At 37.9% G+C, this 72089-nt stretch overlaps 3 protein-coding genes across 3 annotated transcripts in view; all 3 read right to left on the bottom strand.

Moving 5' to 3' along the window:
* Positions 1-1784: 1784 nt before the first annotated feature.
* On the bottom strand, positions 1785-13986 carry LOC140230393 (small ribosomal subunit protein mS27-like). Its single transcript, XM_072310542.1, has 10 exons — positions 13886-13986; positions 12403-12480; positions 11849-11922; positions 10352-10410; positions 9223-9337; positions 8199-8277; positions 7506-7624; positions 6934-7107; positions 5513-5578; positions 1785-4467 (listed from the first exon to the last, which is right to left on the bottom strand). Exons 1-10 carry the CDS (start codon positions 13977-13979, stop codon positions 4132-4134), a joined length of 1194 nt encoding a protein of 397 aa, XP_072166643.1. The 5' UTR covers positions 13980-13986; the 3' UTR covers positions 1785-4131.
* Positions 13987-16597: 2611 nt separating this feature from the next.
* On the bottom strand, positions 16598-44631 carry LOC140231086 (stimulated by retinoic acid gene 6 protein-like). The gene is made up of 17 exons (XM_072311237.1): positions 44503-44631; positions 42712-42791; positions 41652-41794; positions 41031-41160; positions 39872-39914; positions 39056-39184; positions 38430-38527; positions 37793-37851; positions 34729-34790; positions 33306-33334; positions 25649-25724; positions 24759-24807; positions 24286-24385; positions 22923-23027; positions 18233-18396; positions 17137-17310; positions 16598-16758 (listed from the first exon to the last, which is right to left on the bottom strand). The coding sequence occupies exons 1-17, from the start codon at positions 44629-44631 to the stop codon at positions 16598-16600; spliced, it is 1731 nt and encodes a 576-aa protein (XP_072167338.1).
* Positions 44632-68866: 24235 nt separating this feature from the next.
* LOC140230807 (uncharacterized) overlaps positions 68867-72089 on the bottom strand; it is a 13668-nt gene continuing 10445 nt past the window's right edge. The window contains exon 2 of the mRNA XM_072310949.1: positions 68867-70419. Coding sequence (XP_072167050.1) covers positions 69070-70419 — 1350 coding nt within the window. The 3' untranslated portion in view covers positions 68867-69069. The remainder of the gene's footprint in view (positions 70420-72089) is intronic.

Consider the following 72089-nt stretch of genomic DNA (forward strand, 5'->3'; position numbering starts at 1 on the left):
ATGCAAATCTGCAGCCATAGGTCTACACAGGATTGAAAAATTGAGACACTTTCTCGATAAAGCAACTACAGAAAACTGGTTCATGCGTTTATTTTTAGTCATTTGGATAATAATAATGGTTTGCTCATTGGAGTTCCAGACTCTCACCTGAAAGGACTCTAACGGATACAAAATTCAGCCGCAAGGCTTGTGACACGCAAAAGGAAATTTGATCATATAACTCCCATTCTTCGTAGTCTTCATTGGTTGCCCATAAGAGCTCGTATCAGGTTTAAGATTTTGACCCTTGCATTCAAATGTTTTCATGGAAATGCCCCTGCATATCTCAGTGAACTCATCAAGCCATATCATCCTGGTCGTAATCTGCGCTCAAAATCAAAAAATCTCCTCTCTGAAATAAGTGTCAAATCTAAGACATATGGTGATAGGTCTTTTGGAAAAATGGCACCCTCATTATGGAATAATCTCCCTCTCAGTGTTAGATGCATTACAGATTTTGATAAATTCAAATCTGTGTTAAAAACTCACCTTTTTGACAATTGTTGATTATATGTTTGAATTAGAGAAATATGTGATAGATTTTGTTTCATTATTTTGTACACGCATAGAGACTATTTGTATGGTATTATGCGTTTCTAAGAACTATTATATATATATATATATATATATATATATATATATATATATATATATATATAAAGTCTTATTGCAAAATGAGCTAAGTGCCATTTTTAAACATTTCAAAGTAAGTCCATCATCAGATAGAGCAAAATTAAACCTTTCCATTAATACCTCACTTGTAATATGACAAGGAATATTCTACAAGTTATGATTAAAAATATCCTGTATTTTCTTATTTTCTTTGTTTAGCAGCTTTGATCACAAATATCTCCAACTTAATAAGAATGGAGTTAGCTCATTTTGCGATAAAACTCTTCATATATATGAATACAAGAACATGATTCTTGTCAAAGTGGAATCAACTCATTATCTGGATTCGGTGAAAGCAACGATGCACTGTATTAGTAGATCATGTCAGCGATGTTTGAGATAATCAATATATACATATACACAACAAAAAATGAAAGGAAGATTCAGTAAAGCATAGCATCCAACAAGTTTTAATGGCTGCATCAAATTTTCAATGTGTTACACATATTCAGGGTTTCAAACAATGATTTTATAGTAACATAACAAAGGGTTTCAGATAAAGATTTTACAGTAGCGCGAGTATAGTAACATAAAAATGTCACTATAAAATAATTGTCTGAAATTCTGAAGATGTGATGTGTTGAAAATTTAGTGCATATACTGTACTTTTTGGACATTGGTAATGCACTCCTCAGCACTGTTTCATGAAAGTTGCCAGCCCTGAGAAGTTCTGTCTCTGACAATCACCATAGTAACAGTCAATGACCAGAGCATCTCAGTCAATCAAAACCAAGGATTTTACTGAAATTGTCAGAGACTGACATCTTGTCAGGACTTACAACTTTCATTGAAACAGTGCCCTCATCTCTATCTTTCATCTCTTGTATATCACACACACACACACACACACACACAAAGTTCTCTTTCATCCCTGTCTCCATTACCATGGTAAACAATGGGGACTGTATGTATGCTATATTATACACATACTCTCTTTTCACTCACTGCATATTTTCTCCCAGTCACATGTTATGAACTTTCCAAGCATTGATCAAATCTATGTGTCATCATTGCTGAATATGGCTACAAAATTTTGTGATGGAACGGTGATAAAGAAAATACACATAGAGAAATTCACCAAAACTTCAACAATTATAATCTTGAATGGATTACTTGATTTTCTCAAACATCACTAACATGATCTACTAATACAGTGTATCGTTGCTTTCACTGAATCCAGATAATGAGTTGATTCCATTTTGACAAGAATCATGTGGTGCCACGTGACTGGGAGCACTGTCAAAGCTGGAAATCATTCAGTCCTGAAGAAAAATAATTTGCAACAGAGTGGATGTGTGACAGCAGACATACCTCATACTTTATTGCTGCAATCCATCTAGGCAGAGCATAAAGTGAAGCGATACCAAAGACATGGACTACACCTATGTGTATATCAAATTGCTTTCATCACACAAGAATGTGAAAATCACAATAAATACAGTCATGGCCTATTCGGATCATTATCTAAATGTATACAGTATCTGGCATGTACATGAATAAAGTTGTAAGGTACAAAAGCAAGTCTTACCTCCCTGGCTTATTTGCTTCCCTTTTTAGAATGTGCTCAATATTCACTGCATTCACAATGAGTCAAAGGAGGCCAAAGCTTTTAATCCCAGCAGAATTTCCGTCAGACATTCTGACATACAATAGTTTCAGTGAAGATTGAAAGCTCAGGCCCCTTTGCCTCAAGTTTACTCTACTGGCTCTCTATAATTGGATAAGTAGTTTTCAGCAGCTTTTTTCTGCATTTACAATGTTGACACACACAACTACACAATGCACAGTGTATATTGTGCATGATTAAGGTTCAATGAATTGAGGCCATGGAGCCCCAATCTATAGATCCCCAGTTTGAGTTCATTGGCAGCTGAGGAAGCATCATTTATGCAAGGCACATAATCCTCATTTTCCAATGCGCTAGGATTGTGCTCTCTACAGTTGCTTGCCCTTATGTATTCTGCTGCTTTCTTAGTGGCTAAGCAAAATATATCCACTTCGTATTTTCATTTTTCTAAAGCACATACATGACATGCACAAATAAATATTCAAATAATTTTGACAGACAACCACTTCTCAACTGCAAATATTAAGTGCATGATGAATCCTATTCAGTTACAAGTGCAATGCACAGATTTACTTCATGTCTTAAATGATGTCATCATATTCCCATTCCTAAATAAATTGGTAGCCTTCGGCTACTCGATCAGACAAACTTGATAGTGATAATTTTCAGACAGGCACTGATATTACAAATCTTTTCTCTTATCTTATGTAACCTGTAAGAAACTGTGAATTCTCAAGTTACCAATACATAAATTATGTATAAAGGCTTTAGAAAGTTCCAGTTTTAGTGGTTTTTTAACAGTGTGTTATATCATATAGGAAAGTAATGCTCCACAAGACTCCCTTTCCCATTATTTGTTATGATTTATTTCACAGCTCAAGAATAATTTCCTAACCAAAGCTATGTTGGTGGTGGCAGGTAAGGTGAATATCTGCCTTAAACCTAATACAACATGCAATGACCTTCTTTTATACAGTATCATTTAGTTGTTTGTTTGAATGCCATCAAATATGAATAGCTTATCTTGGAAGTGCATAATAGTCATCAAAGAACAAAGAGACGATGTAATGCTTCACTTAAAGTGTTTCCCAGATAAAAAAAAAAAAAAAACACACAACAAAAACAACAAAAACAACACACACATACCATTTGTTTGTTTGTTTGTTGTTGTTGTTGTTGTTTTTTTTGGGGGGGGGGAGGAGGAGGGGCACTGAATGCCTACAAGCATTTATGTTGGCTGCAAAATGGAAGATGAATGTATGTACTGTAACAAGCAACTGCATGCAATATCTTGATATGTTCAAAGGTTATGATAACTAACTTCCTCTGTGTGGCATATGAATAATATCACTGTGTGGCAGACATCTTCACCTCTTCCTTTCAAGACAGATGCCAATATCCACAAGCATACTTACATTCCACAAATTTCTGAAACACAGGCTATATTGTATTGTATCAATGCTAAATGTCACAATTGCAGCAGAAAACATACAATTTACAAGTGATTTAGGTCAGTCTGTTGCCGTGCACAAACATATTTTGCGTACCATTCAAGCTACACTTTTCAAGATCAGGCTGTGGAAATTCATATCATGATCCGGAAAGAGTTTCTGAAGGTATTTTAAAGAAAACATCTCAACTGCAATGATCTTCTCACCATGTCCAAAAAGACTAGTCACAGAATATTTGATGAGCAGCCAACACAAATTCTTCATGCTGTGTCCATCAAAATGTATATCCTTTGGAGCATTTCTGGCTGTCAAGCAAATTGTACTGCTCACACTTGAGTTTGTTTCTTCATGCCACTAAGGATCAGAGTGACGGTGACTTAAGAAGGGGTTAAAAGATAAGGGCTAGCTGTTCTCTGCTTGCTCTCTTCCTGCCGTCTCCCCATGTTTGGCTGCAGAAGCTGCCTCAATATCCTTCTCCCAATACTTGATCCCGCCAACGGCTCTCTGAAGCTGGTCCAGTCGCATCTCCTTTTCGACTCGCTCTTGATTGAGGGCTGCTAGTCGCTTCTGCTCCAGTGCCTCTATATGTTCTTGGTGCCACTTCTCTAGCAGGGCTGTGTATCCAGCCACACCCTCTTCCTCCAGGGCAGGGAGCCGTGAGGTCATCTCCTGTTCCATCAGTTCGTCAAGGCCCTCACTTGATACTTTGTTTTGATTAGTCAGCTCCTGAACAGTGTTCTGGGGAATTAAAACCATACAAATTGCATTTCACAGACTTGGCATAGCATATATCACTGAGAAAATATCTGGCCCACAGACAAGCAGGACTAACAAAGGGTGCAGTATCATCATTAACCCTGTTATTTCGGAAGAAATTATCTGCTGTATTAAAAGACAGGAGACTGGGGGGGAACAAGCAACAATATGGATTACAATTCTAGCTTTGCCAAGTGTGAATAATTAGCTATGGTCTTTTTGAATAATATTTTGATACGTTAGGATACCCCAAAGTAAGAAAGGGCAATAGATCTCTCTGAAATCATCTATGTGAAACTGTCAGTTTCCACTCACTAAGACACTTTAAACACTGAAGGATGGACATTGAGGATTTGCTGATTTAGTTAATACTAGGGTCTTGACACTTTGTCCCCTCTGGGCTACAGCATTCAGTACAGAAGTTGAGATCCTACAAGCCCATGGATGTTTCTTGCCAAGTTTAGTTTGAACCCTCTGGTATCTTTAACCAGGGCTCGACACTGACGGTGGCCCGGTGGCCCAGGGCCACCAAAAATGAAAGTCGGGCCACCAAATTTCAGAAAAGGGCAAATTTGGTGGCCCACCTCGGGCCACCAAAATTTTTTGAAAAGTGTGTCAATAAATTCGTAACTTTTTGCGCCGGAAATGCATACTGTAATGCATGCAGTGAGTGTGCGATTTATCCAAAAAAAAATGGACTTTTATCAATTTTTTTTTTTTCGGGGCCACCAAATTTTTCTCTTGGGCCACCAAAAATTTGAAATTGATGATTTTGGTGGCCCCATCGGGCCACCGAAAAATAAAGTTAGTGTCGAGCCCTGCTTTAACACATGATGAAAGAACACTCAGGCATATGAGGAATACCCTAATAACAACTGTCATTCCTATCCGTCATATCAAACACCTTCTTACCCGAGGGGTGTGCATGGTAACAAGTTTGCTGTAATCTATTAGGCGCAACACACTAAGCATCTTTGTACAAAGTGCATCCTTTTTTTTTAATATATATATATATAACTGCAGTCACCTGAAATAATACTTGAAGGTCTTCTGATGCATCTCCAGTACTGAACTCAGTTTCCAGTCTGTTGATCTGAATGAATGAAATATGGTAGTTATGTAGATGCCACTATCACATGATTGTTCGAAGTAACTAACATGAAATATGAAACTCTAACACAAGGACAAATAAATAAGATAACAAAAACCACTCAGAGTTAAAGAGGAAAAGAATAAAATTTAAGACAATGGTACTCTGAATTAGGCTGCAAAGGGAAATGTGTGTTGCACAGATCACGACAGCTCAAATTTCTACCTACTAAAACAGAATAGACCTTAAAACCTATGGTCTTTTGTCAGACTCTATAAGAATATAATGGAGCTAGTTCAGTAAGAATGTACCAAGGTAAATAAATACCTTTGAAAGACCATCACTCATTCATGATGCATTGTAAAATGGTGTTTCAACAGTGCAACAGCGTGCCCGAAACAAATGTACCAAATGTAATTATATGTGAAATAATAGTAGTATTTCACTCAGAAATAAGATAGAAGAAACTAAAATCAATGTTACACATGACGCTAGATAGCACTGTTCCCTCAAATCATATCATAATATTTTGCATTTGGTGAAACTCTGAGATAATATACAAAATACAGCTATGCCGCAGATAATCCCATCAATGTTAACAGAAGTTTTATGCAGGTGACATTCTATGTCTGACTTCTCCTATCCGGCCTCCCTTTATCCGTATCTCTCTTTATCTGGATGGAATCTCTCCATGATTTTTTCTTCTTTTTTTTTCAGTCTAGTAATTACGGGGAAAAGGGGATTCCTAACTCAGACAAACTTCCTGCACAAACTCACATGAATTACATAGCACTCATTCCCAACATGATCAACATATTATATTCACATCAAATTTTCATCTAAATAACATGCATTCAGACATTCACTACCCCCAAACCACAGCAAGAACATGGACAGAAAACCTTTCATTAAATCAGGGCATGGTACAGGTAATCACTCATTGAGCAATTATCAGAAACTCAATGCAGACCAGCTGACAAGTATGTGACATGTAGCTCCACTTTGCTCCATGATGAGACATGATCAAATTTCCACTAACATAATTTGTAATACAACGTATCACTCTTCCTGATGACATGACTTAATCCTTTTTTTTTTTCCTTGACACCAATAATTTCAATTTAGATTGGCCATTATAGTGGCCTGTAAGAAGCGATGGCAAATTGTATAATTTATCTGAGCAAAGAAACATTACACAGAATTTTGCTTACATGATACAGTATTAAAACAAATTGTGCAAGAAATCATTCACAACACAAGCAGGCCTTTATCAAATCTTTTATGAAAAATGTATGATTTTTGTTTCATATAAATGCATACTGTAATTTTGTGAATATCCCCAGGAAATTCAAGCTTACCACTTCTGAACAGATCTTAATATCCCCAACACTACAAACTGACTGCAGAGTTTTGACAGCACGATCTAATCTCCCTGTCATGGCATGGCCAATAACATGGTAACTTGCTGCAAGTGTGCTCTTGACATCACGTGTTGAATCAGCTAGGGTCATTCCAATGTCCCATCGCTCTTCCTGCACAACAAAGAAAGATGATCCTAATTCAAATGCAATTCTGATAAAATCACATATCAGTGGGTTTATTCAACAATCAAGAATGCCAACAATTTGTGTGTGTTGCACTTCAATGTGTGTACTCTTGGAATGGTCATGTTTGAAGGCTTTACCAATGCACACACACAACATACAATGCTCTAAGCTAATGTCTTTCCCATTCTCTGACTTCTGAATTTTGTACTCTGAACAAAATAACCAATGATGTAAACTTGAGACAGAATCATCCATTCTGAAGATAACTTTAAACATACGTAATTGAAATATGAGCTATTCATCCCACACTGTGCTCGAGGAGAGATAAATGTGAAACAAAAATGTATGTATAATAGGCAACTTGCACATTGTTATCATGTTACCTGACATATTTCTTCTCTCTTCATATATGCATGGCATGCATGAAGGGCAAGGAGCTGGGATAGATGGCAGTTTTCCAATGTCTCTTCACGCATCATTACTATGGCAACATCACAGGCACCTGCAAAATGAAGTGAAAAATATTACAAATTTGTAATTGTAATATGTTTTTCAGCACTTTTTTGAGATCTAGATTTCAACTTTACATTAAATAATACATATAATATGCATGATATTTCCCCAGCACAGACAATATTCCACCTGCATAACTTGTAGGTTCATAAGTAATAGAACAATAAACACACCTCAAATAAATATGCACACCAACACCATCCAAGATATAAGATGAACCACTTGTACATTTTGGATTGGAAGAATTACCAAAAGTGGTAATGCCTGCATCCCATAACACACTTCATTTTAGATTATTAAAAGTGTTTCCATGGCAAATCAAACATAGAAGTGGTAATATTCAGGAAGTGAATAAAAGAATTATAAACTGAATTATAATCAGAGGGCTACCAACTCCTGCATTACACACAAGAGCAAAGTGTGAAAGTAAGTTGGCAGCTCTGTCAATATACAGTATATCAATATTTGCTTCGTGCATTATTGAAATGTATGTCATGAAAGTTGGACACAGGGGAAAAAATTGCCACACATACACACGCAACATACACACTATCTGTCATTACCTTTGATATCATTTTCTCTCAGAAATATGTCGAGGAGGAGATTGTATGTGTAATTATCTGGAAACAGGCCGTAGTCTCTCTGTAAAAGAAATATTCCTTGTATTATTGTACAGCAGCACAAAGCAAAGAATGCAAAACTTACCAACATTGAGATCATATTGCATATGACATATAATTATCAGAATTGCTATCATAGGATTGTGGAAGTGGCATGCTTTGTGGGAAAAATTATCTCAGCAAATTCTCCCAGTCTCTGTAAGAAAATGTCTCAGAGTTTTCTTTTTCATTCTGGATATTTTCCTGTCAACTCCATATGAATCACTAAGTTTTATTTTCAGACATTGTCTATTATTCCATCTCAAGAAAAAAAAATACACCATGCCATTATCTGTTAGAATGAATCCACCTAGGCATCTGAAGAATGCTCCTGCCCAACAAACATGTAATGTTTAAGTTTCCCAGTTGATCAGTCAAATTAACACTCTAAGTATACTGGGCCTAAAAATGCTGTTCTTTGTACCAAGCTGAAAAATGTCTTGATCCAGCCATATAGATACTCACAAACTAGTCCTTGAATACATGGAAACTATATTACTTTAACAGTATTATGCAACTTCTGATTTTCATATGTTTAATGGTTATTTTCAATTTCCCTTGTTAATACCTTTGTTGCTATTCATTTCATTGTCTAACCAATTTCCGTATTCTTCAAGGATTTCTGTCATGCTAATGATTAAATGACACCTGATGTTAAACAAGCCTGCATTTATGAAGGTCCCATGACACACATGTTTCCTCTGGAACCCCAGCCTTTTCCTGTCATTGACAATTTGTAATCATGTTCAGGAAGTTTATCCAATTGTATTGTACTTGCTATTCTAAATAAATTTCATTTCAGAAATACGAAGTAAATGACATGGGATGAATGCAAATGACTTTACATCTATAATACAGTTGCTGACAAAGATTGCACAATATTATTGTCAATAAAATATAGATGTAGACACTACTGCAATTCTCTTACCTTATTTTGTAAGACCTTGAGTGCCTGTTCATGGAAGCCAAGTTCCATGCACAACCTCAGCCATGAGTGTACTGTTGACTGGCGCAAGTGGTGGGCCACTGGCGAGTGTCGGTAACTACAGAGGAACACATGGCAGGAAAGAGGAGTGTCAACAGTACCGACAGTAGCAGTGTTCTACTTTCAGGTAGAACTCATTACACATTTAGCAATATAGTGTTCTGTTTTGAAGTACAGCATATCATTTAAATGTTAGTATTATAAACATGCAAAACACGTATACACTAACACAAACACACACACACACACACACCTTAAGACAAATGTAATTAGGACATGAAAACATATTTCAAATGAGTTGTGTCAGTTGCTAGAAAACCTATGTAAGGGAAGCATTTATAGCAGCGAAGATTCATGCTTGTACATCCTTTAGAATTCCAGTCTTCTCTTTTCTACTTTGAAAAAAAAAATGTTGTTTCATACAACCGGAAAGTGAAAAGGCAAAGTAGCATGATCAATACAACAGGACAGTGAAAGAGCAAAATAGCATGATCAACAATTGTTTGAACTCTAATGTATGCAGGAAGATACTTAAGCAGTGAAGTTCATTTCACATCCTGTGTTAATTTTTCTGACAAAAGTGGAACACATTTGGACAATACAACTGTGATTACAGTTTGGTCCAAAATTACTTCATGATTAGAAAGAAAAAATATAAAAAGTATTCTCAAATTCAATGCTGTGCTGTTCATTAAAAGAAATCGATTGATTTATTAATTTTTCTGGCTTTCTTTATAATGTCTGGTTATCATTGTATTATGTGTCTGTATGTAGTTAAAAAGCTTGTCCACTTTGAGATTCAGAAATCATAAACCAATAAGGGAACTAACTCACTGTATTAAATGACATTCCTTGTTATCAGAATTTCACATTGCTATATGATCTATCCTTCATGGTAGTACATACCTTGTAAAGATGCGCTGCATTAATGCAACATAAACTCATCACTGACATTGTATCTCATTTATGTCTACAGTGAAGGATCCATTTCTTATCATGGGTACTATACTTTTTTTCTATTCTACTTGAATACTTCTTGAAAGGATACTCAAAGTCACAGAATCTACTTTACCTGTACAAATAATCTGCTGCAACATCCAGTTCATCTCTATCATAGACATTGTCAATATACTGAAAGAAAAACAGCAATGTAGATACTTCGAATGATAGATAACATTATTTGGCTGAGAAGACATCAATCATATCAAAAAAATGTGTAAATGGAAACAAGTTTAAAAGTTTGATGAAAACCTCATGAAAACCTATACAGTCAGTATTATTGCAGGTCTATCTCTCTAAGAATTCCATGTCACAAAAACAGAAAAATAAAAAAACTAGAAATGTCGCTATGGCGACTGGTATGCCTTCGCCATAATGCATGATTCTCTTAATAGGTCTACAGTATGTGAACAATGTGTGATGACAGTTTCACATCATTGGCAAAATATTAAAATGATATGTATGCTACAAATGTGTTGAATGTTCACCTTCCTTGACCTAGATTTAATTGGATAATTAGGAGAGCATGTATTTGGGGATTTTAGGACTTTTATTTGACTTTGACCCTTTTATAAATTTATGCATTGAGTAATTTTCAAGGTATGGAGAAAAAGTGCAATTTTTGTATTGAATAGTAAATTGTTACCATTTTCACCTGGCCTTTGACCCTTGACCTTTGACTCTATGACCCTAAAATTCATCAGAGAATCACTGTCAGGCAGAACATGCATAAATATACACTGTGCACTAAGTTTCAAGGTAACTTGAGCCACTTACGAGATATGGAGGAAGTGCAAAGTTCAACACTTTCACTTGATATTTGACCTTTTGACCTTTTTGGGAAAAAAAAAAAAATTCCCAGAGAATCTCTATTGGGTAATACATGTATACACCAAGTTGAAAAAAAAAAAAAAATCTTGCAGGCATTGCATAAATATGAGGGAAATAGTAACATTTTGAAGAGTTGACCTTGACCTTTGACCCCATGAACCTAAATTCCCTAAATAATCACTGCCAGTCAGTACATACATATATATGTTCCATGAAGATACCTTGAACCATTTCCAAGATATGGAGAAAAAAAGTGAAATTTTAACATTTTACTTGACCTTTTGACCTTTGACCTCATGAGCTGAAACTCTCACCAGAGAATCTTAATTGGGCAGTACATATGTATGTATATACACTAAGTTTCAAGAAAATATCCTCAGGTATTGCATAGATATGGGGGAAATAGTAAAATTTTGAGCATTTGACCTTGAACTTTTGACATTTGACCTTGAGCATGTGCACCCAAAAGTTGATAGGCACAACTTCACCCCCTCATACACACAAATGCCAAGTTCCATTATGATACCTCAAAAGATTTTTTAGTTACGCTGTCCACAAATTGATTACGGACGGACGGACAACCCGTAAACATACTGCCCCCGGGCACCACTTCGTGATGGAGGCATAAAAAGTACCTGACATATAAATATGTCCTTTGTCTTGCTTCCAACTGTGATTTTTACCGTAAGTGTGAAAGTAATTCAAAATCTACACTTTGATGCAATGAGATGTTTCTCACCTTGTGGAGCTCCACTGACAGGACAGGCTCTCTTAGGTCATAGAAGGATCTGTCTAAGTTGATCTTCAGTTCATCTGTTTGCAAAAACAATAAGCAGTACTGGTACTTGAAGGGGTGAAATGTTGCATTTAGCAAGTTTATTCATTTTGTTCACACTACATTCTTCACCACATGTGTTTCTGTGACCATGCACCTCATGGCACTCAGCATGATTATACTCTGCTAAGACAGATGTACTTTAATGGCAAAGATTGTGTGATAATCTAAAATACTGAATGATTTTTCCCCTGTAAAGCAATCCTAATCAAGGATAACACTGGTTTATTTTTCTTCATCACTTTGGTGAAATCAAAGAGGGGTTTATGTTTTCATCATTGTTTTCACTTATATCAATATACTTCCAAAGCAGTTGTCCAAATAATGTGAAAGTGACAAAGAAGCAAAGGTCCAAATTGTGCCCAAAAAGTGATTTCAGGGAGTTCATTTACTGTACATGTATAACCAAAACGATTCTACCACACCAGCCCAATTATGGTGACCTACATCATACTTACCCATGTCAACAATTATCCTTTCCCTGTTGATCCATGTATCATTAGCATGGTAGGCATCTGATAAAAGTGTTCTTGTTGCTGTAAAGCAATCAAATTCAAAATATATTATTATCATCTTTTTCATTGATTGCTTGAGACAGTGTTAACTTTAGCAACAAAAAGCTGGATTTTACAACTGGCAACAATAACTGCAGATCTCTCATCTCTAGATACACAACTGAGCTTAAAGTTGACACCAAAACACAAAAAATCCATTTTTTGGTGGAGGGTACAAAATAATTCTAAATGGAACTCAAACTCTACTGTTAGCTAGCCCGGTATACATAGCTTCATCGCTTATCAGTCATGACGACATGAGTATTACTATTAGACCATGAAGACAGTTATTCCTCGGATGAGCAATCACGTCTATAGCTGGCTCACAGGTTCTACTACTTTGCCTAAGGCCATGCAGGGGAAATTGTAAGGGCAAGGGCAAGGGCATGGACACCATATTCTGAGTGATCTGACTTCACGAATACGCCCAACCAGATAACCATATGGCACAATGAATCTTCCGATCCGAGGTTTATGAAGTTTTGCTTGTTTGTTTGTTTTTTAAATCTTGTCAACATGATGATGTCTACATGCAGTCTCTGTGCAATTTATTCAGAGGTGTGAGACCTAACTTTTAATGTATCCCAATTCTCCTGACCCTGGAGACAATTTACACGGTGCTAAAATTGCTAGAAATTCCATAGAATCTAAATTTAATTGCAACCAGCCTGATCACAAAGCTCCCACAGTACAACTCAGGGCCGGCGGAATGGAACCGTGGGGGGGGGGGGGGGGGGGGGGTTCCACACTTTTTTAGTACCAGAAGGAATACATTCTAAGGTGTCACCATTTTGCCCCCCCCCCCCCCCCCCCCCCACGGTATATGGTCTGGGGACCATTTCATGAAGCATTTTGTCCAACAAAGTTGTCGGACAAATTTGCTCTCACCCAATCAGATGGAGATGCAAGGATTTCAGTAGCTTGTAACACACAGTTTGTCAGAAAAAATATCCGACCAAACTGCTTCATGAAATGCCCCCAAGGAGTAGTGGCCATGTGCCATGATCATGATCTCGCAGGTACCCAGGTAAAGTCGGTCCCGATCCTGTAGCGTTAGCCTTGATACAGTTCCCTCACAGACCGTTATCAACGCTGAGTGATGTTCCAACATGGAGCTTTTCAACCCTGAAACCGTGAAACCGCATGCCGCGTCCCGTAGCCGTATTGCTATAACGTTAGAATCTAGACAGTTCGCGATATTGCGTATTCGCGGTAGACTCTATATCCGTAGCGTAGATTAGTTGATCACTGCAAACATATATAGGAGTATGTGGGACTATGACGGATTGAGCTACGTGGTCTACGCAGCTTTACAATACCATACTTGCATAGAAAGGTTTAGGTTTAAATTATTTTTCTTTCATGCATAAGTAAACACCGTACTCACGTTGAGCTTTGCAGTCATGAGCGCAGAAAATGCGACTTTTCCTCATCAATAAGGACAAGAACGACGGCAGTCTTTGAGAGTAAACTCGACTCATCGACGAAGCCATGTTGTTGTTGTTGTTGTCGTCGTCGTTGTTCTTAGTTTAACAGGCGCAGGCGCGCACATGTATAATTGGTAGTCTTTACTCGAAGAAAAATTGTCTATTTATGTTTAGCTTGTAACGACAGCGAATTAATCTGACTTATCATTTATCTTTTTAAGAACCCAAGTGTAGATAGGTGTGATCTTCTTCGGTTTGATTTGACCCAGGAAAAACAACTCATAAAGACTGATATTCATTCACATGATTCATATAGCCTATAAGGGTCTACTATTTCTTTGCTATAAAGTCCCTCCACAAGACATTCCAGTTAGGAATGACATTTAGACCTATATAGGCCTATTATATATTCCAAGTTTCAGTTATGAATTTCTCATACAATAATCAGATATTTTGGTTCAAAGCTGAATGATATTGAGATGGATTTAGAGAAAATGGCTCTCTCATGCTTCAAAAAGAAATTTAAAGAAAACATATTCATTCGTATACACGCTTAACCTCTGTAGCGAATTTGCCTTCTTCTCTGTGTTGTCTTTCATGAGTGTGATTTGTTAGTAAGATCTGTATTTTGTAAATTTTCTTGGGAAAAGACACTGACATATAGGCCTTTTGACTTTGATTGCCCCTTTTTATATATATTTTCTTCTGCTTTACATTTGTTTTGAATATGTTTTTATCTTTGTACCATATCAGTGATTCCTTCTTCTGTTCCCGGCAGTATATTTTGTATATCTTTGTCTGTATTTGTCAAATATGAAATCAATGATGATAAATATTATGTAAACTATTCATGAAAAAAAAAATGGTTAAGAGCATCACAAACAATAAGTGTTATGCTGTAAAGATTTATATCAAGCTATTGTAGAACTCATCTTAATGCAATGAGATGTTTAAAACTATACAGATAATTTCATTTCAATGCGACATCCATGAAAGCCTGATTATTTTTCTTTACAAAGACCACTCACTTCGTTTATATTATGCATTCCTGGAATGCACAGTACGACCGAGTATGAGGAAAGGCCAAGCGTGGGTGGGGGAGGGGGGGGGGGGGGGTTACATGATGGAGCAACAATTTTATATCAAACAGTGTAATCCCCATTTGTTTGTATTTTCAGGGAATCAGGCATGTGCTTGAAAATAATGCATTGTAAGATTTTCAATAGATTCCAGGCTTCATCATTTTTTTTATACTAGTAATAAGGAACTGCGGTGGTATCTGCAGATTGAAATTAAATTTAAAGGTTGACCAAACAATGACTATAGGAAATGGGAGTTTTAGAAAGTCCATATACACTTCAAAATAATTGCTTATTTTAGCGGGGTTTTTTTGTCGAAATATTTCAGCAGAATTGTTGCGACTTTCCACTTCTGATCTGTCCTAACACTCGGCTACTTTTCACACTCAATGAACACGATATATCACACTTTGATTTTAAGGGTTTCACAGACATTATAGATCCATGTTTGCCGATCACCTTAAAACGAACATTTTTGGCACGAATGCAAACTTAGAATAGAAAATAATGAAGAACGCGGAGGGGGTGGCAGCACAAGAAATTCACCAAGCCTTTCAGTAATCCTGATCACTTTTTTTTTTTATCTATTAACACTGCCTATGAGTAGAACTTTTACACACAAAAAAAAACCCAACAACAATGATGGTGATGTTTTGAAAACTGTACCTGCTCATCTGAAATTTGTATCACATTATCAATAGCCATCTGGTAATATATTGACAAGTTTAATTTGAACCTTAATTGAGAGTACACGCGTCTGTACATTTTGATAGAGCAGGAGTACGACGAACTGTCAAAGTGGTACGGCCTACTGTAGTGTGAATAGAAGAACACAGATGAGTCGTTCGAGACAGAATTATAAAAAAAAAGTGCACTGAGAGCTAATTGAAAGATTAATCAGCGCGTACCGTCCATTGCTTTGCGAGAAAGAAATGCGAGTATAGTATCATCACTTGAAACTGAGGTTTAGTCATACACCTGTACACTGAAACTTGTTTCGTTAGTCATGGACTTGCTGATGTCGATGCGGTTACAAGCAATAGGGCCTACTGTTGGTGTAAATGGAAGTCATAATCATTCTCCGTTAGTATACTTGAACAATCTGCTATCAAACGTGACGTTTGTAAATTTACATCTCATCTCTTGCATGAGCATAGCGTCTTGTAATGTGCGACTATTCCGTTTGCTAAGACACTCCTAAAATTGGCATATAATTAGCATTTCATTCATCATGTTCATATTGACGTATAGCATGGTCACTCTGAGGATATCAACGTCACAGTTTTACTTTATGCGATAAGCAATGATGGTTCACTCAAACTGCATCATTCGATATAAATGTTCCAATACAAAATGTCTTTGGTTTCTTGAAGCGAAATGATCGATAACGAACGTTCGACGACATTGCACCGATGAATCTAACACTGAATCACTGTTAACTTTCTTGATAGTTGAATGCGGTCAATATATTCTCCATCGTATACGTTCTTCAAATATCATTGTCAGTCAAATATCAGTCCTACTCATTCAAATGAAATTACAAGACATTTGAAGACGGTGTAAGTGTTGATGAATAATATTCTATAACCTTCATCAGCTTTCCGGGAAATGCCCCTCCCCGCCCTCCTTGTCCAGGTGGTGATGACGCTGAGATTGGAGAGCCTTGTTGCGAATCAGTGTGTACGCCACAAACCAACGATTTCGGACACGCCTGGCTTTGGTGTGTGTTGTCCGGTCAAATGTTGTTTCGAGATCTGTTTAGATAGAGTAACAAATCTATATCTATCGTGTGCACTGCATATAGTATGACTATATATACACATATGTATGTATATATGTATATATATGTATATATATATATATATATATATATACTATACATTTACATAATTTTATATATACTAGGTTATGTTTTATATGATTTTACCGACATAGAAATAATAATGCAGATCAGAATAGGTTGGAAAAGATTGAAGTGAACGCTGAAACGATTTTCGCTGTACAACTTGCGAAGTCTAGTATACATCCAGAATACAAATCATCAACACTAACGTTAAAAACAAATCCTGGCTTTCTAAATTAAGACAATTTTTCTATCATGATGCGGGTTAACCGAACTTTGTCTATCATACCTTGCAATCCCATCCTCATATCATTGCCAACGTCTGATTCAGTTTGTCCTCGCTCAACATCCTCGTCGTATTCCGTCTTGGTTTGTGATTGGGTGAGAAGATGGCAGAATGTGACGACAACGGGGTGACTAAGGCTTACCTCGAGCTCAAGGAATGCACGGTAGGCGCTGTAACCTAACGGTAAAACAAAATGAGAGATCATTATAATCATACTACCTTGGTAGTCTTTCTAATCAGTAGCGGTTATTATCAATTTTGAGCATTAACCTGATTGTTAACGTGATTGATAGGTTTATCATTTTGAAATATAAACTCTCCATATCCTTTTCCTAACGCGTACTGAGCAATGCTGCATTGCAAATATTAATCGTTTTGTCATGGCTGGGTACCCAGTAACCATAATCAAATTTTCAATATATTTTTTCCTTATTTGAGGATTTTTTCCAAAAGTTTCTCCCATTTATGAAATTCTATCGTTGACCCATCTTTCCGTAGTTAATCACACTTGATAGGGAAGTACACAGTGATATCTGGGCAAGAGCAAACTATTGCTCATACTACAACTTGATGAAGACTAATGGATTCACTATTCCATGGAGTGATCACGGTATTTATAGTAATTGCGTTATTACCATTCGTAGTATCATATAATGTGGATTTTTTTTACTTCCTTTTTTTTTCCAGTTTTGAGTATTCATCTTTCTCTTACACGTCCTTGAATAGTATTTATATCGAGGTCGCATCATAGATTTGACTACATTGTGTGTTCAAGATGGCATGCAAGAATGATTTAATAGATGGACATACTAATTATGCATGCCACAATTATGTTAGATATGTTAATTATGCCACACTTATGGCAATAGATGGATATACTCATCATGCCATCACACTATATGTTAAATAGTGGAAAGTCACCTATATAAAGTCATGTGATTATTCACCTATAGTTATATAGTCACCTATATAACTTTAACCATTATAGACAAAAGTATTTTGAACCTGGTATGCATTGTAAAAGTGTATTGCATATAAAAATGAGAAGCTGAATCACCTGTCGTGGTATTATGGTAGAGAGTAACTCTATTGTCCTTACCTTGGTCAAACCTTTCAAAGCCGGGTGGAGCAAGGCATCGATCAACGCGGCCAAGTAGGAGTACGCTGATGAGCGCACACTTACAGATGCGTTTAATACACCCGAAGAGTCCCACCAAGAGGTTGAGGAAGAAAAAGAAATGCATCGCTATATGGAAGAAACGCCTATTACACAAATGGAAAGAAAACATGAATAAAGCAAATGTTGACATACACTAGGAACGTCCTTGAGAACCTCATTCAATGTCATTTACAACCAAATTTGGAAATTCGCCTAATTGCATTATCACTCTGCTAACATGGCCGCTGTCAGGCCTACAAAACAGTTTGCAAAGAGACTGCACTTTCCTTTACATACCGAAGCATGCGCCTTTGTTAAAACGTTTCCAGAAATCATTTCGACGAAAGTTCAGATATGGCCTGCTCATGACGCAGTAATAATGCCAAAGGCCTTACCTCATCAGCAGTGGCGTACCGTGGGTCAAGACATTGGGGGGGGGGGGCACCTTATGGCAGCAACATCAGAATTGCATAAAGGTATAAATAAATGCGAGCGAGCGGAGCGAGCGAGCTTGAAAATTTTGACATTTTACAGTCCCCAAACTGCCGTTTGTAGCTATATATAATAATATATTTGCTTTTGAAATTAAGGGCGTTGCACTGGGCGCAACTGCTGGCCGTTGCTGGCAGTAACATGAATGGCATAACGATTAAACGCGAGCGAGCGAAGCGAGCGAGCTTGAAAATTTTGTCATTTTACAGTCCCCAAACTGCCGTTTGTAGCTATATATTTTCGCTTTGGAAATTATTGGGAGGGGGCGCACCGGGCGCAACTGCTGGCAATTACTATATACTGACAGCAACATCAGGAGAATTGCATAACGATTAAATGCGAGCGAGCGAAGCGAGCGAGCTTGAAAATTTTGACATTTTACAATCCAAAAACTGCCGTTTGTAGCTATATATTTTTGCTTTGGAAATTATGGGGACTGGGCGCACCGGGCGCAACTGCTGGCAATTACTGACAGCAACATCAGGAGAATTGCATAACGATTAAATGCGGGCGAGCGAAGCGAGCGAGCTTGAAAATTTTGACATTTTACGCTACAGTCCCCAAACTGCCGTTTGTATCTATATTTTTTCGCTTTGGAAATTCGAGGCGGGGGGGGGGGGGGGATGGCGCACCGGGCGCAACTGCTGGCAATTACTGGCAGTAACATCAGGAGAATGGCATATAAACGGTTGAATGCGAGCGAGCGAAGCGAGCGAGCTTGAAAATTTTGACATTTTACAGTCCCAAAAATGCCGTTTGTAGCTATATTTTTTCGCTTTGGAAATTAAGGGGAGGGGGTGCACCGGGCGCAACTGCTGGCAATTACTGACAGCAACATCAGGAGAACTGCATAACGATTAAAAGCGAGCGAGCGAAGCGAGCGAGCTTGAAAATTTTGACATTTTACAGTCCCAAAACTGCCGTTTGTAGCTTTATTTTTTCGCTTTCGAAATTAAGGAGAAGGGGCGCACCGGGCGCAACTACTGGCAATTGCTGGCAGTAACATCAGGAGAATGGCATAACGATTAAATGCGAGCGAGCGAAGCGAGCGAGCTTGAAAATTTTGACATTTTACAGTCCCAAAACTGCCGTTTGTAGCTATATTTTTTTCGCTTTGGAAATTCGGGGGGGGGGGGGCGCACCGGGCGCAACTGCTGGCAATTACTGGCAGTAACATCAGGAAAATGGCATATAACGGTTGAATTGAAATTTTTGACATTTTACAGTCCCAAAAATGCCGTTTGTAGCTATATTTTTTCGCTTTGGAAATTAAGGAGAAGGGGCGCACCGGGCGCAACTACTGGCAATTGCTGGCAGTAACATCAGGAGAATGGCATAACGATTAAATGCGAGCGAGCGAAGCGAGCGAGCTTGAAAATTTTGACATTTTACAGTCCCCAAACTGCCGTTTGTAGCTATATATAATAATATATTTGCTTTTGAAATTAAGGGCGTTGCACTGGGCGCAACTGCTGGCCGTTGCTGGCAGTAACATGAATGGCATAACGATTAAACGCGAGCGAGCGAAGCGAGCGAGCTTGAAAATTTTGTCATTTTACAGTCCCCAAACTGCCGTTTGTAGCTATATATTTTCGCTTTGGAAATTATTGGGAGGGGGCGCACCGGGCGCAACTGCTGGCAATTACTATATACTGACAGCAACATCAGGAGAATTGCATAACGATTAAATGCGAGCGAGCGAAGTGAGCGAGCTTGAAAATTTTGACATTTTACAATCCAAAAACTGCCGTTTGTAGCTATATATTTTTGCTTTGGAAATTATGGGGACTGAGCGCACCGGGCGCAACTGCTGGCAATTATTGACAGCAACATCAGGAGAACTGCATAACGATTAAATGCGGGCGAGCGAAGCGAGCGAGCTTGAAAATTTTGACATTTTACGCTACAGTCCCCAAACTGCCGTTTGTATCTATATTTTTTCGCTTTGGAAATTCGAGGCGGGGGGGGGGGGGGGGATGGCGCACCGGGCGCAACTGCTGGCCATTACTGGCAGTAACATCAGGAGAATGGCATATAAACGGTTGAATGCGAGCGAGCGAAGCGAGCGAGCTTGAAATTTTTGACATTTTACAGTCCCAAAAATGCCGTTTGTAGCTATATTTTTTTCGCTTTGGAAATTAAGGGGAGGGGGTGCACCGGGCGAAACTGCTGGCAATTACTGACAGCAACATCAGGAGAACTGCATAACGATTAAATGCGAGCGAGCGAAGCGAGCGAGCTTGAAAATTTTGACATTTTACAGTCCCAAAACTGCCGTTTGTAGCTTTATTTTTTCGCTTTCGAAATTAAGGAGAAGGGGCGCACCGGGCGCAACTACTGGCAATTGCTGGCAGTAACATCAGGAGAATGGCATAACAATTAAATGCGAGCGAGCGAAGCGAGCGAGCTTGAAAATTTTGACATTTTACAGTCCCAAAACTGCCGTTTGTAGCTTTATTTTTTCGCTTTCGAAATTAAGGAGAAGGGGCGCACCGGGCGCAACTACTGGCAATTGCTGGCAGTAACATCAGGAGAATGGCATAACAATTAAATGCGAGCGAGCGAAGCGAGCGAGCTTGAAAATTTTGACATTTTACAGTCCCAAAACTGCCGTTTGTAGCTATATTTTTTTCGCTTTGGAAATTCGGGGGGGGGGGGGGGCGCACCGGGCGCAACTGCTGGCAATTACTGGCAGTAACATCAGGAAAATGGCATATAACGGTTGAATTGAAATTTTTGACATTTTACAGTCCCAAAAATGCCGTTTGTAGCTATATTTTTTCGCTTTGGAAATTAAGGAGAAGGGGCGCACCGGGCGCAACTACTGGCAATTGCTGGCAGTAACATCAGGAGAATGGCATAACGATTAAATGCGAGCGAGCGAAGCGAGCGAGCTTGAAAATTTTGACATTTTACAGTCCCAAAACTGCCGTTTGTAGCTATATTTTTTCGCTTTGGAAATTAAGGAGAAGGGGCGCACCGGGCGCAACTGCTGGCAATTGCTGGCAGTAACATCAGGAGAATGGCATAACGATTAAATGCGAGCGAGCGAAGCGAGCGAGCTTGAAAATTTTGACATCTTACAGTCCCAAAACTGCCGTTTGTAGCTATATTTTTCGCTTTGGAAACTCAGGAGGGGGGGGGGGGAGGTGGGGCGCACCGGGCGCAACTGCTGGCAATTATTGGCAGTAACATTAGGAGAATGGCATATAACGGTTAAATGAAAATGTTGACATTCTACAGTCCAAAAACTGTCGTTTGTAGCTACATGTATTTTTTTTTTTCGCTTTGGAGGGAGGGGCTGCCCGGTGCGCCCCCTGGATCCGCCACTGGTAGTCAAGGGTGTTGGTTTATGTTCATGATTGGGGGAGTATGACCAGCGAGGGGGCGTCGAAGTGACCAAGCGGGAGAAGGATGTCCAAAATCTGCACTTTATATAGAGCATCCCCTAATTTGTTCGCGTTTGTGAGTGTGTGTGTTTCATATAGATGGAAAAGTTAGGAAATAGCCAAGGTCAAGTCTTATTATTGGCAATGCAAGGCATTTTAATATAGACTAGTATGTAAAGCAATACTGCAAAATCAATGATCAAGCTTTGATAGCAAATGCGCACAACCTATCAAACATCACATTGCGTAACATTGCAGCGACTCTTTTTTTTTGCCATTCCGATGTTCTGAGTACACTGCGCACATCCTGCTTATATTCAAAATGCCAACCAGGAATCACGCTGAATCACAATCTTTTGTCGTCTCCGGTCTTTTTGAACAATGTTTCACTATAATACCTCTTTAGTTATATGGTTAAAAGAAATCTCAGAAAAATATCTTTTTTCTTGATCATCCTTTCATGTCGATTTCAAAATCAGTTTACTAACCCTTGAATTGCCATTTTGGTATTTTTTTTCCTTTTTTTTTCTTCTTTTTTTTTCTTTTTTTTTTACCAGCGGATTGGGGGGGGGCACGTGCCCCCCCATGCCCCCCCGTAGTTACGCTACTGCTCATCAGTGGTAATTTCTCCCTATTTTCCATCATCATTATTCTTGGAATCTCAAGGATGTGATACTGAGATATGACACCGTGAGGGGATCACTTTATAGAGGACAGAGAGCTGCGTATAAACTTTATTGCAGGCCTACCTGTTATCGATGACCAAAGAACCGTTTGCGTTCCGTTTAAGTAACACACATCGAGCCAGGAGATGTTGGATGAAGATGAACGTTATTATCCCAAAGAAATACGCCCTAATGCAGGAAACGGGAGATGATTTAAGAATTGTATGATTAACACATATGCATAATATGCATACAATGAGTCCCACAAAAAAGAAGGCGAGTTTCATTGCAAGTTTTTGCTGTCATAATAATCGATTGCTTCATATTAAGATATATATTAATGGAAAGATACACTTCTCTTCTTTCATTCGATACACAACTCAATATTCTTAATTCATTTCATGCATGAATGAGTTAGAACAATCTACATTGGCGCTACCAAATTTTATCTCCAAGAGCAAATTGCGACTTTGAGTGAGCCTTTTTTAATGCTTTTATCGTTATCTTTTCGAATATCAAAGTTCGTAACCAAGAAATCCATATTCTCTTCTTTCATAATAAGAGACCTTGTGATGCGTAGAATATGAATGACGCATGCTTCAGAAAAAGTAGCGATAAAACATGCTTCATTTCTACCTATTCGACGGATAGTTGAAAAACAAGGATTGAGCATTCCCGACTTAGCAATAGCCAATGGGCTCAATATCTGCGCGAGTGAATTCCTTTTTATATCATAGATAAAAGCCTCACATATCAAAACTAAATCACACATGCATTTTTCATTTTCACAATCGTAATACAACTGTGTATTCCCTATGACCAATACCAGAGCTGATATAATTTTTCATTCTTAGACCTCTTTGTTTATTTTTTCATTTTATGATTAATAGTTTCAAAAGCGTAGTTTCATCTAAGTATGTAGTAAGATAATCCTGTAATGAGCTGCAGGCATATGTAATTAAAAATCTTGTAATTTCATTCCATCAGGTAAATCACTATACTTTACTGTTCTGTTCATTTTCTATTCTGGTTTTAAGAAAACTATACGTTAGCTAGATTTGAGACATCTCAAGTTTCCTACCAGCAGAATAATCGCCTCAAGCCTGCCTTAGCTAAAAGTGACATACTTGCAAAATTTTGTGAAGAGTTCCTTTCAGTGGAAGTGGATGTTTTAAGATACTATTTATATCAGTTTACCTGCAGATCCTTCATTGAGTTCGTAATTCTATAGACTTGATTATGATCTAATACAATTTGACAAGATTCGATATGAAATGTAATGCGTTTGGACCATTGATTATGTGTAATGTGTTCGTCATATTGTTCATTATGCATATAATCTACACCCTTTCAGTTCTATTTGTCTTATCCACATTTTATTGTACTGATTTATGTCTTTCCCCGCGTAACCTCCTTTTCGACCACTTCTTGCATGAACCATACCAACCAGTACTTTTGAAGAAGGAAAAGAGCAATCGCTTGGTATCGTATGAGGGCAATCATCGTTCCTGTAAGCATCCACAATGTGACCAGCAAGACCAGGAAACCTGCATGAAAACCATTCCGTCACATTGAAAGCGTGAACTTATAAGGCATGGATCTGCAGTCATACACAAGCACACTTCGTGGGGCCTCGAAGCAGTGTAAAACCATGTAGTCAAGATCAGATGAATGTTTTGAAGCTGCTTAGTTTGTTCTATTGATGTATAATTTCTATGAAAGTTAGTAAATGAGAGAGGCGTATCAATCGATCTTTATGCTGGATATGAAAATGTATCTCGTGGAGATCCTCGTCATATACACTTATATATTTTATACAAGCACGCAACATACATACACTTAGAAAGACTGTTGTTCATTAAAAAAACCCGCAAAGATATAACGATGGCCCAAGAAAAGGAAAACAATATAAAAACATACCCCAGTGCATGTACGCCATGCTGTAGCCCGAAAATCTTAGGCAATATATCTGCATTGAAAGAACAAAGTAGAAACTGCTTTGAGAGATTGTTAATTTCCGTCGTACTACTCGACCCCAGATAAACGCTTCCCCACCCCCGAAAAACGTGATATTTTATGGGACTTTTTCATTCAATATTGTGCTTTTATTTGTTAGTAGTACACACGCGCACATAAACACACATGCACATACACACACATACACACACACACACACACACACGCACACCGTGATTTGCCTCTCAGCCCAAAAGTCAGTGTGTGTGTATGCGCGTTCCCAATTCCTACGGGATCCAAAATGACACAGAAAATGCTGTTGAGCTAGCTTTCAAAGGTGTTTTACCACATGATGGTGTATACTGAAAAGAAAGATACTTCTGTCATTTTTGTTAGTCTCACGTGTTAAAGAAAGAGTGTATCCAGCAACATCTCAATGCCTGGTGGGCATTTGAGAAGGAAACGAGCAAATAATTACGATTGTCTATATATAAAATTATGAGGAAGAGGTAGTAATGAAAAAAAAAAAAAGAGTAATCTTCCATCTATACATTCGAACCGAGGTCATTAGCTTTGGAAACCCAGCCTTGATGTCCTCAGAGGAAAATAGATTAAAAAAAAAGAGTCTCAGCCATCACATCAACATTTTAGGGAAAAAAGAAAAATCAGCAAGACATTTTTAATCGTTTTTAAACGAGATAGAGCTCTATAGTCTATTGCTCTTCTACCAGACTCAATTTATCATACATCTTGGAAAACACATAGAAGTAAACACAGCAGCATAGTGTATGTTGATATTTCTGATATCAAGTATTTCATGTATTTCAGAGAAGTTGTGATAAATCCGAACTTACTACAACTGAGTGTGCACTTAAATCTTTAGCAGGAAAACACGATCTGTCTCCTTTCCACATTAGCCTTGTAGTTTCTCTGGAAACAGAAAAGGAAGTGGGCATTTTTCAAAATAGATAGAGCACAACTGCTGCTGATAATCATAGATTTGTCATCGTCTAGCTGTAATCTAGCAGAATACATGGAATAGATGTCATGAGATGCGTTTTGTTGTTTACAAGACTTTAAAGGTAATATTTACCATTTGCAGGTGAAACAAAAACCCAGCGTTAGTGCTTAAAAGTATTACTAAAATGTGAGTTAGTGATGGAAACGACCAATGTGAAAATTTGAATCAGTATAATCAATGTTAAGTATTGTTAAATATACAAAATGTGAACAATAGTTTTGATAAAAATGTTTTTTGGACTTAACTGTCTACAGTCATAGTTTATTGAGGAAAAATTCATAGTGATATATCCTTATATCTTAAGTTTTATTGTGAAATTTGTATATGGTAGGATGTTTTGCGATACAACTGACCTACACATATGCATCAAATCGTCGGTCGCATTACGAACCGGCGAATGTTCGAATTTGCGCGGAAACACGATTACGAGATAATCGCGTTTAAAGAATCGGGACTTCTTTAAACGTATAAAAACGTGTCTTATAACCGCACATTGATGATGATATTAAGAGAGTGATGAAAGCGGAATTTTCTGCTTTGTCTGATACTAAATATTATTTTGTAGCTGCACCTGGGGCTCTGTGGTAGTGATGCAAAGTGCGTTTGCCGGTTCGTAAAACCCCCCATTTCAGCGTTTTACGTACATCGCGTACTAAAGAGAGGGCATTACGAACCGGCAAATGTATACATTTGCCGGTTCGTAAAGCCCATGCTCAATACGTGTGGACGTAGCGAGTGCGCATTACGAACCGGCAAATGTAACATAAAATGGCGCGTATCATCACACATTCCACACGCTTAGGTGGTACGCGCACAGTGTAATGTATACATTCGCCGCTCTAGGTAGTGGGATTGTGATTCATTCATGTTCATTCATGTTCATTCATGTTACCTGTAGTTGTATCATAATCATGGATATTAGGAAAGTGTAACAAACACCACAGTTATTTTCTCAAACTATACAACCTACCTGTACTTTTACACATTAATTGTTGATGCGAGTAATGTTATCAAACTGTGCAATGGGTTTTTGATTGGATGAGTACCGTTCTATTAAAGCGTGCCTGGTAGTCACTCACTATCTATAAATATTACAAGTGTTAAGTCATTATCAGTATTGAGAGAATATAATTACACCCATACAAACACAAACATACACAAACACACATACACGCACATATTATACCAGTAAACACACTCGAACCCACACACACAACCTACTTTCTGACACATTAATTGTTGATGCCAGTAATGTTATCAAACTGTGCAATGGGTTTTTATTGACTACTGGATGAGTACTAAAAGTGCGCCTGGTAGTCACTGTCTATAAAAAAGTGTAAATTCATTATTGAGAGAATATAATTACACCCATGCAAACACAAACATACACAAACACACACTATACATGCACATACCAGTACACACACTCGAACAAACACACACACACACATACCCTCTTACAAAGCAGTCATAATCACCTTGTTCTCCCAATTCTAGGTATCTGTGTCTCTCTCACTCCTCTTTTTTTTTCTTTTGTTCTTTTTTTTTCTATTCACCAGTCCCCAAGTTTGTGAAGAATTCTGCATTTTATTAATTCAAAATGCACCATTCCACATGTGTGTTCATAATTACATACAGTAACTACAAAACAAAGCATTCTCCTCAAACTTCCAGATATAACCTGTAAATTCAGAGAGTGATTTTTTTTTTTTTTGCATTTTCGACAGCTCACAATAATTACATTGCACACTATTATTACAATACATTAAATTACAATTGATACAAAATAAATGTGACATTCTCCATGATACTTCACTATGTAATCTCACTTGGAATGAGAAGTTAGGCATTTGTTGCATTTCAGAATTGTGTTCTGACCACCATAAAAGTGGTGCAATAACATGTACAAAATACAAAATTCTCCCAACACTTCACGAGGTAATCTGACCTGTAAATTGGTGAGAAGTTCTGCATTTCCTTGACTTTAATGTATTACAGTAGTATGCGTGTTAGTCACAAATAGTGCAATAACATGATCAAGTGTACCATTCTCCTCACACTTCACAAGGTAATTTTGCCCAGGGTTGAATTAATGAAAGTGATATCCAATGTGTTTATAAACACGAGTCTACAAACTTTAACAGTCTGTCAACTACTGGACTGCTGGGAGGAGAGTAGTGTACGTCATTTGTCTCTTTTTGCTGTCCTTAGGATGGGGGACAACATGACAACATGTTAATAACATGTCTGGCTAGCCATTCTCTTTCTAGGACCAGAATTTTCAAGGCATGATAATATTGTCTGATAGACATTCTGCCATTTTCACTGAGGCAATCATAGCCAAAAGATTGATATGGTTACGTGTTAAATCACATCTTTGATGGTTAAAATGTGTTCTACCATCTACAAATATTTCTGACTTTTTGTAGGCTTCCCCACTGTTCAGCTTTTTTTTGACAATTCTGTTTTAGATTCCATTAATTTTTTCATGACAACTGAAGATCTATCAGGAATAGAACTGATGTCAGTACCTACATATTCTTCCACATGAAAATCTTCTGGCTTTGCACTGACATCTATCTTCCACTCCCTCAAAAGCCTCAATGGCAGTAGTTTCCAAATTTGCAATGAAGAGACAATAAATTGAATACATACTGGAACACTACACTTTATTTCTATTGTTTCTTTTATATTTGAATAAGGTCTTCCCGAAGTGATAAAAATTGGTCGATTTGTGTGAAACTGTGTTGAAATTATTGAAAGCATGTAGCAAATATGTAAAACTGAAGATAAAATAATTACCAGAAAGTATTACAAACTTGATCATGCATCAAGTCTATATTTGTACAAGGCACTATGAGCAAGAAATTCACCAATAATTCCCTTTCCTTTCCTTACAAGAAACATGTACAATAGTTTGCCTAAATGGTCTTTATTTTAGGAAAGTTGGTCAACAGTTAGTGCACTACATATAATAATGTAAATACAACCAGATGTATACCAACAAGACTAGATAAAGGGCGGTATAGAATACATACAGCATAATATGAATATGCTGTACTTCCATTACACTTCACAAACAGTTTTCTATTGCTTTCCTGTGTCCGGTTACCATCAAAATCGGTTCTTCAATGTCTGACAGGGACATTGCTTTCTCGAGATTTAACAGTTTTCCATCATCCAGCAAGGTTCAGTATTCTTTGTTATCTGAAATAAGAGTGGAGGACTTAGTCTGCTTTCAAATTGAAATCAGGTACACCTAATGCAAGGAAAACAAATACATAATTTGATGAAACTGCCAAGTCTGGTTGAATAATTGTTACTTCATTTACTGTTTTTTTTTTTTAACTATTCTTTGCAGAAGACAAACTATTTTCTTTAAATTTTACAGGTTGCCTGCCACAAACTTTTTCTTACAAGAGTGAAGGATAAAAGAAAAAAAAAAGATAATCAAAGTATTTATCACATGTTTAAATTATTTTACATTTGTTATTGGAAAATTAAGTTTTGGCTCATAATTGCTTTTTTAGGAATTTGCACCACACAGATAGATAATGCAAGAAATACAAACAACAGTTATACAATGCCCTGAACTTCTCAACTCCAGTTGAATTACCTTCAGCTTCAAAGGTAACATTGCTGCGTTGTTTCTTAGAATACGGACACCACAGTTGTTTGTAGAGGCTCTGCTTCTGTTGCTGCTGCTGCTTCTAGCAGTGTTGCTAATGTTCCTGGAAGTGCAGATGCTAAAGTTGCAAGTAGAGGCTCTGCTGCTACAGTGGTAAGTAGAGGCTCAGTTGCTACAGTTGTAAGTAGAGGCTCTACCACTGTTGTCGTACTTAGAGGCTCAGCTGCTAGGGCTGTATGTACAGGCTCCGCCGCTGCTGCTGCTGCTCCTGCTTCAAGCGGTGCTGCTGATGTTTCTGGGGATTCAGCTGTCACAAATCGACGTTGAGGCTCTGCTACTGCTGTCGCAAGTAACGATACTGCTGGAGAAGTTGTAAACAATGCATCAATGAAAAAATTATGTGACCATCCTGTGGGTAGAATCAACAAGATTTATACTAGATATACTTGCAAACATCTATCATGGACACTAGAATCTACAGTGTATTACATGCACATAAAGCAAATTATCAGTAATTGATTTTGTTTTGGGACTGAGAAGAGACGTTGACATAATAAATTGGAAGTAATAATCAATATCAGACTTTTAAAGAAAGGAAGTGGAAAGCTAACAGTCTTCAGCATCCTACAGTCATTACAAACTGCAATTACGACATTTGTTTTATTCATTACACAGAATTGAACATTTATATTGAAATGGTAATGCAATGAAAGTACATTGTACCTACATGATACTATGCATAAAAATCGCTACATCATTTTAAAATGAAAAAAGACATAATATATCTTGATAAACTTATTGATGTAGAACAAATCAGTAACTATGTATTCAAATTACCTCAGGCAGAAAGAGGAATGCCCTCGTCATCTGACATCCTACGTCCATCCATGGGCATGTTGAAGACTTGAAGCACCCTCCCTTTCCACCAGCCATTTTCACTTCTCATAATATGTACGCAGGAACCTTGTTTCGGTTTGGTCCGTTGAGCACGATAGAGGTCACTTGAGCTGACAGGATTCATAGAACCATCCCTCTTCCACTTGACAAGAACATCTATGCCTACGGTGGTTCAAAAACACACAAAATTGTATGGACAATTTCAGTGAGAAATTTGACAGTTGTGTCATACACTATGTGATAAAACATTACAAGTACCTGCAGGTTTGAAAAATGTGAAGAAGAGTATTTCTTACAGCTAAAGCACAATTTCAGAAGAAAAAACAAAGTAACATAAGGAAATTCTTTACAGGCAATCACCTACGACATTTTGTGAGACAAAATGAAAATAGCTACAGCCAGCATACCTATTTGAAATGCAAAAAAAAAATTGTCATCAAAGTCTGATGATCTCTGAAGGGCATAGTAATTCAGGTGCTATTGGTCGAGCTTTTACACCTTGGGGTTGGCAAAGGTAAATAATGATAACTGCTACACATTCTTTGATTAGAAATGTGATGTCTTTCACATAAAAACCTAACAATCTTATACACAGAAGTGTTAGTGCTTGCTTTTTTCTCTTTTAATACATTGAGTAGCAGTCAACATTGATATACATGTATGAAATAATTACAGTAAGGCCATTAGAAACTTCCCCCAAGTATGCTCAAGCAGGTGCCTAGGGAAGAGCTTGTAATATCAACATGAGCCTGTCCTCACCAGGTTAATATCTGCATAAGATACTTGACAGTAGAGTTAGATAAGTTCGACATTACAGAAAAGGTATGACTACATTACCTAGTACATTCCAGATATCAAAACAGTGATTTCTGTCAAATGACATGGTATTGTTCAATCATCTATTCCACTGAAAGTAATAAATGACCTATTCCATTCACCGTAAACTGAGAAATGTTTGTGAATACCTGGTTCCCGGTACACTTTATGGTCCACAAGTACCGGTACCATAATCACTTGTTACGAATCAAACTTACCATTATAGGCAGAAGGAAAAACATCCTCATCACCACTACTCTCTGCGGTTGTACGTAGAGGCTCTGCTGCTACAGTCTGAAAGGCTCAGCTGCTACAGTTGAAAGTTAGGATCATGCTGCTACAAATGTAGAGTTTTACAGTAGCATACGTAGACGCTCTGTTGCAATAGTACTGTCGGTAGGCCTACTGTAGTACATAGAGGCTTCGCGACTACAATTGTATGGAGAAGTTCAGCTGCTACAGTTGCACTTTACAGGCTCTGCTAATGCTGCTCCTGCGCCGAGAGGTGCTGCTGATGTTCCTGGGATGCTAGCTGCTACAGTTGTAATGATAGCGGTGCTGCCTTTGTTTGTGGGGACTCGGCTCCAGCTTGTAGTGGCCTGCTGTTCTCCTAGAATTATCCCCAAGATATAAATAAGGAAAATCATGTCAGTGTTATCAGGGCACAAATAGGATACCGCGGTAACTTATATAGAATAAAAATCCCTGGATATAGGCTTATACTTGTACCGGTACATGAGTGTTAAAAAAAACTGTGAGTACCGGTACCGGTAATCAACTTCGTTTAATTTTTCTGAAAGTTCATTGATATCTGTCCTGGTAATCAAAATAAGTAACATACCGGTGAATACAACCTCAATCTAGCCTATAAATTTACTGTTTATGCAGGATTTTAGTTAGACAGTAAAGGCCAGAGCAGCTATTCTTGCATGCTTAAGGAAGCTATAGGTAACTATAACTGACTTAACACTGACGCTAAACAGTCTCATCATGCAATTTCATTCTTACTTAGGGCCTAAATACTATTTTTTTTTTAATGCAACAACATGAATCTTTGAAAACAATGATAATCATTTATTACTTTGGGCCTATTTTCAGTTCTACCTGGGTATTTGCAATTGCTACACGATATTTTTTTTTTCAGTTTATAGATTCTACTATGCTTTAGTTTAAAAAACAATGCATTCGGGTTGTATGGGAGGATTGCTTTATCTCTGACCAAGAATAATCAAGGACCACCTTCGACAAAAATGGTGGCTAGGTGTACGACTGTGTAGGATCTACAACTACAAGGAAATGAAATACACAGGAAAGCTACTTTTACATGATAATGTCGAGCAATTCTACTTCTCTGATGTAATATTTTACGATTACACATTAACCTGCCCCGATTATCATTACTTTTGTTTCTAAACAGAAGATTAAATAACAAATGAGCAACAAAATGCACCTAGTAGTTACATACCAGCACAATTCCGAGTGCATGGGACTGATGGTGATGACGAGCCCTCGCTCGCGGCCTCGCAAGCTCCTCGATTCGCCCCACATACCTCACGTGTGTTCCGTCTGAACAGGGATTTTACGAACCGGCGTATACGAACATTTGCCGGTTCGTAATGTCACAAATTGCAGCATTTGGACATTTTGAAAATTCGTCACTACCAAAAATACATGTTTTCGTGAATTTTGCGATTTGATATTTTGGGAATAGATAGAGTTTGGTATGGACATTCAAAAAATGGAAAAAAGTGAATTTTGAAAAATTGACCCAAATTCGAACATTCGCCGGTTCGTAATGCGACCGACGAAATGTTATAACTTGAACATTTTTAAATCACTGTTCGCAATGGTAAACAGTACCTTTAAATATATCTACGACAGGATCATCATATTTTCTGACCGGAAGATTCGTATTTCTGTCATTTTTTTCATACTTCACAAAGATAATGAAGAGCGTTGATGTGTTTACAAATTCTTCTGCCATTGTCATGATTGTGGTGCATGGTTTTTCATGTAATCTAAGTGCTGCGCTAGACGTAGTCGTTACCTCGATAAGACTACAAAACAATGCTATAACTTTTAAAATGGTGTCATTGAATTACCTGTAGTTGTGAAGGAAGAATAGAGCGTTTACAAATGTCGTCATCACGGCAATAGACATTGACAGAATGAAGGAAACTGTCAAACAACAACAAATGATGAAAGTGAAGACGAAATGATTCAAAAAGGTAAAAGAAGAGATGAAAGGCTTTATTCCAGGTGATTTATGTACTGTTACATGGTTTCATTCATGCTTCCAACGTATTGAATAAATTTTTGTCATGTCTATTACTGTTATTGAAAGAGGTCAGTATACGACAGAAGATAAGGGCTCATTCACTTTAATTTAACTGATCATTAAAAAAAGATTTATACTTGTTTAATAATTGATAGAATTACTTATTATGCATTAGGAAATTTAAAAGGTTTCCAAAAAAGTGCTTTATTTTTCTGTCGACATAATTATGATTTGTTACTTTTCTCAGAGCGGTCAAAGTCAATTTGTGTAAGTAAAGATGATGATAAGAGAAAAATATTGAAGATGTGAATGACTGCTGGTGTCATAAAACATCATACTAATAATATGATAACAACAGAAAGCCCACGAGTCATACATCTTACAGTCATACAGCCCATCCCGGAGATGAGTTATACAGATCACGAGTCATACAGCCCATTAGTTCGACACTAAGCTAACATGGCCCACGAGACCGACACATTAAGCCCCGTGTTGTATCTGTCGAACTCGTGGGCTGTTTTTACCTAGTGTCGAACTCATGGGCTTAATTTGTCTACTGTCGAACTCATGGGCTGTATGACTCGTGAGCTGTATGACTCATGGACCTCTTTTCAATGTCGAACTAGTGGGCTGTATGACTCGTGGGTGTCGGTCTAGTGGGATGACCCCAAATGAATGCCCATATGGATCACGTTTACGCTCTCAACCAATCATTTGGTTAGAATCTGATGCTTTATCATGCTATTACATTACAATTGAAGCGTCTTTACAAATGTACTATACACATATAATAGTTACACACATTTTTATCAAAGTTAATTCACTTTTTTGTTGTCATTTACATCGATTGTGATCACTCCATCCGTCAGCAGCTTAGAATATACTTACCATCTAAGATATCGAGAAAGATTGTTTCATTTTCCGGACTCTGCCAAAGTAACGCCAGAAGATACGGCTTGAAAAAATCCGGTAAGGACGTTATTTTAACACTGATCTGCAATTACATAATAATAAGGTACACAGAAATCTGAAACAACGATCTTGTGAGACAATTCGAGTAATTATATTTGAAATCGTTTTAATAATTTATGGTCAACGACAGCCCCATGCAAGATATATTGTTGTTAATATTATTCTTTTACATTTTAGATTTTCTCTGTTATATCAAATCGGGTTTTTTTTTGCGTGTGATTCATTATAAAGCTTTATTGTCAATTAAATACATAATCATCAGTTAATCTTCAGAATGTTAAGCCGCATTCTGTAGAAAAGCGGGTACTGAAAATTAACTAACCTGAAAAATTATGGCAACGGATACACCAACGGTACACACCATCCGAGTTGAATACTTAAAACCTGCAGCGTAGGAAAAAAAGGGAGTATCAAGTACCCGAATGAAGCACTAACATGCACATGTGCAGATATATTATTTGTGATCTCTATACGAAACTTCATGAAACCGATGTGACAAACAGGGGCCTACTACGCGAGTGTATTCCCTGAAATTATTATCAATGCCCATGAAGAAGTTTCTGGTCTCCAGGTTATACGGTCATGGTTCCTGTTTCATCATCAAAGCACAGTTTCCATGGTTTCGAAAAAGAATATCATTCGTTTAAAATAATATGATTTTATCCAACTATACTATAGAGCACTTTCAGGAAAATTCGATCAGTATTAAGTTTGGCTGACTATGATTTGATTTGATTTGATTTGATTTGATTTGATTTATTGGTTTCTGTATCATCATTGTACATACACACCTTCATGTACAAACATAAATATAACAATATATATATAAGTATTTTCTTGTTCATTGCCTGTGTACAATGTACAGCAAAAGTACAACATAACATGCAGCAATGAATAATACAGAGGGGCTACATAGTATAAGCGTAGCTTGATTTGCGTTCAGCCCCCGTAGCATAACATGATAATTATTATGATATACATCGGAAGGAGAATAGGAGGGAGGGATGACTTGCATAGAGATAGGATAGTTGAAAGGAGAAAGGGAAAGGAGTACTTGGGTACCTAAGGGGGGGTCACCGTGCACCCCCCCCCCCCAGGACTCCTCGAAACTTACATTTTCAGGATCCTCATGACATACCAAAACATAATCAAGATGTTAACAGGAACGAAAAGTGGCTGTTCTAGGTGAAATTTAATGTATTCTATTGTTTTTCATAATTTCTTATGTATTTCTTTGTTGTTCAACTTTTTCAACTTTTGTTTTTTCTTTGTTTTTCTATTGGAAATTGTCACTGACCACTTTTCTACCATAATTAGCACAAAACTAATCAATGAAAGTGATTAATTGTAAAAATAATCAGGTTTTCATGACCTTCATGACAGAGCACCTGTTTTCCATAGGAAATGCACACAAAATCACAAAATTGTGCCCGTTTTGGGGAGACATACCGTTACAATAATGGGCGTGACTTCGCAAAAGTATACGCGGATGTTGCAAATTTGGTCTCACAGGTTGTGCGAGACTTGACCAAACAAAGTCAAGAAGCCTCGCGACAGATTTATAGCGCGAAACTTTGGGGGGGGGGGGTGGCGGATCCCCCCCCCCCGTTCTTATGTATGTATGTAATATGTGCTTACATGTAGGGCCTACATAGTAGGGTACCTAAGGGGGGGGGGTCACCATGCACCCCAAGGACTCCTCAAAACTTACTTGACTTTGTTTTGTTCAAGTCTCACGCAACTTTTGAGACCAAATTTGCAACTTCCCCGCATACTTTTGCGAAGTCACGCCCATTTTTGTAACGGAATGTCGTCCCAAAACGGGTACAATTTTGTGCTTTTGTGTGCATTTCCTATGGAAAACAGGTGCTCTGTCATGAAAGTCATGAAAACCTGATTATTTTTACAATTAATCACTTTCATTGATTAGTTTTGTGCTAATTATGGTAGAAAAGTGATCAGTGACAATTTCCAATAGAAAAACAAAGAAAAAACAAAAGTTGAAAAAGTTGAAAAACAGAGAAATACATAAGAAATTATGAAAAACAATAGAATACATTAAATTTCACCTAGAACAGCCACTTTTCGTTCCTGTTAACATCTTGATTATGTTTTGGTATGTCATGAGGATCCTGAAAATGTAAGTTTCGAGGAGTCCTGGGGGGGGGGTGCACGGTGATCCCCCCCCCCCCTTAGGTACCCGACTAGAGAGGTTTGTCTGCTTTCACTAAAGGTTTATACAATGTACAAAGTAAAGTCACCTGTATCACTGATTAGCAAGACATGACAAAATATTTCCTCACCGAGGTATGCAGGTGGACAGTTGATACAGGTCATAGTCGGTTACATAATCACTATTACATAATAGATTAATTGCGTCGATATTTCTACGAACGAATTTTATGTATAATACATTAACAATGACGATGGAATTACTGATATTCAGATAACAACATTGTTTTTACAGCCTTCCTAAAAGAATACATGGACTTTAAACTTCGAATTTCAGAAGGAAGAGAATTCCAAACATCGGGTCCAGTGTGTCTGACAGATTTCAGAGCCATCACTGTTTTGGGATTATACAAGTGAAACTTATCAGATTGTCTTGTTGGATAAGAATGTATTTCCTTGTTTAATTTAAATAGTGAGTAAAAAGAAGATGGCAACTGACCATTATGTAAGCGAAACATAAAAAGTGAGTTTTGCAAAAAATTAATGTCATTTACCTTAAGTGTTCTTAATTCTGTGAATAAAGGATCTGAATGGTCTCGATAACCTGAGTTGGTGCATATACGTATAGCTTTCTTTTGCAAAAGTAATATACTATCAATGTGGCTTTTTGAAGTCGCCCATACAATGTTGCAATAAGAAATGTGCGATAATATCAACGAATTATAACGTAAATAAAACATTCTGAGGGACATAATACTTTAACTTCTGAAGTATACCAACATTACGAGATACTTTATCAGAGATATATTGTACATGAGCGTTCCATTTCATATTTTCATTTATATATATTCCGAGGAATTTAATACTCTCTTTTTGTTCCAATAATACTCCATCCACCATGATATTTAAATGTTGCCTTTCATTGTTGTGCTTCTTGTTAGAGAAATACATAAGATTTGTCTTTTTCAGATCAAGTGATAATCTATTACTCTTAAACCACATAGATAATTTCGGTAATTCAGTATTGAGAGTTCTTAAGAATTGATGAAATGAAAGAAGAAATGATTACTTTATAATAAATACTAAATATATATACTATATAAATACTAAATATTAACATTGCATCATTTTATACATGGTTAATGTTGATTACAACTGAACGTGACAGTGCTGACAGTGACAATATAGTTGTTTGTGCACATCATTTTCCTCACCTGGAAAATCTGGATAAATCCATGTTTTCAGCCGACGAAGAAATCTCTGTTGTGGTTTCCTATAAATTATACAGACGAAATACTAACAATATACATTATGCGAAATGTGAGTCCGTAATGCATAGACGTTTTAGAAAATACAATTTGTTATAGGCAGCAATTCAGGAGTGGAATTTTACAAGTGAAACCAAAGTATTACCTATCTATTGTGTTTTTAGTGTATCCGATGCACAGCATGCAACAAGTTAAAGCATGCCCCCTGATTGCGTTTGAACTATACTTTGTCTTGGAAGTTGTTGAATCAAAGCTTCAATCAGTGTTACTGGAAGAAAATGTTGAAAAGCACACTAATTCCACCCGGCAGTTTTGAGGTATGTCGTTACTAGGCGCGGAAATAAAATAAGTATTTTCCTCTGGACATCAAATAACACTTGGTCGTTCAGTTGAAGATCTCTTAAATCCAATCGTTCTTTAACGCACGTGAGAGTAAAGAAATGAGATGAAATGGGGGGAGGATTCCATGTATATTGTGAAATAACTTATTCAGATATGTTTTCAACATGGATAAACAGACAATACACCAGTAATATGACCGAGCAAAAGATATCTATACCAATTAATATTGCGACATACACACCTCTGCAAAATACAATTTGGAGGCGTCAGGAGGTGCTTGACTCGTCGATAGTAGTGAGTCCTCCTGAAACCGTGATCATCCTGAAGGAGAATAAAGTTCTGACAGAGGGCAGAATATAATTATTGACGTTTACAATGTTCCAATGCAGCGGTTTTCTATAGCTTGATATGGAGCTATGTTTGACAAGATGACCTTTCAATATCACTACTGCAACATGTAAATGGTCACTTTTGATCCTTTAATATAAAAAAAGCGTCCAGTAGTTAATATGATTTTATATGCACAACGATACAGATTTAATGAGAGGCAGTATGAACATATACGAAACGCTTGATAAAGGTATGTCGTAGCTCATTCGATTAGATTGGTTTATGATCTATTAATTACATTAATTTCCTATTAAAGTCACGAGGTCTATCACTCGAATACATTCTATCAATTTCAGAAGAAAGTGAGGAGCTCTTTGTCCATTTCCTTGACGAGCAAAGATATCGATTCTTTTTTAAACAAGCGGGACAGTGAATTGGTATAGCATACTATATAAATTGCTGCATGTACTCTATTTCAAAGTTTTATCAAGTAGACAGTTAACCTGAATAATGCTTGTTTGTTTTGTCTCTACTAACCATTTTTGCTTTTCCAGCGCAGCTTGCGCGACATCGGGCGACGCTCCGGTGAGCGAAGAATATGGCAAGTATCAAACAGGAAACCAACTCTGGCACGTACTTCATAGCCCTCAACGGACCAGGCAGTGACTAATAAAGGACGTGGGATAAAAACAGGAATCAACCCCCCCAAAAAAGACACAATCGACATTTCAAGACAATTATTTGTGAGAGGTTTATAACTTATTCCTACGATCCTTATTCTTTGCGTGATGACGAAATATATTCAATCAGAGACAATTACGTTTGGCAGTCTTAAGATTTTTTTTTCCCACTCACAATATGAAAGCTCATAACTGTGCTATCTCTTGCTCACTACATGCCTCATAGACGAAGTCATGTGCGTTATCATTATCATCATCATCATCTTCATCATCGTCATCATAATCAGCATCATTAGTGTTATCATTATCACAATTGTGATTTTATGCAGGGAATGGCCGAAATACAAGCCTTTTGAAAGACAAGCAATATGTCGACATCATTTAGTAGGAGAAGGCTTCACTGTACACCACGTATTCTTTCTTGGCTAAGTGTGTGGCCATGAAAAGGGCCTACCCCGGGGCCTACTCATTCTCTACGTTCAGCTGACGTTTCGGTGAGCATGTTTTTACCGTTTTCAATAGAATGTTCTACCGCCATTGAAGCCTTCATAGATTTTATATGTCGACATCGCCATTGCTATTTGTGCGATAACTATTTCCTTAGTTGGAATGTGAGATAGAATACCAGAACTATAATTCCACGTATTCGTACATCTTTTGACTGATCACTTACACTGTCAGTACAGGCCAAGTAGTGATGAATGTGCATCACGCTCCTAAAAAGGCACAACGGGGGAAAATATTTGGGCGTATTAAATTTAGTCTCGATGACATGACTGGTATGAGCTGGTGTTATATTTCGCAATATGCATGTACACACGATATATAATTTCCTGTTCGTAACATTCTAGATAATAATTGTCCTGACTGTTGGAGATGATCACTAGCGAAAGAAAATTATTGACCCGTTAAGGTTAACCCAAATCAACTATGTCTAAAGTCATCGTTATCATGTTATCGTATTAAAAGATAAACATAGAGAAAATGTAAATATGCTTTAACTGATATCGTTTTGCAATTTTCTTGTTGATGTCGGCAAGAATAACAATATTCATATTATATATTTTGTCTTCTTAATTAAAAGAATTCCACCTTGGGATGATCGAGTAGTATCAAATCAATTTTACGGTCTTAGGGTCGAGTAATACTCGATTAGACGTAACAAAATAGTAAAGAATGTAATGTATAATCATGCATAAGATATGTGTCATAATGTAGAAAGATGTCACTGTCTAAGCTGTTAAATTTTGTAAACGGAATAAAATTCCGTAAGTCTGAGGCCGACGAACATTCCTTCCCTCCAGCTCTGCACATCGCCTTGTTGTTGTTTTTTTATCATGTATAGGCTTATACATATTACTTTTGATTTGGAATACGCGAATGAAATTTTACGCTAGAAATTGAACATGACTTGTATGACTTTTTCTGCTACGCAACCTTTGTTATCTTGAGCATGATTTACTTTGATTTAAGGACTCACGGTCATCTTTTTAACATCTAGATTCGATTTCAAAGCCAATACTTGTCTTATCATCCTTGAAGTAAACTATAGGTTGCAATAAAATCACATGTATTGCGCTTGTGGGCGTAAATGCTGAGCAAAATACCTTAAAAAATGTCTCTAATAGTAAAAAGGCAGATAAATTAATGAAGTTGCAGAAATGATGAAAATAGCAGGGCTACTATACAGATTGCACAATGACAAATTGCTCTCGGTTACAGTTCGTTCTTCTAAAATGAAATTAGGTTTGTTTTTGTTTTTCCATTTTAGGATTAACGAACTTTAAGAATAGCTAATATCACCCCTTGTAATCAATAACAATGACACATACCAGTCGCATGTGTAGAGGAAACCGCAGACGTCAGTAAAGACATTGTTGTACGTGATGCACAATAGTAGAGGGTAGAACAGGAGCCCCAGCATGATCACCGTTATGTACTTCACGAGAGCCGAAAGAATAACTCGAGGCAGTAAAAAGGTAATATAAGGATCGAAACACGATTAAGAGTCTTGAACATCGTATCTGATCATCATAGTATGATATCTACTAACAACCTCGTTATCAACGACGTCCTCACCAGTCATCTGGCTCAGCAGAACTATTTGATACGTAAGGGTGATTGATATCCGTCTATATATCATCAATATGTACTGACATAATTATACATTAAGAAAGAGGTCTACACGTTGAGAGCTGGGGAAAAGGGATTTTGGAACACTGAAATAAACAGAACTGCAGTAGAATACATGTTCTTGTACTCTGTTACGTTATTTAAAGTTTCATCTTTGTTAGTATAGACCTATAATTATTACTGTCTTTATAATACTAATTTGCTTTATTGCCTAAATACCCTAATAACCATTACTAACATATGAAAACAGCAGAAAGTTCAAAAGTAGTGAGTAATTATCTAATTCACGATCAATTAGGTCTGTGCCAGACTGTACTCACATTGCATTGGAGGTGATAGTCCGGCAAAGATTTCCTTCCCTCCTGCCCCGAATATAACCATATTAATGACCACATTACTCATGATGAGGAAGACTAGTAAGTAGGCCAGCCGGTTCGAATACCCATCCAAGAGGTTGACAGGGCTTGAAGAAAAACAAACAAAAAGAATGCATTAAAGCAAAAGCAAAACAAAACAAAACAAAAACAGAAAGAACGCACACATTTAACGAGTAAAAGGATTACGAAAACTAGCGATGTCTTCAACACTAGACTGTAGACAACTTCGTACACACACAACACACACACACACACACACTCACGCGCACATACACACACACACACACACACACACTTATGAAAAATGTTACCATGATTATTGGCATTACTTTAATTGTTTTCGTTAGCATTCCACTTATTATTTTTTATCTCATCTCGGCTCCGCTGTCTATTTACGAACTAATATACACCCAACGTGTTTTTGTCGTTGATTGTAACATACTGCAACATCATCTGAATTTTGAGCGTAATGTAGTACAAGTTCACCACAATAAGATATAACCTCACGGTTAAAAACTTGGATGGCTGCAATCTTTAAGCACTGGCATGACAACGTAATTGGTCTCCATCAACGTGATTAGAGTAGATTCCACCTGTCAGGCAACTTTATGATGATACCCAATTTTATGATGAAGGGCTTGGCAACTATTTTAATCCACTTTCGGAGTTTGTTGCACGTTTCTGCATTTCTGATGACACCGTACGGAACAAACGCTTTAATGTATATGAAGTGCTCTTTTCTTTTTCAGAGTCCTTAGCTGATTATTTCATAGGTGAAAAGAAAGAGGTGCCGCGTACTGACATTTTTGGTAGTCCCTAATAAACCCTAATGCAATGTGTGAGAATTGAATTGTATATGCTGATTTAGATACTGTAAATAAGAATTTTCAGATATTTCTTTTTGTTATTTTTTCAAATGAAGACAGTTACTTTTAACAAGTATTGATAAACCATAAGGGTATCTTAAATGTACTTTTGCTGTATTTCGCTCTGATATACTTACTAGGCTAAACGTGGCCGACGCTGCCACTTGCATGGACCGGTCTGGAAGCGACAGAAAGTGGCTAGAATCACAAGCACCATCTGCAGGAAACGCGTGAACGAGGGCTCTGGTTATTTCGGAGTACCTCTCGCTCGTCACTGCTTAATGGTACGCTGGAAAAGACTTTTAGAGGGGGTTATCAACTTCCTCTCAGAACAGTTTTGGTTTTTATATTCCCTTATTATTTGATCGATAGGATATACACAAATATTGCCGTGGGAATAGAAGGGCTCACCAGTGTAAAGCATTTATATTGCCTGACTCATGATCGTGCATTTGAATGATTATGTCACTCAGTTCCCTCCGTTCGGTCAAAGCAGGGTAGCAAAAACCAAACCAGTGTCAAAAATCACTTTGACATTTCCCCTGTCCTTTCCTGGAAACTAAATAATGATATTTAATGGTGGAGATTGTTGCATGTAGTGTCCCTGACCGGATATCAAAGGTGTACATTATAATTTCCGGAGAACTTTTATGGACGTAACCAGACCTCTGTTAATAAAAATGATGTGTTACACGAAAAGTGACCAACAGAATTTTTTAGGTACACTACAGTATAACTTTATCAAAAGGATTCAGAGCTGACTATGTTTGAAGGTCTAGTTCAAGTAATTCCTGACTCATGTCCCATATTCCAAGTCCAGAATTTCTTAATACGCCTGTTGAATCATGTCTCGTCACTCTAGCTTGGATGTCATATTATTGATAATCTCACTATTTTCAAGGCAGTAATCGGTTCAATAATGATTACAATGCAAAATATATGCGATTGACGGAGTAGATCATGAAAAAGTGATGAAAAACTAAGTGCAATTACATTAATACTCTCGTTACATCGATTGAAGTATCAGTGGTTTGCCTTTGTGTTTTGTGATAAGCATGATTTCTTTTCATATAGATAGTCATAATGATATACATAGATATCTATACTGCGTGCTGTATTACACAAGTGATTCGTCAGTTCGTAGGAGGGGAATTCTTCGTAACGATTTTAAAACATTCTTTGCTTACATATTACAACGTGGCTTAATTTGTATTAGTATGATGTTAAGTGTAATTCTTAGATATTGGCACACTTTTATTCGGTGTGATTATAAACATTCATCAGTCGTCATGCTTGTTTCTCATTTTACTGCAAGCGTGCAAGTTACTGCCGCGTTCAATCTAAATGTCTGCGTGGTATAAGTACGACCAAACCAACTTTACGAGATAAGAAATTCAAAGTCACATTGAACTAAGTACAGGAGGCATCTCACATGGCAGAGTGTCAAATGTGCCTCTGACAACATTCTTGAACCCGACTTAAACATGCTCAGCAACATAGATGCAGTTAAATGTTTGTCAAAAGTTTAATTATTTGTATCCTTTGGATCAGCTGTTGATGCCCTCAGAATGTGTTTCTAGTAATTCACCACTCAGTGAGTACGTGGCTTGATTAAAGCTCCAAAATTGTTGAGTTTGCGGCAAAATGAATCACTCTACATGGTATTGTGAGAACAGCATTGTGTGTTTAGAGAGATCAATTCGGCCTAAATTTCCGGTTTATCAACCTATCATTCCTATACAAATCGCCCACAAAGATAACGGTGCATGAGCATGCAGTGAAAGAGAGAATATGCATAAGACACGACATTTACTTGTCAGTATCACATTTCATATACATATTTTCACGTGTTTCTCCCGCTACGGGACATCATGCTCTGTATATTACTTTACAAAAGGCCTATATTCTGTTATTGTCTATAAACCCACCGCTGGAAAGAGGTTTAGAAGAATCCACCACATCTGCACACGACCCTCGCACGAGTCTTCCTCCACAGAGTCCCTCTCCCATAACGGTCCAGTTTCTGTCTTTGTCGACATCGAATATTCATCCAACATCTTTCAAAATGATGCACAAACCTTTCCCGTGATGAACAAAACTTCTCCAAAGCTCACAGTGTTCCTTCTTTTCAGATAGGAGTGGTGATGGACTCAAAATACTACATTTTACTTGATGCTCAAATTGCTGACACCTACACAAGTCCTTGCAACAGAATGTATACTAGCAGACAGTGTAAAGATACTGCGTTAGGCAAGCGACTCTGTCAAAGAGAAAGCGCTGTTGACACACATTGTCGTTTACTGTGGACATGAGGAACATGTTCCGAATTTAGAGCGAGAACTTTGGCTTGTGAAGTATGATACCGAAATGTGTCTTAAGAAAGAACGATAAACATGGTGACCTGCTCAAGACGTTTGACGAGCAATGTTTAATGGGCACTTCACTTCAGGTTGGAAGAAGATGCCAGAACTGAATATCCACAACCTGCTTGAAGTTACCAAGCTTTTTCCCTCAACTGCGATGCTGCTTGCAGTTATTTTAAGTTCGTAGCAAACAGTTTGAGTGCTTATGAAACTGTCTGCCCAGCATCAGCATTTTAATCCACATCACACACACCACGCATGGAACGTGGACGCTGGATGCATGTAAACGTGTGCCAAGAGAATTTTGTTGGAACGTCATTTTTTTTTCTCCATGCCAAATCTGACATGATGTGGAAATGCATTGTGCAGTCACAAATATTGAGATTTAATACATAGACGTACTTATTCAATTAAATTTTACCTAACTGCTAGCAGATCTGTCATAATAATTATGAACCCGGTGATCTTTCCGTGAGATCATAAGTGCCGATATCTTATATCTGTTAGATTGGTTAGATTTTAAATAAATCAAGTGTAATTGATGCATCCCTACCGTGGAAAGGTTATACGAAAAAATAAGAGCAAAGGAGAAAGAAGTCGGGAATGAGTTGAATGGTGAGACCCATAATTAAAATAACTCACAGGAGAATCGATATCAAATATTTTGAATAATCTTGAACAAGTGTAAGAGCAAGTTTGCACTGTTTGAACGTGGAATACTGCAAAAAAATTACAAGGTGGCAAATCCTTTGTTAAATCGGGGAGGTGAGACTTCTCTCACCTCCCTGGTTAAATGACCCCTTCCATTGACATACCTATCATACCTGCCAACTTTTTATGACCAAAATTGTAATTAATTTTTTGAGTGACATTTGGTGGGAACAGAGCGACCGAGCGGGGGGGGGGGGGGGGGGGAGGGGGTACAGTAGTTTGGTGGTGTCCTATCTCCTGCGGTAGGAACTTTTTGTATTTTTGACGAGTAGGAACCCCATTTTCCTTTACTTTAAAAAACATTTTCCACACTTATTTGATCCAAAACAGAGGCCATAGAGGCAAACATTTCCCAAATTAGTATAAGAGGCAAGAAAGTTCATATTGATATTTTGATGTGGCAAAATCCTAAGCACCATCTCCTGTGCAATATCTACCTACTATGTCTTAAGGATTAGAACCAGCACTTGCTGTCGGGCGGAAGCTCGGTGGTCTAGTGGAGATGACGCCTGTCCGGAGATCAGGAGGTCGTAGGTTCGTATCCTACTCGAGTAATATGTACCCCCATGATTTGTTTTATCATGGCTACTACAAGCGCTACTAAAACACTGATCAATTCACGACGTAGGGCAATTTGTCATTCAGCTGCGACGCAGGAGGAGATGACGCATTAAAGAAAATATAAAATACATTGTCATACTTGAACTATAGAGGGCGAACTACGTTACGGCACTGTGCACAGTGCTGTGCTGCGCGGACCTAAAGATCCCTCACCTGTAGGCCCGGTCCCACTGGCCGACGGACACAAAGCGTATGCAGAAAGGACACAGCGGACGAGCAAAATTTCGGGGATGGCTTCATCCGCTTTCATCCGCTCCAGAAATTGACAAAATTGGCGAAAATTGGCGGTAACAGAACGGAAATAGAACGGACGTGGGTAGTATGTAGCGGGGATGTTAAACGGATGTTCATCGGAAGCCTAGCGGATGAAAGCGGATGGAAGGGGATGACAGCTCCGAAGGGGTTACCGGAGATAATTGCGAAACGGACGCATAGCAGAAAAAGCGGATGCAGAGTGGATGCAGAGCGGATGCAGAGCGGATGCAGAGGGGATGCTTTCGAAATGCTTTATATACGAGATGCATACGCTTACATCCTTTCTATTAACGTGCTATTAACGATGTAAAGACGTTCCACTTACCATATCTTTCCTCCCTCTTTCCGTTTTTAGCTGCAGCGGATGTGAGTTGCGAGGATGCCCAGAGGATGTAGAGAGGATGCAGCGGACGTTTAAGGGATGCCGCACGGACATACAACGTTTGTTGCTCGTATGTCGCGGATTTACATCGTACACAGCGGAAAGTTCATCCGTTCTAAAAGTTTTAAGCAGCTTAAAACTTTTTGCGCGGATGAAATCACAGTGGACGGATGCTCGATGGATAGAGCGCATGAAACACGTATGCGATGGGTACACAGCGGATTCGTAGCGTTTTCCAACGGATGACAAGATTTTTTGTACGCTTTACATCCTCTTTGCATCCGTAAGTGCAGTGGGACCGGGCCTTTAAATATCACGTAGAGACTTGTGGTCACAATTAAAAGTTAAGGAAAAAAAGAATAAATCTGTGTAATAAACGAAGGAATCAAGGCCTTTCCTTTTCGGTCGCAAAATGAATCAACATGTCTCACTTCGGCCTTTATACCTTCCAACAGCTTTTCCTACCTAAACTCTATTGAACAATACTCGCACACAAACACACACACACGCACACACACACACTCACACACAACCACACATAATACATCCAATTTTCCAACAGTTTTTCCTGCCTAGATTCTATTAAATAACCATTGTAATACTCACACACACACACACACACACACACACACACAATCAAGGCCTTTCCTTTTCATCAAAGTGAATCAGCATGTTACTTCGGCCTTGATAGTTCAACACTTTTTTGTTTTTGTTGTGTTTTTTTTTTCTCGTCTGGTCAAACTCTCCATGGTCATCCTTAAAGCTATATATCTTCAGGAATTAGAAAAAATAATCCCTCTACATAAGAAAATGAGAATTTCTGATCTCAGTTATTGGGTGCTCCTTGTAGAGAAATAATCCCTTGTCATTACGAGCAAAATAATACATAGATATCGTAGGATTTATGTCCTGTGAATGTTCTTTCTAATTCTTTCACTATCATGTGATTTTTTTTAACTGTTTTTTAATCAAATATATCTTCAATTACTCCACCAAAAGTGTACACCGAATCGCTAAATTTCAAATCCAAAAATGTGAAAATTCGTAAAAGAACAAAGGGTTCGTTAATCCGAACATTTCGTGGCGTTATTCAGAAGGATCGTTATTTCTATGGCTCGTTAGTGCAAAGGTTCATTCATCCGGAAATGAAGCAAGGTTGATTATTCCGATGGTTCGTTAACCAAAAAATGACACATTTTTTTTTTTAATCCCTATATAAGGTTCGCTAATCCGAAAATGAGCCCCCATGTCTGAAGGTTCGTTAATCTGAAAATAAAAAGAAGGTGCGTTAATCTGAAAATAAACAGAAGGTGCGTAGTAGTGAACCTTCGGACTCACAAACCTTCATTTCGTTTTTGGATAAGCTAACTTATAGAATAACGAACCTTCATTAATTTTTCGGATAAACGGACCTTCCAAATAACTAACTGTATCCATTACGAGTATCCCATTTCACTTCCGAAACGAAACGAAACAAAAATTAATGAAGTGTATTTTTCTTATCACTTCTAGGTGAAAATTCCAACGCAAACCATGTAATTTGCACAGACGAATGACTGTGAAATCATCACTTATTAATTCTCTTTGAATCATTTACAACTAATATTATGACTACAATGACTTTACTTTATAATACTGCATCGAAATGTCAAAGAAGGAGATGACACACTCACCTGACATTATTGTGATCACTATTTTGCAAACGTGACAATAAAATGGCAAAATATGTAAATTAGTGGTTGTCATGCATGAGGCATAGTATTCGTTGGTAAGTTGTTTTCACAGTCTAAGAAAAACCAGACACTCTGAGAAGTAATAAATGGCACAAATACAACATGTATGGAAGAGGTCATGCGAGTCACAGTCATTTTGCGAGTCATTTATGATTACAACACTAACTTCCTCCAGAGTGGCGCTTATACCAAACTCATACGTTTGTCGTTGCATGTAGTGAGCTGAAAACAAGACTCTATGTTACTAAAATATTTAAAGTGCAAATCAATATACAATTGGCTGTTTTCTGAAAGTATCAACTCACAATGCAGACTTAAGCAAACAGGTGGATGTAATAGAACTCTAGCTGTGGGAAAACAGAAACCAAGAATGAAAGTTGTCATGCTGCCAAAGATTTGTTTGCCTAAAATGTTCCTCTTGAGATCCTCACTTACGTTACATCTTACGCATGAGCTAGAATTTGAATTAGGTATGCTTTGAATGTACATCTTGACTGACCTTTAGCCTTCGAATCTAAGTTTCTACGCGTGTACTGAATATCTATAGCTTCATACAGCAATCCTGTCTCTTACACTATATAATTTGTCATCAGATAGCATGAATTCTTATTTGCATTTTGAGCATGAACAAGCTCATGTGTGTGTGTGTGTGTGTTTGTAAAGACAAAGTTGAACATTCTTCAGATATTGCTGAACCATCTTGATTAGATGTAGATACTTATAAACAGCTTGAAATATAATCCCTCCATTTTTGCAGCTAATGCTCTTGAATATTTTGTTCAAGATGATCTGAATATTACGAACGATACCATACATTGGTGAGCTTGCAGTATACCGATCATCGATTCATACAGAAAACATAATAGCACAGTACACACTGTCCGTGGCACAGAAAGGGTACATCGGACTTTCAAATCCTGACTTCAAAACTATAACAACTTGCAGCTTTCTTCACAGATTTCTATCTTGTAGTCAATAAAGATTCTTTTATAATTGGGACTTTAAGATTGCGTGACTATTGAAACATGTAGTAATATCCTCACCAAAAAAAAAAAAAAAAAAATCCTTCCCACTTGTAAATCAGTCTCTATTGACCTTAATTATGCTCTCGTGACGATGCTAAATAGTAATCAACCACTCTCAATCAAGACTATGTATCCCACATTGTTTTGTGCTAAGACTTGCTTCCGGCTATTTTATATGCCACAGCATGCACGCTACATAGCTTAATTACCATTATAAAGAATGAATCTGGATACAGGCTCAGGTAAATTTCGTGCTGCCATCATGATGAGAACACGTAGTTGATTTGCAACGTGACTATTGTCATATACAGCCAGCACAATTGGTTCGAGTACAGTACATGGAATACATAGCAAATTATGTTTAAAGGGTAAACGACCCTCCTCGCTATCGTCCTGTATGAAAATTCATTATTTGCCGACAGGAGAAAAAAACAACAACAGCAAACAAAATTCTGCGCTACAAGTGTGTAGTGCGGGATTATAGGGCGTCATTTCACACTGTGTTCTAGTTGGCTGTAATAGATAGAGCAAAATTTAGAACAGAATGGTGTGTATTTCATCAAATTCAGCATAATGATATAGGAAAACGCACGCAATAAGTTTTCTAGTTTTACACATATCCATGAAGCATCGATACTAGAAGTAACTACTGATTATGTAAATTAGGTAAGGTTATGATCGTCATGGCCTCGCAAATCTCCCATTAACCTATAAAGAATCTTAACTAAATTGCTTTTTCAGGATGTGAAACAATCTTTATTCTGTTTTTGGTTTTGTTTTTTGGTTGTGTTTTTTTTTTGTACTGAGCAATGGTGAATTTTTAAGAGAAAAGTCTTTTAGTTACTAAATCATCGACGGAAAATATATTTATTGTATTCTAGTGCAGCAACCAGTTGAAGAGTTATGAGTTGATGTCATCATCACTTCAGCAGATTGTGGTTGTGACCAATGTCATTAGGAGTTATAGGTGAAAAGATGTCAAACATTAAAACGTCGATTTCGCTGGAACTTGTACCACTTTTACTTTATCCGTTAAGATCTAACTGAAATGTTGTCGAATTGCACTTTAATCTCGCTAACTGCGCGAACCTATAACCGCAATTTCGTAAGCTGGTTTTTATTCCAATCCTCGCACGCCCTCTCTCGGTCGATCATCTTCCCTTACAAGGTTGCACCAACAGTTCTCAGGCTTTCGTTGTCTGGAGGGCTGCAGTTGGCGTGGACTCGTTGAGCGTCGTGGCTTAGATTTGTTCTTCCTCAAGCACGGACATCAGCCCCAAGAGAATTAGGTCGTCCTCTGTTATGATTCGTGGATTTCAGCTTAACCGGCACCAACATTTGCTTCCGCTAATAGTTCCTTTCTGATATCCTCATATTGTTTGGTAACTTCTTCAAGGGGATGAATTCTCTTATGGTCGGAATTTGGTGGTACTGACACAAAATCTACCCTCAGTCTCCCAAGCGGAACACTTAATTACGGTCAGACTATTTACGGTGATTTCACTTTTCCAGAGCCTCTTCATCAAGGTGAGTAGGGTTTTTAGCTGTTGTTGGTGTGCTTGGAATGTCGTTTCTTTCCAGATTGCCTGTTTCCAGTTTCGCTTGCTTCGGCCAAAATTAATAAATCCTTTTAAAACTTCCAAATAAAATTTACATGTCATAGAAATCCATTTGGGAATATTTCTAAACCTACTCTAATCTTCGCAAATCTTACCATTTATCATGAAATATTATATATTGACGGACAGACAATGGCCACCGGTTCATTTCTTGTAATCGATAGTACCAAAGAAGTAAAATTTAAAACTTAATATGATAGACGGATATAATGTATTCATTGAGAAACATGCATTGCAGAATCGTGAATCTCATACAATTAATCAAATATAAAAGTGGACTTAGAGCTCGCTATCATGAAACATCTTCCATAACTACTTTGACTGAATAGATAAATCGCTGCGATATGAAAACCGATATGCTGCTGTAATTTTTGGATAATTTCCAAGTTGCAATAAAAAAAAATAAATCAGAGGCTCGTGTCGTGTTTGTGAAACGAAATGTAGCGTGGGCGTGATTATAATGTTGGATGCAATCTTATTACTAAAAGCAAACAATTGCAAACTAACTGATGAATGTGTGTACAGGATATATCCTGGTTTTCGCCATGTCGTCCTTTAATAGGTCATTAGCTAAATAAATAGTCATTACTGTTAATCCGAGTTCTACCTGTTATCTTCTCTGGAATTTTGAGAACCAATTCTTCTCTACTGCGTTGGTCTCTTGCTTAAGTTGTACGCAAACGGAAGGATTTTGCTGTAGGCAAGGGAAGAGAGTTGTTTCCTTTCACTATCTGTGTTTCCATTCTTTTGGGCTTATCATTGCAAATGTATTTGTGAATGCCATTGTTTAACGGACCACTAAACGTAATGACATTGAGAACTGCAATCTTGCAAATCAACAAGACCTGAAATAATATGTTTGAAAAGGGAGAAAGAGAGAGAAGGAGAGTAGTTTGGCTGATATCAAACAGAATGATGTAAATTGATCTTTATCGATTTTCAGCTTTGAGAATTTCATGTGTTACAGTACTACCCCTTTTAGTGTGGCATAAAAGTTTTTATCCTAATGAAACAATGAGAATAATATCAAGACCATAATTTAATGGGGAAAAAAAAAAACTCATGAAAACGGAGAAATAAAAGGAAGAACTTTGAATGCCGACTAACAGCAGTATTCAAATTATCCTTCTGAATAGCCATATTTTCGGAGATTCCAGTAGAGATCAAAAGACCTGCATGGCAAAATTGCCGGTCTCTAGTAAATCAAATTCCACCAATATTGTGCTCTTTGTGCACACGGCTCAAAACTTAACTGTGTAAATTGTAATAACACACTGCTTACACACAGTCATAGTGGCACGTTTGCGTTTATGATTCAGACTACCTTGTATTATCTGGGATAATATCTGAAAATCTATATTAATTCAGAGGAGTCATTCTCATGGACATGGTGGGCAGGTGTTGTAAAAGACCGCACCATACCCGTATACCTTCCTAATAGTTCTCAATAATCTTATGTATATTGTATAGACAATGTATTATGCGTACACGCACGATCACATGAAGATGCACATAATCCACAAGCCCGAATGCATCCATGTTAGTGATACCAATGATTTATGATCATTTATTTTGCTCTTCAACCCCCAAGGACCTGTTGGCAAGAATTTGCCGCTCATTCTCGAATGTTCTGCATCATGCATGTAGCCAACAGTGTGATATTCATCGAAAAACATTTAACTGCTGTTCGAGCAACCCGCATGTTTACATGGATTTGTTTGTTTGGTATTCGGGACCGTACACTGGTGTAATTTGATCTTGATGTCAATACAGAGAAAGAGAAAGAGATAGGAAGAAATCGAAAAACACGCTGTATTATATGCAGGTATTATATTTAAAGGTTCTAACTGTAAATGAAAACAGTGTGATTTGGGGAATTGTTGTTTTTGAGGACTTCGGAAAGGTCACTGAAATAATTTCCCCTCTCTAGTCATTGGATGACTGTCTCAGGTCAAGCAAGGGCCTCAAAAATAGGACGAGAGTTATCGGAATAAACAACGCCTGAAATCAATCGCGTGTTAGTCGACTTTGCCATTAAATCCATAGGGTGGAAACGCTGGTATAGAGCTAGAATACCGATGTTTCGTCTATAAATCCATGACCAGCTCACACAATGATTGGCTTTGAAGAGCTATGAAAAATATACATACAGGCCACTTAATCTGGAAAGAAACACTGACCTGTATCAACCTTACATGTTTTTTTCGCACTTTAAGCAAAGTTATACTTTATTTCGGTCACTTCTGTTTTTTTTTTTTAAAACTACAATGTGTAATTACTATAAGGTCCTCCTCAATTGTTTTACATTCTCTTTGATACATAATGTTCTGTTTACCTTATTCTCTGTTGTCAAAAGAAGTGTAACTTATATGTTTTGTCGAAAAATGAAATAAACTTTGAATTGAATTGAATTGAATTGAATTGAATTGAATTGAACTGAATTGAATTGAACAATTCTCGAGTTTCATGGATGACGTCAAGTTATTTGATACTACAGTACATTGTAAAGCATGTGGGCTTGCCATACGTATCACTGAAATGTTTTCGGCTTCAGCAGTGATTACAAGAGAAACGTTTTTCTTCATATATTATATTGATACACGATGGAAATGAGGCTTTTTCTCTCTTGGCACTATAAAAAAAAAAAAAAAAAAACTGTGGAGAACAGCGAACTTCACCCTTGTTGGCTATGATGATGTCTTGATTATTTCGTGATTTCACTCAAGGATGACTTCGTCATAATGGAAATGCCATACAGGAAAGAGAAGAAATTCTGCTAGTTTTGACAGAGGCACAATGATGAATGATGAAATACAACTACTGTATTAGCATACGGATTTGAGGCGTGATTTTCATAATTAAACGACCTTGAATGGGAGGTGATGGGAAATGAATGATGCGTCAAGTAATTATGCATAGACAGGAAGAGGGAATTCCAAGGAAAAGAATGAAATACAATACCCCATTTCAAGGAAACTCATTCAGGATAGTTGCTTCATTTTGTCAGGGTAGGGCAGAATTAAGGGAGGATTAAAATCAAAACTAAAATGACTGACATTCTAAACAAGATTGAACAAATATATCTATCCTCCTGATTACCCTATACCATGTACAACATAATGATATCGTTTTGTCGTTTCTGCTTGTGCTACCTACCGCAGGTATAATCTTCAACCTCGTGGACGGGAACCTCGGAATCAACCTCGATCAAATCGTCGGAGTGAACCCTTACTCTTCATCGACATTATGGCACTGAGTGCTTTATTCATACTCTTCGCCACAACAATTGTATGTATACAGGCCAGAACAATTCGCCTGCATGGTTTAGTTACGCAAACAGTCACTTTGCCTTGTAGTTTACAAGACACGAGCGGTTCGAGAGTGTACTGGTCGAGATCGCAAGTCTACCTTAACGTCGAGCGCGAAATCCACAACGCGGTTGAACCAGAGTTTGCAGCTAGGTTGGCGGTGACGGGAAGCGACGGCGCTTTCAATCTCGAGATTTCGGAACTGCAACTGAAAGATGCTGGCCCATATAGCTGCCAGATCTACAAGTCTACGGCCAACGGAACGAGATATTTCAGGACGATCGATTACGAATTGGTAATCTATGCCCCACCATCTGACCACTACCCTAAATGTAACATCACACGAAATTTAGGCAGGACTGTCGGCGATTCCATCAGCATTTCATGTTTTTCTCGTGGTGGCATTCCCCAGGCGGAGTTGTCATGGCATGCCGGTGAACGGGTGCTAAATGGCACAAGAGATCCAGTTCAAAACTTGTTAACTATCAATAAGACATTGGAACAAAACGATAACGGCGTAGTGTATACTTGCAAAAGTGACAGCCCCGCGTTTGCGAGACCTCGAACGTGTTCAGTTACACTCCTCAGCATTCTACCGAGTGTAAGCCTTACATTCGACAAGAATACAGTTTCAGAATATGATGACGTGATCTTCACTTGTTCAGGTAAAGGAATACCTTCCGTATCTTATCAGTGGTTCCTAAACAATGAAACACTGGAGGAAAGCAACAGGTTTGTTCTAAGTGCTGGCGGACAGAAACTTCACGTACTGAGAGTACTGCCTGAAGACAACCAAACCATGGTAACATGCCATGTCTCTACGCCTACTGGACTGACGTCATCTCGTCGGAAGATGTTGTTCGTCTCAAGGCATGATGTGTCTTCCGATTGCAACACAAACGGTCAGTCCTCCCAAAATGCTCCCAAAGTGTCAGTCCTACCCATTTTTATAGCCTTCGTCGGTGGCGTCGGCTTGACACTTCTCGTTGTTTCTATCATTGTGGTTACTTGCAAGCATTGCAAGAGGCATGTCAGGAGGGAGAAGCAGACCAGTAAAGCCAACTTCCTGTGGTCATCCAAGCGAGAAGCAGTCCCAGGTGAGAGGACGTCAGGATGCAGCACTCATCCGAAAGAACCAGTATTCATGAATCATAGTGATGCCGAGAAGATTCAGCAAAGCTCTCGGCAGCTGACCCAAGCTCAGAAAAATCAGTATTTTGAGATGCACAGTGGAACCGTTCAAACGTTCTCTGCTTCTGTAAACGAAGCACCTGGACAACCCATTCCGTTCCAGAGAGATGGCATCGGCTATGCAAATATTGCCCGAGATTCCAGCACCAGTGTTACTGACGACTGGCATGGCGATGCATTTAATGCCTACAGACGAAATACTCAATGCACTGAGGACCTGTACATGGAGCCAAAGGTACCGAGCGTCCCTAAACTGAACTTGATTGGTCGTAACGATTCGGTACCACATCCCAATAATCAACAGAATTTGTGCAGTTCCTTGGCTAGCGGTTATCAACGAGGAGTTGAAGAAAATTCTGAATACACAGAGATCGATGCTTTGAATTCGCCAACCATTGGCAACACATATGAGATGTCCATTATATCTACTTTTAATCAAAGACATGCTGAAGAATGAACGGATTAATCTGCAGATTAAATTCGAAAAACATGGGTGAAAATCGACCAAGCGTGACTTTTTGAAACCCCAGTGTCCTCACACAACTAATGAAAATGTCTAGTGTGATTAAAAACGTACAATGAAATACTGTGACTACGTCACATGATTATGATGCTATTTTTATTTTTTTTTTTTGTGAACTTAATTCTTACACTTCAGAAAATGCACCAAGTAGACATGTATTGTTCAGTTCCTTAGACTTAGACTTGCTTTCAAATTGTATAAAAAAAAAAACAACAGCATGTGGATGTTTGGCCTACACAGTCATATGTTAACGCTGCCGTACGTATATTTTGCCGTTTCTCAATGTTAATTGCAACATAATGTTCTTTGAAGGAGGACGTTTGCACGATGGTGTCGATAACGGATACTGGGGAGATCAGGACTTCTACATGGCGAACCGCAAACCCATAGTATCCGTGTACATCATGTTCATACACTTTGTCCACCGGATTGACGATTTCAACAACGGATTAGCAAAATATTACCCGTTTCTCATACGGTAGGCATATCCGGCAAAGTGTGACAGGGGCTTTATCAACTTTTTTTTTCTCACTTTAAGTAGAATTATATCGATACTTGTTGTCCCCGCCGAACGAGTTCGAGCAGGGGACTATGAAACGGGCTCCGTACGTGTGTGTGTCTGTGTGTCCGTCCGTCCGTCTGTCTGTCCGTCCGTCCGTCTGTCCGTCTGTGCGTCCGTGTGTGATCAAAATGTTCAATTTTCTACTTCTCTGTCATTTATGAGCCAATTTTGATTCTGTTTGCTTTATATGATAGCACTACATGGGAGCTTTGAAACTTCTACACAGAATTTCAGTTGTGACCTTTGACCTTGACCTTTGACCTATATTGTACATTTTGCTTCAAAATGCTACTCCTTCGCCATTTCTAACCCGATTTTGATTCCGTTTGCTTTATGTGATGGCACTAGGTGAGGGCTTCGAAACTTCTACACAGAATTTTGACCTTTGACTTCTTTGACCTTTGACCTTGATTTTTTTTTACCTATATTGTACATTGGCTACAAAATGCTACTCCTTCGCCATTTCTAACCCGATTTTGATTCCGTTTGCTTTATGTGATGGCACTAGGTGAGGGCTTCAAAACTTCTACACAGAATTTTGACCTTTGACTTCTTTGACCTCTGACCTTTTGACCTATATTGTACATTTTGCTACAAAATGCTACTCCTTCGCCATTTCTAACCCGATTTCAATTCCGTTTGCTTTAAGTGATGGCACTAGGTGAGGGCTTCAAAACTTCTACACAGAATTTTGACCTTTGACTTCTCTGACCTCTGACCTTGATTTTTGACCTGTATTGTACATTTTGCTACCAAATGCTACTCCTTCGCCATTTCTAACCCAATTTCAATTCCTTTTGCTTTATGTGATGGCACTAGGTGAGGGCTTCAAAACTTCTACACAGAATTTTGACCTTTGACTTCTTTGACCTTTGACCTTGATTTTTTACCTATATTGTACATTGGCTACAAAATGCTACTCCTTTGCCATTTCTAACCCGATTTCGATTCCGTTTGCTTTATCTGATGGCACTAGATGAGGGCTTCAAAACTTCTACACAGAATTTTGACCTTTGACTTCTTTGACCTTTGACCTTGATCTTTTTACCTATATTGTACATTTTGCTACTAAATGCTACTTCCGGCGGGGACATATATTACGCACCGCGTAATTTCTACTTTTCCTTGTTTCAATATCAATCAGATCCGCCAGTTTATTATTAAGTCATCGTATGATTTAATGGTTTAATGAACTGCAAGCCCATCCTTTGGTACATGTATAATCTTAAAAAAAAACAACAACAAACAAACAAACACACACACACCCTATAACATAGGACTGATTATAGCCACGGCAAGGGAGGGAAATCGGTGATGGACTGTGTCATCTTCGTCTACAAAATAAATGACGAACCCTTGAACAACACTATATAATATAACCTCTGTGAGATGCGAATATATTGTAGTGTGTAATCACATAAAGATCACCCAAGTTTGAGGATAATGTCTACACTCAGTTAGCTGATATTGAATGCATGAAGTAAGAATCCCTAGAATATGTTGCATAATAATACTATAGCGCATCATTAGTAATATAGCATCGAGAGTCTTGATCAAACTTATAATATTACTCACTGAACAACCTGTAGAATAGTAAGGGCTTTTTGCCATTACGTGCATCAATTGTCGTTGAAGATTTGTGAAAATAGAGATGACTTTTGTTATGGAGAAAGAGATTTACATTTTTCGGTGCATGATTGGCATATTGCTCAATGTCTCAGTTATACCTTGTGTGCTTTAAATAGCTCTCTTCTGATATGTAAACAAATTACATGTATGTACGGTAGAGCTCAAGCACCCAAAAACGATTTGTTCTCTGACAAGATTACATTGACAATGTATCATGATGTGAGAGGAACGGGTGGTATTCGAATGAGAATGTAGGCCAATACAGTCTGTTAAAAGTGCGTGTGAGGCGCCGATAAACACTATTTAGAATACTGAGATGCATTCCTGATCAGGGGCGGATCCAGGAATTCCGTAAATTTTACAAAACTAAAGGGGAGCGCACGCGCCCCTCCATTTTTTCTTTTTATTTCTTTTGTTTTAACAAAACGCCTGGATCCACCAGTGCTTATTATGTTGATAATGTTATAGCACGTTGATGGAGGGTTGTTCGAGATTACAGTGCCATCTTTTTGTGGGAATGAAATTTTTGTCAGAAGTTAGTTTCCAGCGAGTCCAAAAAGCCACTAACGATAGCTGATGCTGGAAATGATGTCTAAATTCCACGTGGACTCTGCATGGGCTCGGCCGAACCCTGAACCCTAAACCGTCTCGTTAGTGTGGCGGGACCATTTCCTCTCGGGTGATGGCAGTGCTGTTCCCAGGACGGAATAGTGGATCCGCCCGACGGTCATATCACGCCTACACCACTCGTGTTTGCTGATGAAGATAACCTGTCCAGTATTTTCATTTCAACCATAAGGAGAGTCGAAAGAACTGGGAATTTAACATTTGTTGTTCATTGCGACACCGCCCTATTTTTTTTCCTCCACTTGACATTGAGGGAAAGTGTTTTGGCCACGTTGACAAAACCCACAAAGAATCTAGGAGGATAGAATTAAGGACACACTAGCAGCGCGAAAAGATATACTCGATAATACTTTTTTTTTTCTATTTGTTTGTCCGCAAAGTAATTGAGTCTTTATCAACGCGCAAGTGCCAAATCGCGTGTTCTGAATTGCCGAATTGCTTCACCTTTACCTTTTCCTAGATGTTAAATACCCGGATCTTAAAGATTATTTGGCAGAGAGCAAAAATGGAAAGTGTAAGCAGCGTATTAAAAAGTCGAACGAGGTCTCATACAGCTCAAATCAAAGATTGCAGATTAAAGATTGATTCTATTGTCAGTTGAGACTGGAGCTACTTATAGTTTAGTAGGCTGGCTTGGCATCTATACAATGAAGATCTCACATGACCCACTGTATGCCAATCCAGGCCACTTTACGAACCGGTGGCCAAACCAGGAAGAACAACAAAGATTGTGTGTAACACGGATGAATCTACTTGTAAGGTTATTGCCCGCCTCTTTTTTGTTTGTTTGTTTTTTATATGTGAGTCTTTTACACTTCCTGTTTTTGTTTTCTATTTTCCCTGGGTTACTGTAGCGCATTCCTTTTAAGGCTATGCAGGAACGCATTGCCAATTCAATTCAAATCAAAACTTTGTTTCGGTTGCAATTAAATACGCACAACTTCCCTATCTGATTGAGGTGTACGCAAGTCTTTTACAAAATATATTTTTGAAATGTGAATAATGAAAAAAATGGATTGTAGCATGTGTTAAAATTAATTGTAAATTTATGATATTTTTGCAATGATGAGTGGAGGGGGAGGAGTTACAGTTACTATATTTTTGATCAAAAAATGATGTTTTCATCATTCTTTACAGAGAAGAATGACCAAACCTACATAGAAGCAAGCTTGATTGGCTGTAAGCCCCGCGAATAATCAATGTTTGTGAATAAAAAACAACAACTGAGAGCTGATAAAAAGATACCAGATCAAATCAAATACTGATACCAAATAAAGAAAAGGGGATATACGTTTGGCTATATGATAATGTGAACCATGACTGATGTGACCAAGTTTTTATTTGCTTTCCTTATAAAACGTGATTGTTGTATGTACGGTGACATGCACAAGACTGTCATTGCATTGGAACTATTGTAAGTACTCAGCATAAACACACAAAAAAGTGGAATGTAAAATCATTGAACTATATCCGCCGTCGAACATCAGGTAGGAAAAGAACCTTTTTTTTTCAGGGGAAAAAACAACAAGGACAAATATATGAGGCGATAACGTCATAATTTCGACTAATTTTCACACTATTTTGATTGAGAAATATACCACAATTTTTATCTGTACGAAGGTTCGGTGGCCAATTGGCTGTTTACTCTACTTTTTCCCATATGCAGAATGAGTATCACAGAAGCACACAATTGTTAGTCTTGTGTCCATGAAAACAAACTTAAAGTTTGAGAAGGCATCAGTACACGGAAGTGATTGGTAAAAGATAAGAAGCGCATGCCACTCCGTGTTCTGAAATCTACGAGAGTAAAATGTAAAGGTATCACACTGAGAGTATAGTAGACACTCAGAAGCGAATCAAAGAAAATTATCGCAAAAACAAGTAGTTGTAATTATGCAAGAACAGGTTAATTGTGCTTGATATCGTGAACATCTTTTCTAACGAACTTCCAGACATTATATACGTGCCTTTAAGTAATATATGAATATATATGAATATACGGCTCGGATTCCCAAACACCGATTGGGGGGAGGGGAGGGGTTAACTAATTAGTCCGTGTTTTTTCTTTCAGGACCTCTGAATGGATTTATTAAGCAAAATCTCCTGAAATTTATTGGGATAGAAGTAAAATAGGTTGGTGAACTTGGAAACCAAAGAAGAGTAGTAATGAGTTTATATATATTCATAGCATTATGTAACACTTTAGCAGATATTTTTACATTCACTCGAAAACGTGCCTCTGTGGAACCTGTGCGATATTTGTTGCAGGCTTTGGAATACATCAGTCGGGCGCCATCTGTTGATGTTCGTGTGAATTTTGAATTACGCCTGTATGGACCACTTCTCAACATGTATCATGTGTATTGTTTGTAGCAGTGAGTGAAATCAAAAATTTCCCGCCGAATTCTATAAGTGTATAGTGTCCATTGCTAATTACTTCCCACTCAAAATTCAGTATCACAACACAAAACATTATATTCGACATTAGAAAGTAAGTTCAAGGTATCCCATTGTTTGGTGAGTCTGTGTACGCAATGAAATGGCCATGGATATCTAGCACTCATCAGAGGCCATTCCAACGACAAACTTCGATTGCCAGAGGCGGGATCGTCTACTGCAAGTCTGTGTCAGCAACGGACTTAACATATATCTCCATACTCAGTACTTTAATTTTACTTTTATTTAGTTTACTTTAATTTAGTACGTTAATTTTGTAACGGTGAATATCAGGAATCATGTTCTGTCAAATGCACATTGGAGTTTACCGTATAAGATTTGACAATTTGATCACGTATTTATATTCAGGATGAGAAAGGGAACTGTAATGATGCTCACGTAGGTGTGTGTGTGTGTGTGTGTGTAGGGGGGGGGGGGGTATTACCAGAGAAACAGAGAACGTCATAACACTCGTGATTCAAGTGGAATTCCTCCAACATCGTATTGGGGTGCGCTGTTTTATATTCTGTGCGAAGCATCTGATGCATGTGTATTGCGTGCAGTGCTTATATGTGCAAATTACCATCAATGTCAGTGAATATATCCTGCTCCTTGACGATCTTAAAGGGATGGTACAGTTTCAGCTGAGATGGGGTTTGAGGTTTCCAACATTTTTGATGGTGATTTTTTGAGATGATGAGAAACTCCTTATGAAATATGAAAAGGCATTTAATTCTCAGAGGAATTCAAAGTTTATTGAAGAAAATTGGTTTTGAAATGGTTGAAATATCCAAAACAAAGCTCTCCCAATAAAATGTGGGACCCACCTTTTATTAGGATCACTTTGTTTCACTTTGTTTTTGAATATCTCGGCCATTTCAAAACATTTCAAATACACTTTGAATTCCTCTCAGAATTGTAGGCTTCTTACCATTTCTAAATATCTCGCAAAAAAATGTTAAAAGCTGAATTCCCACTATCAGCCAATACTGTGCCATCCCTTTACTGTGCATGACTTGATTGTGACAAGTCTACCCGTATAAAAAGTTTCACTTACCCTACCGTTTCAGACATCCGTAAACACGGCCAAATGATTTTAAGCACTGAGCTAAGGTTTATCCGCATACGTATACCTCGTATCCTTCTGAAGTCAGATATCTTTCGAGGTCGCAATACTCATGAAGGGTCTCGCGTCTGCCATCGTGTCAGTCGAAGTGTATAATATTATAATAACGTAATTGTTTTCATGATTATTGTCGTTACTTCAGTTGTATTTAGTCTTTTGACAGTGTTATTGTCATGACATGCTTTTATTGTTCACGTGCAAATCATATTGCGAGGTGAACAATAATTCATTAAACCATGCCAGTCCAAATGTTTATTGAGGGTATCATGACTTTTCTAGATGATTTGTACAGAGTTGGACTTGATCACTTAATTTTATCCTTAATGACATGGTGTACAGCAGCTTATGTATGTCACTCTTGATATGGATGCTTTGTAACAAATGAATAAACAATAAACAATAACGCAATAACGGGATAGAGCTACAGCGAAAGTGAACTCTCAAGAGAGTAATGTATTGTATTATTTGCGCTTGGCTATTAGCTTTACTTTCGATATCAACTGATTCCATTTTTTTCTCTTTCTTTTGCTTGACTGACGGCAATAAAAACGGGCTATAGTCAACAAATTCAGTTAAAGTTTAATTGTGCATTTCTGGCCTAGTGACCTGTCTTCAAAACACTCATTGGTGATAAGTCGGTGAAATTAAAGGGATGGTATAGTAATGGTGGAGATAAAGAATGGGCTTTTAACTTTTTGCGAGATACCAAGAAACCACTTGTGAAATAGTACAGAGCATGCTATTCTGAGAGGAATTCAAAGTTTATTTGATGAAAATCGGTTTTGGAATGGCTGAGACATTAAAAAAAAAGTAAAAGAAAGCGATCATGATAATCACCTTTTATTAGGATTGCTCTGTTTTGGGTATCTCAGCTATTTCAAAACTAATTTTCTTAATAAACATTGAATTCATCTTGGAGTTACATGCTCTTTTACATATCATAAGAGGTTTCTCATTATCCCAACAAGAAATGTTAGAAACTTGAAGTTAGGTCTCAACCAACTCAACCAAAACTATAATCCATATACTGTAATCTTTTTAACGTATAGGTGCCGATGGTGCACGTATGTGCACACACACACACGCACGCACACACACACACACACACACACACACACATACACACACACACACATACACACTCTGACGTAGATGTACAACGTATAGTGTCATGGTATAAAAATCGAAACATCGGAATGAAGATAAATCGAGCTCTCCCCTCCTGTCTCTTCATCTGCTATATAGGTGGTAAGGATGTTCTCCTGTTTGGGTGGTAGTTTGACCCTGGTTAGGTCTTTCACACACACACACACACACACACACACACACACACACACACACATATATATATATATATATATATATATATATATATATATATATATATATATATATATATATGTAAACATTTATATTTAGACCCTATTTACATACGATATCTTGGACATCATTATTATGATTATTCTCCCTGTTGCGTGTAGTCTGCATCATGTGTTTTGAGTAGATTAATGTAGGCTTTTTTTTATGGAAGTCCTTGCTTGTTACATGCAATCTACCATGACACAGTAAAGAGGATATGGCAACATTACTGTTAAGATGTTGTTATCACAAGATAAACTGTGGACAGTATTGCTCAATTGGATTCCGATGAATTTAAATGATGAACGGATTTACTAAGTGCAAGTTGATAACTCATCAATGATCACTATCTATCAACTGTCCAAATTAATGTATGCTTATCCAAAATTGTTTAAAATACGTTATATTTTCACGTATTAAAACTAAACAAACAGAGAGAGAGAGAGAGAGGGAGACCCACCCAAGAAATGCACAGTGTCTTCTCTAACATATTCCTTTCAATATGAATTATCATTTTGCCCCCTCACCCCTCGCAAGCATAGAGCAAAAACCATTTCCTGGTTTCGATTTCGAATGTAATCACTCCAAGTAATACTCTTTGTACAGAGCTGGGACAAAAAAAAAAAAAAAAAAGGAGAGAGGTAAACACTGGTAAAGGATTACAGGTTGCTGATACAAGCAGGCAAGAAACTTTGAAGTTCATGCAAATACAATAAATCATCTCATCGCGTGACTAACTAGCAAATTCGAAACCAAGATTTTTTTATTTTTATTTATTTATTTATTATTATTATTATTTTTTTTTTTTGGGGGGGGGGGAATGAAATCAAGGCAGATAAAGATGTTCATATGATAAGGGAGAATATCGAGAACTTTATCCAGGAATAAGAAGATGATGAAGTGTACTCCAAGTAGAGAAAAAATGAGTAGAGCAAACCGGGTTTCTATTTTCTTCTTCTTCTTCTTCTTCTTCTTCTTCTTCTTCTTCTTCTTCATGATGTTGATAAAAATGGAATGACTGTGCTTAAAGGGACTGTACAGTTCTGGTTGAGGTGAGGATTTAGCTGTTAATGTTTTGCAAGATATTCAGAAATCACTTATATGAGATGTCAAAGAGTATGGAATTCTAAGGGGTATCAAAAGTTTATTTGATGAAAATCGGTTTTAAAATGGCTGAGATATCCAAAAAACAATGTGAAACAAAGAGATCTAATAAAGCCTGTAGCCTGTAGTCTTTTATTATTATCACTTTTGGGGGGATATCTCAGTCATTTGAAAACCAATTTTCAGCAAATAAACGTTGAATCCTTCTTAATATGCCCTTTCATATTTCATAAGAGGTTTCACATTATCTCACTTAGGAATGTTATAAACCTGAATCCCCACCTCAATCAGTACTGTATAGTCCCTTTAATGACTGGGGAGAACCAATACAACATAAGTGATATGTGGAGAGTATGTGCTAAATGACCGATGCATGAACAATGTTATAATGGGCGTTTTTAATTTTACATTGTATCATACTGTCCGTGTGTGGCAAAGTTTCATTATGACTCGCTGGTGGGATCCTGTCTAATCTACATATTGAAAATAAGAATAAAGTCTACTGCTGTTCGCTATTTGCTCCATGCCATCTTGTTTCTCGGCCTCTCTTTCACATTTTCGTTCGTGCTCTTTTCTCTTGTGCATGTTTGAAGCAACAGAAATTGGAATAATAACGCAATGACCTTTGTGGCATTTACAATGTTATCAATTTAGTAACTTCTGTGCGACTGCAAAAATAAAAGCATGTATGACACAAATTGAATATGGCAACAATTCAAAAAGCGTAAAATGTCAATGTTTTCCTCAAATCTGTAGTTGTGTACCTTGAGGAATATAAAACAGAGAAGCTTCATTTTGTTATATTTTCACTACATGACATTGTCCACATTATTGAACACATGGAAATATCTATCAAAATTGTCATACATCCAGACAACAGAAATAACTGATACTGAAATATTAAAATCATTTGTAAATATCTATGCTTCTGGCGTTGGTTGCTTATGCATTCGATAACTAAGAAGACTGTGAATATCAAGATCTACCTGTTGTTCTTGCTCTGCAAAATTTTACATGGTGGGCAAAAGTTTTGTAAAGCTCTCCTGCGGCCTGCCTAGATGTAACAGCGATCTGCGACGCGAAAGCTAAGATGACGCAAATTAGGCAGAAAATGGTGTTCCGCACCGGAATAAGACAACCGTTTCTATTGTCCAACCCGGGAGGCTGGGTCGTCTTAGCGCTCGCGTCGCAGATCTAAAGCTTGCTATCTTAAAGGAGACCTCCGGATGATTTTCAGATTTTTACATTTGAACAACTGTAAATTAGTTATACTGGGTACAGAGTTTCAGAATTTATAGTGATTGGGATGAAGAATAAAAATGTTTTCGAAATTTAAAACAAATTGCAATGAACAAGGATGATGACATGGCAGCCTCACCATAAGAATGCAGGAGTTCTGGCTCCAGAGAGCAGAACAAAAGAAGAAGGCATGCATAGATTATACACAGGTGAACTTGCAAGCAAGTGGTGTTGTAATGGAATTACACCGACTACATTTTCTGAAATATGTGAGTCTCCTATGTCATCAACACTGTTCAGTGTAATTTGTTTAGGATTTTTCAAAGTATTGTTTCTCTGCTCAAGAACCTCAATAAATTCCACAAATCTATACATGGAACTATCGATTTATGTATCACATCATGTGAAATTATGAAAATCGTCTGGAATGCCCCTTTAAATTGTTGAATTTACTAAAAAAAAGTCGGAAACTGGACACGTGAGGGCGCTAACACATTTACAGCCCTAGAGTCCCTTTAATTTTATGAAGCCCGTTTCGGTTTCTTTCAAGCTGCCACAGTCGCCTCGAAAGTCCCTACCCCCGTTTCGTCTCCTGCCCTGTCGTCGATGGGAAACGCAAAACAAGACGACAGGTCGCCCATCACGACTGTCACGGTTGGTGAAATCTCCGTCCTGTGGCACTGTCATCCTGATATTGAAAGCTCTCTTGTAGGGAGTCCGAAAACGACAAAATATAAGATTTCTCAATGACAGACGAACGACAATAAGAAACGACAGAATGATTTGGGACACTATTGACAGCCTACATCCCCCATCCCCACCCCACCCCACCACCACCACCACCATCTCTGACAATCATGATGATGGTACGATGTTACATCACGACCACAAGGTAGAATAGACTTTTTCGCACAATGTTCAAAGACCTTCCATGTATCAATGTTCGTAATAATTTTGAATATTTGAATTAATGATACGAAAATCAAATGGAAATGAACGCCTTGCGTCAATAAGTACCCTCCCTCACCCCTTTCACTTACTTACACCACTGCCCTACTTTGGCAAAAGCAAGCAAGTGACAAAAGTGACATTTCTCGTAAAAGAGCAAAATGTGTCTGTCATTTACACTGACGTCAATGGACTATCATGATGTCTTATCTAACATATCTCTTAGTAGGACGAATGTTTCTGCATGAAATTTGGCCTGGAAGAAGAGATCATTATGTGAATTATGAAAGCATCATTATCTCAAATTCGGATGTTATGTCACTGCTTCCTTTTGCCAAAGTAGGGCAGACCATTGTAAACACTGAACTCAATATGGGGAGAACATTGCAGGTTGATACTTGATAGGAAAATTTGATTGGCAGCTAATGCGTTGTATTTACCAGGGCAGACCACAAAGTCTAGCAAAAGACACGCTGCACTTCAGTAAATCGTGCCTTACAGTGCATGTTCCTAATGACACTGATGTTTGAAAGCGCGATTTATCATGGAGATTGTATGAGTAGCCTACTATGTTGAACATGTACCATTTACGCCAACCCCTGTGGAATGTGAAGATATTGAGACAGACTTACAGTAGCGCAACGCCAATCTTTTTCAGAGTGAAGCTCTTTTCCCTTCTTTTTAACAACCTTTTATTTGAGATGACTATCTTGCTGTGTATCATAACATAAAACATAATGGGGCTTTGCCGGTTTCTATAAAAACTTTTGAGAATATGGCGAATCTGACTTCACAAAAATTAGTAGAATCGTACTGAAAACATAAGTGTAAACGCAAGAAATAACAATCACATTAAATGTTCTTTTTTATTTTACATGAGCACACACTGACGTGATAACTAAGATTACAGTGATATGATAGATTTCGATACGTCGAGTCCAATGTTCTGGAGTCGTTTCCAGCGCCCTTTCAACGCTTAGGGAATTTCCCAATTTCTTTTCTCCCTAGTACTTGACTTCATTCATCAATACGAATGAACCAGCATTCAGCGTTTACAAAACATTATTTACACATACAAAAATATATACTTTTGGCGGGAAGATTCATATTTTGTTATACTTTTTTTTTTTTGCTTTCACTTTTCTGTCAGCAGTATTATTTCACGATCAAAGGCACAGCCAATGATATGTACAAGAAAGGAAATTCGTAAAGGTATCAAGTAACTTAATGATGTAAGGATGTATGCAAGGCTTTACTGATCGTAGTTAGTATAGTTGACATGATTTTCACCACGACTTTTGCCTTCAATATATTGTGACCAATACTAGGTGATTAACAAAGTAACCATTGTCATATTCAAAATGAAAGCGTAAAGAATACAAATATGAAGAACACATAATTATGAAATCCATATGTTAGAGACAAGTCATAATATTCGTCACCACTAAAAACCATAGATCTTCGCAACAACTATGATGTCACCAAAAATCAATTCTGATAAAAAGTAAAGGAAACTTCCTCAAGTAGCTTTATTAAAAAACTGTCTCAAAAAATGTCTCATGTTATTCAGTTGAACACCAGAAGAATAAACAGAAAAGTGGTTTCCAGCTTGGAAAAATAGCTCAATCTAGTATCGCTCATTATATCAATGTTGTCCATTCTCAAGCTAATAACATGGAGTCAAAAGAAATAAATGACCAAACTCGGTACAAGTCCCTGGAGCCAGAGAAGTATTCAGGGTTTTCCCTGTGGGACAATGCTTGCATACTGAGTTCCCTTGATAGCTGGAGCCTTCTTTGGAGAATCACTCTCATTAAGAATGAGATCGGCATAAATGAGTCCCTCAACGTTCAAGTCTTTATTCGACAGTGTGGAGGGGGCTGACGAGTCGCCAGCTTGGTTTGGGTCCTTACAATGCTCTACCAGGTCATGATGCTCTTGGGGGTCGGCAGGGTTGTCTTTTGACTCAGCCAAGAGCTCGTGGTGACCACCGCGAACTTTGTCCGCCCTGGCGTAGAGAGGAGAGAGCCTGGAGGCCCCACTCTTTCCAGCAGTACTTCGTGCTGACAAAGACAGGCTGCTGCCCCCGCGTAGATTGAGTCTACGATCCGACTTCAGGTTGGGAAGAGTGGCCGCTCCTCGGTAGGTACTGCCGTTATCTCGCTTCATCTCAAGGATCGTCGCATATCCGTCGCTGTTACCGTGTACCTTCCTCATCACGGGATCGGTGATGCCGACGTTCTTCCATCGTCGTTTCTTGACAACTTTGACGATCACCACTATGACAATTAGCAAGATTACAATAACAGCTCCCGTTATCACGGAGGTGTATAAGAATGTCTTTTTTCTCAGAAATGCTGGAACTTTGGGCTTCATTTCCACTGTGACGTCGACTTCGGTGGTGGCGTATCTATCGAGTTCCTCGGTAATTGGAAGTTCGGTGTTGTATCCTGTGGGTCGCATGGCACGCTGCCATGATCGTCTCGTGCCCGTGTCTTCACTGCCAGTGGGGCTAAGGGTGGTCGTCTGTTCTGGTAGTTCCTCTGTCATCATTGTCGTAGGTTCGACGATGACAAGTCTGGCTGTGCTGCTCAGCAACTCGCCAGTTGTAGTTTGTGTCTGACATGTTAGCACCATGTCGTTGTCCTCTTCCTGGATGTCGCTGATCGTTAGGACTTGGTCGCTGTGTGTCAGCGTCATTCTACCCGAAGCACTCAGTACAGTCTGAGCCGTGGTTTTGTCTACGTTCCATGAATACTTTCGCACCTCCATGTTGCTGCCTATCATTGAGCACGTAAATATGGCCGAGGAGCCAATCCTGGCTGAAATCAAGGCTGGTTCGATCCTCACCTCTGGAGGAGTCTGCATGGGAAATAAAGTGCAGGCCCTCCTTTCTGTGACAAGTGGTCCTCGCATAACGCAGGTGTAGTTCGTATTGGCGTCTTGTGGACGAAGGATTTGGCGGTGCACAGCGAATCGTCTGTTCTCGTTCTCCTCAAGCTCTTCCTCTCCACGAAACCACGTCAGGTCCGGAATGGGATTGCCGCCCTCTGTCTTGCAGATCAGGTCAACTACATCACCAACCTACAGAAGAATCATACGAGGGGAAATAATAGTAGACGCCGATTAGCTGGATAGGAAAACAACCACAACCATGAAGGTTTATGTAATGTCATGATGACATGACTAACAAGCTACATTCATCAATAAATTCTCATTGCCAGAGAGAGAGAGAGTAATTAAATAATTTTGCAACTAAGTAAACTATACATGTAATGAAATTACGCAGGTGGGAAAATGTATATCCCTTTCAATGTTGATAAAAATCATTAAATGTGGGGGCCCATGGGCAAAAATAGCCATCTAGACCATGTGACTGCGACATTTATTGAAATAGAACCCTTAATTTCCTTTGCAGTCGGGAAAGCTGATATTGCAAATTCACAAATAAGTCGAAAGATTTCTCGCGTGGTAATTAGAATGTCCTATGCAGATCCCCCCCCCCCCCCCAGTTAACGTTGACTTTGCTTCGTGCTTTGTAATTTAACCGCACAGCTATAGGACACTTTATCGTGAATTTCAAAGACACCGAAGAACAGACAAAATCAAACATGAATCGGAGTTTAAACCAGGTAAATTAGAGCAACATACTTCGGCAATGAGAGTTGCAGCGTTTTGGGAACTTTTAAGGCAGCTAAAGCTTAATCACAAAGTTTTCCCTGTACTTGGGATCATTAACGCAAAGCACGTTCGTATAAAAAGTATATAAGAAAATACATCCTCTATCCTTTCGAACAAAAAGCAATTAAAGGAACAACAAAAGCAAACAGTTGACCCCCATAACTGCCCTTTCCAAAATGACTTTACTCGTCTTTCCATAAACAACGTTATTCTATTCTTTCATAATACGACGAGATTACATGGATAATAGCACAGTCATATATATATATATATATATATATATATATATAGCTCAAGAGATAAATGCGATGAAGATTTACTAATATCCGTAACGCCGCGCAATGCGGATATTAGTAAATGGTTGCTAAATGGTTGCTAAGTACCCCCCTCCGTGTTTGTTCGTCTATCCCCATCCTATTCATGTTGTAGTACTTATTGTCTCTGACCAGTGTGTTTATATGATTACTGTCTCAATGTGAGTTTGTTTGTTTGATTTTTTTTCTATTGAGAGACTAGTAATCAATCTGAGAGAAATAGAAATTTCCGAAGTGAGTAAAGTCCGACTGTGATGATAAAAAGAAAATCAGAGAGAAGTCTTTCCTGTTGATTGAGAGATCACCAAGATTTGATGACTACGTCATACCACTGAGATGTCTGTCAACTGAGAAGTCTGTCCACTGAGATGTCTGTTGCCTGAGATGTCTGTTCGTATACGCAAACACTATGGCTACTCTGTTACATATTTTATAGGTCATAGCATGTTGTCATATGTGTCATATGGTAATCCTCATCATTTCAGTGCATATCGTTCCATGGGCTAAATCAGGTGAGAATCAGGAGAGGATAATATATATTACGAAACTTTCAGTGAACGTCCTGAATGAATTACTTCCAATACCTTTCTTACTTCCTCAGATAGTTGTAGCTTATGTACTAGTGCACGAGCAACGAGGTGAATATTCATTTATTTATTTATTTATTTATTTATCTACATATTTATTTATTTATTCTTTCATTTATTTATGTATTTATTTATTGCTCTCTATCTCCCATTCTCTTGTATGCCTTTATGC

Source organism: Diadema setosum, chromosome 7 (assembly GCF_964275005.1).
Source record: "Diadema setosum chromosome 7, eeDiaSeto1, whole genome shotgun sequence".
NCBI lineage: Eukaryota > Metazoa > Echinodermata > Echinoidea > Diadematoida > Diadematidae > Diadema > Diadema setosum.

Bases quoted from the DNA above. Each gene is read 5' to 3' on its own strand.
- LOC140230393 (XM_072310542.1), bottom strand. From the start codon at position 13,979: ATGAGTCGAGTTTACTCTCAAAGACTGCCGTCGTTCTTGTCCTTATTG. The intron at 9,338-10,351 runs GTAAAGTAGATT...GTTCCTCTGTAG, and splicing joins GCAGCAGATTATTTGTACAG to TTACCGACACTCGCCAGTGG. The intron at 8,278-9,222 runs GTAAGAGAATTG...TTTCTTTTACAG, and splicing joins TCAAGGTCTTACAAAATAAG to AGAGACTACGGCCTGTTTCC.
- LOC140231086 (XM_072311237.1), bottom strand. From the start codon at position 44,631: ATGTTGGATGAATATTCGATGTCGACAAAGACAGAAACTGGACCGTTA. The intron at 41,161-41,651 runs GTGAGTACAGTC...TACTGCCTCGAG, and splicing joins ACTATCACCTCCAATGCAAT to TTATTCTTTCGGCTCTCGTG. The intron at 24,386-24,758 runs GTATGTTTTTAT...GTTTTCATGCAG, and splicing joins CATGGCGTACATGCACTGGG to GTTTCCTGGTCTTGCTGGTC.